This window comes from Saccostrea cucullata, unplaced genomic scaffold (genome assembly GCF_032062105.1).
Source record: "Saccostrea cucullata isolate Sc308-1 unplaced genomic scaffold, CSIRO_AGI_Scuc_v1 ctg2613, whole genome shotgun sequence".
Taxonomy (NCBI): domain Eukaryota; kingdom Metazoa; phylum Mollusca; class Bivalvia; order Ostreida; family Ostreidae; genus Saccostrea; species Saccostrea cuccullata.
In genome coordinates this window covers 51,511-123,599 of record NW_026921129.1, presented here as the reverse complement: position 1 = coordinate 123,599, position 72,089 = coordinate 51,511, and the positions used below count along the sequence as shown (strand labels likewise).

Genomic DNA, 72,089 nt, shown 5'->3' with positions numbered 1-72,089 from the left:
ATTTCACTGGGCCTCGTATTGCTAAGAATCGTCGTAAGGCATTGATGAAAGAGGAACTCGACATCTCTTCAATGACCTCGATATGCACGGCTCTGGATACTAAACATGTAAATAGGATTGCCCAACGTTTACTGTTGGCAGCGCCTCCTCGAGTTTTACGAGTTACAATTTCCCAGGGTCCAAAGGCGTCGATACCAATAGAAGTGAATGGTGGACCTGGAATCAATCTCTCTGCTGGCACATCAGCCATTTTCTGAGTTTCTCTGTAGCGTCTCAACTTACGGCAGGTTACGCACTTGTGTATGAGGGATGATATCACTCGTTTAGCTCCAATGGCCCAATAACCTCCTGTGCGAACTGCTCCCTCAGTGAAAAGCCTTCCTTGATGTTTGGTTTTCTCATGGAAATCCCGTATAATCAAACATGTAATATGACTTCCTTTCGGTAATATGATGGGATTTACTTCCTTAGCAGGTACTTGATTGGCTGCTGCATTGATCCTACCGCCAACACGAAGGAGTCCACTTTTATCAAGGAAGGGTGACAACTGTGCAATCTTGCTATCTCTGGGTAATGGCTTCTCATTGATAATGAATTCAATGTCTCTTTGAAAATGTTCTTTTTGAAGTTCTCTGAGAACTAAACACTCTGCTTTCTGTACATCATCAATGTGAGATGTAGATTCCTTGTCTTGCTGAGAATTCTGTGAAGTCTGTAGCTTCCTGGCAAGTTTCTGAAGAGTCATAACTGCACGAATCAAAGATTTCCAGCTGGAAAATCGCTCAAATCTCTCTGTTCCTAGTTGACTGGGTAAGTAAGGTCCAGTGCTGCTTTTTGTCATCAGTGGTCTCACCTCAACATCATTGTCAGGTTCTATGAGTGAAAAACTTTCACTATCATCATCCGTCCTCTTTGCTTCACAGAGCCACTGTGGTCCAACGATCCATGGAAGTTGCATAATATCTGTATTGTAAGAGATGCTCCTGGTGCAAGAGTCAGCAGGATTTCTATCTGTAGAAATGTAATTCCATTGGTCGGCACTTGAGATTTTCAGGATGCGGTCAACACGATTACTCACATAGGAATAGAAGCGGCGAGTACGATTGCTGACATATCCTAGGACCACTCTACTGTCACTGTAGTAACACATACACTCCAGTGGAATATCCAGTTGTATCGATATTATCTGTGCTATTTCTGTCGCTAAAACCGCAGCACAGAGTTCTAGACGAGGGATGGTATGTCCCCTAGATGGCGCTAACTTTCCCTTTCCCATCAAGAATCTCACACTTGGATGTCCATCATTGTCTGTCACTTTCAGGTATGCCGATGCGGCTATCGCCTTTTCTGAGGCGTCACAAAATATGTGTACTTCTACAGTCTTGGCTATGCTAATGGATACATGTGATAACATCCGTGGAATGGTGACATCTTTCAGGATCTGAAGAGATGATATCCACTCTGTCCATTTTTGAAGATGTTCCGATTGTAAAGGTTCGTCCCAGTCGGCTCCTGTAGAGGTCACTTCTCTCAGGAGGATCTTTCCACTTAAGGTTATCGGAGCGATAAATCCTAAGGGGTCAAATAAACTGTTTACATGTGAAAGGAGGCCACGACGTGTGAATGGCTTCTCTTCCGCCGGGATAGTGAATCGGAACGTGTCGTCATTCAGACTCCAGCACAATCCAAGACTTCTGTGTACTGTGTCATCACTGTCTATTTCCTTCACATTTTCACCATGGTCACTTGGATCAAATGCATCCATGACGGTTCTTTTATTTGAGGTAATCTTGTGAAGTCTCAACTTGCCTTCACTCTGCATTGTAGACTGTGTGCGTTTCATAAGACTGATGGCATCAATCTCGGAAGGTAAGGAAATTAGCCCGTCGTCTACATAAAAATTGCGATTGACAAAGTCCTTCACGTCTAAGTCAGCATTCTCCACAGTTTTACGAAGACCATAGGTCGCTATGGCTGGAGATGGGCTGTTCCCGAATACATGGGCCGTCATCCTGTATTCTATGAAAATGTCATCCGGGTTGTTGTTCCTGTACCAATAAAATCTGAGGAAGTCACGATGTTTCTCATCAACTCTGAATCGATAAAACATCTGCTCAATATCAGCGGTCATTGCGACTTCATCCTTCCTGAACCGTAGAAGAATCCCCAATAAGCTGTTCACCATATCTGGACCAGACATGAGCATGCCATTTAAGGACGTCCCTTCAAAGACCGCTGACGAATCAAACACTCCTCTGACTTGTCCTGGTTTTTTCGGATTTTGTACGCCAAACAATGGTAGATACCAGCAAGGGCCATCTGATTCCGAGGAAGAAGGTGCTTCTTCTGCAGCTCCACTGTCTAGTACTTTATGCATAAATGTCACAAATTGTTCTTTTTTCACAGGATCCTTCTGCAAACTACAGTGAAGTATTTGAGCACGACGGTAAGCTTGGGGTTTGTTGTTTGGTAAGTAATCAGGAAGTTGTCTAAAAGGTAAAGGTGCTGTCCAGTACCCTTCCTCATCCTTCCTAAATGATGTGTCCATCAGCTGTAAGAATACACGATCTTCAACTGATAGGCCAACTTCGTCATCTCGTAAAGTCTTTGTGAATACATTGTCACCACGAAAATCACGATCACTCAGTGCACTTGTAGAGGTCGATATATGATCCTTGATATGCAGGTAGTTTTGACATGGTTCATTGCAGGTTGCACTTCCGTTACCAAGGATTGACACTTTATTCACACATACAGAGTCACGAGGATGGATCTTTCCTAAACAGACCTCACCGATGATAACCCATCCAAGCCCTAGTTCTAAGGCATATGGCGTGCCTTTCGGACCCACAATCTGTTGTTTAATATGATGAGCTTCAGGTAGGTCTCTTCCAATAAGTAACCGAATCTTGGAGTTTGGATCAAACTCGGGGATGAGAGATGAAATATCTCGTAGATGGTCAAAGGACTTAGCCACATCTGGTGTGGGTACTTCTGACAGTTCATTGGGTAAATCATCACACTCAATGAGGGAAGGCAGCTCGTAAATAACTGAGCCATCAACGGAGCGAACCACAAGGCCATGAGCTCTCCTACCATATCTCACTGTGTTTCCAGAACATGAGGTGAGTGTGTATTTGGTGGGTTCACTTGTAATGTTCATGACATCAAGTAAGTCAGGTGATGCGAGAGATCGATTACTTTGGTCATCCAGTATTGCGTACAAACGTACTGTAGAGTTTGGAAAGTCTGAGTGAAACACATCCACAAGTAAGGTTTTGCTGCAGGAACGGCCTTTATACCCTTCGCCGCAGAACTGTGTACATGAAGTTGACACTCTGTCAGTTGTAAAGGATGTAGTAGGTGTGGTATCAGTTGTTGCTGCCACAGGTCCAGCAGATTGCGTAGATTGTGAAGATGTCTCTGGTTGCTGACGGTTAGCCTCCCCGCCGTGAACACTTCCTCTTTGTACATAGGATCTTTCTGGGTGTAAGGCTGTAGCATGAGAATGACTACCACACGTTCTACACTGAATGTTCACGGTACAGTCTTTAGGTAAGTGTTTAAAGGTGCAACATCTGGTACAAATGCGTCTACTCTGTAGAAAGTTCTTGCGTTCTGTAAGTGGCTTAGCACGAAATCCATTACATTCATGTATGCTATGGTCCGCCTTATGATATGGACAGCGATTGTAGTTTGATCTTGCATTTTCGTTCACATCCGTTCTACGAGTATGTACACCAGGAGTCCGTGATGCTGGCATCTTGGTAACATTTCTATTACTTGGAGTCACTGATCTGTTGAACATAAATGCAGGATCGTTTCTTATAGCACACATTTCCTTTATGAACTGTACAAAAAAGGAAAATGGTGGAAAATGTACACTATTGTCTCTTTTGTAAATGGACGCTCTTGCGATCCACTTCTCCTGCAGATGGTATGGTAACTTCAGCAATATGGGGTTGACACCTGCTGACGAGTCGAAATAAGCTAAGCTGGTTGAAAACTGTGGATTAGCCTTCAGTGATTCTACTTTTATCAAAATGTTCAATAAGTCATAGAGTCTACTGTTTTCACTAGGAGCAATCTGACGAAAGTTTTCCAGCTGTAATCGAAGAGATGACTCAATCATTTCTGGTCTCCCGAACATTTCATCTAGTCGTTCCCATATCAATTTTACTGCACGGTTCACTTCTCCAGGATTGGCGTTCCTAATGCTGCTTGCTACCTCTTTAGATTTTCCAGACAGTCTGTTGATAAGAAGATCAAGTTCTTCATGCTTTGAAACCTTGATTTCACTCATAATGTTTAGAATGAACACTTCCACGAATTATACGATTCTGCCTTGTCATCGAATGTTGACAGTCTCTCAGGTACAAGCTGTTTTCGCATCATAAACAATGTCAGATCTGATAGTGCGTTTTCGGACGCAGGGTTGTTAGGAAACTGTTGAGCTATGGGAACAGAATCAAACTGAGTAGGTGGAATGGCAGATGTTGGTTCCGCAGGATGGAAAACTGGTGCACTGGCTGAAGGTAGAATGCGGTTTGTATAACTCTGTATTGGTCGGTAAGGCGTTGGAATGGGTATAGTTTTGTCCGGAACAGGAGTATGTAAGTTTGAACTCGCATCGTCATTTTCACGGAAATTCAGACTTTCGACATATCTTCGTACCTGTTCATCTTTGCTTTCAGACTCTATATCCAATGACAAAGAACCTTCAGACTCCTCGTCCATGATCACATTTTCCTCTTTCAAAAGTTTCAGATTAATGTCTAATTCCTGTTTCTTCCTGTGCACTTCAGCTTTCCGAGTGATTTCCTCTTCTTCTAATTTCAACTTTTCCTTCTGAAGTTCTGCTTCTTTCTTTAAGAATTCTAATTTCTGTTTTCTCTTTCCTGAACTTGCACCAGATATATGGGAAGCAGTTTCCACCAAGTCTAGACGCAAAGTCTTTATTTGCTCCAATGAATTTTCAACAATCTGTTTCGCTTTCACAAAAGTTCCCGAAAACCTTGTATCTTCATGTTTGGAGGCCTCACTGTTTGTACGTATGAGGAAATCTCTGTACTCATCAGCATAACTGAGATATGGTTCAAAGGCTGCACGAATATCAGCATCAAATTTGCGTAATGTTTTTATGGTTTTGTCACTGTCTTGTATACTCAGAATAATGTCTTCAACTGTGCTCCATAACTTGTCGATACGTTTCTTATAATCGACACACTTAGCTTCGAATACCGCTAAACCCTTCTCCGTTGGAACATGTAAACGCTTCTCTGATCCTTCCTGTTTATCTGCCATGATGACTGTGTTGTGAAGATCCGTGGGTCATGTAAATCTTTTTACTGTACTGTTGGATCAACAGTATAGCGAACCAATGTACACCAAAGTCATAAATTTCTGATCATTTATTGAAGACGAAGCAGATGTGGATGACATATGATACGATGATTTGATGATTTGGTGATTTGTAAAGACGATGTGGTAAAAAGCTACAAAATACAAGAAAACTCGATGTACACACAATGACTGAATGCATGAACATGTAAACATAGCACATGTGAACTGATCTCAAATTCGCGTGAAGATATACAAAGGGAAACCATTTCAACATATTTCTGTTGTACAATAAAGTTTAAAGAATTTAGACTAGGTTTAAATGATTACAATTACCGATTTATCAATATACACACATCAATCAAAATTAGGTTCAAAAATGGCCGCCATAGATCGAGTCACATGTATAGAAAACTGTGTACAATTAAACTCATATTTCTCGAATAAAAACAAATCTTGCAAATAACATCTTTGTTAGATAAACAATTTACATCAATAAACTTACATTTTGAGCTGACCAGGATCAATGAAAATAATGAAAATATGGCAAAACAGGTGGACGTGAGCAGGTTGAAAACCCGCGAAATACAGGAAAACAATAACACAAAAGAGTTCCACAAAATAAGATAGGTCGTACATAAAATAATTCTGATAACAGCACAGGGAGTATTGGGGAGTAGGGTGAACATTTTTTTCAATTAAGTGTAAAATAATTTTTCTGGCTGATACAAATAATACTACATGACTGTATATATTTGTATATTCTTGCCTTTTAATAGTTGATTTTTTTTTATTTCTTCAGGTTATTGTTTATTTCTTCCTCAAATGGACTTAACTTCTCCCATAGTTTTATTCATTACATCTGATGTATAAGCAACCCTTTTCTGAAGAATGATGCTTAGACTGTAAGCTATAACAGAGACCTAAACAATGTCGCTGGCAATATGCAATAGCTACCACGGGCAGTTAAAAACCTGGGGGAGAAAAACAATTTACAGACAGGATACTTTTGAAACGAATACATAATTATCTCACCAGCATGTCATTGTACAACAAAGTCGTCAGCATTTTATTTGTCCTTTGAACAGGTGAAACGTTTTGAATGGCACTCGTATCGATGAATTTTATGCCACTAAACCAAGCTATCTAGCTTTATTTACCCGCCGTTTCATCTTAAAACCGGAAGAGTGATTTCGTAAATTTGAAATCTTGATCCCGACTCAAATTTGACATCGGAAAGAAAAAAATGTTATTTTTTTCTGAAAATTCAAAACCTTGAGCCGAGGGTTTGTAAAACTGAAAATAAAATAAATCCTGGCCTTAAATATGTAATTAGATCATTAGTTTATTAACCAGGAGCAAAGGATAAGATGTTCAAAGAATTCATGCATTTCACTATATAATCATTAGAGCCCCTCCCTAAAACAAGAACCCCTGACCCTGGGGCCATAAAATTCACAATTTTGGTAGAGGCACTCTTGCTCATCATAATTATGTACTTAGTTAGTTTATTTAATACCCAGGAGCAGAGAAGATTTTCAAAGAATTCCTGTATTTCCACTATATAATCAATAGAGCCCCGCCCTAACACCAGAACCCCTGACCCTGGGGCCATAAAATTCACAATTTTGGTAGAGGTACTCTTGCTCATCATAACTATGTACTTAGTTGGTTTATTTAATACCCAGGAGCAGAGAAGAAGATTTTCAAAGAAATAATGCATTTTCACTACCTACTTTTTTAGTCCCACCCTAGCACTAGAACCCCTAACCCTGGGGCCATGAATTTCACAATTTTGGTAGAGGACTCATCGCTGATTACAATCATGCAAACAGTTTGACTGCTTGATGTTCAGGAGTAAAGAAGAAGATTTTTAAAGATTTCATTAATTTTAGTGGTTTTGGCCCCACCCTTAGGCCCCAGGGGGGCAGGGATCATGAAATTCACAATTTTTGTTCCCCTTCACCCATAGATGCTTTGTGCCAAATTTGGTTGAAATTGGTTCAGTGGTTGCAGAGAAGCTGAAAATGTTCAATTGTTAACACACGATGGACGACGGACGACGCCGGACGAAAACAGATAGCAATAGGTCACCTGAGTTTACTCAGGTGACCTAAAAACCGAAACACTGTGAAGGTTCTTGTTGGAGCAACACCAGGCGGTTTGATATCCTATATCTCTACAGCCTATGGGGGATCTACAAGTGATCGTCAAATTGTGGAAAGGAGTTGTCTGATAGATATGTGCAGTTCAGGTGATTCAATTATGGCAGACAAAGGTTTTAATGTTCAGGATATGTTTGTGCATAAGAACATACAAATTAAAATGCCGACATTTTTTAAAAAAGAAAAATAGGATGTCCTGTGAAACTGTTATAAAAGATAGAAAAATATCTAGTAAACGTGTACATATAGAGAGAATAATTGGACTTGCAAAGACATATAATATTTAGTGAACCAATGAATGGTTCAGAATCAAAACTGTCGTCTGAAATTATATACATTTGTTTCATGTTGTGTAACTTTAAGAATTGCATTGTGCCATCATATGCATAATCAATCAGATATGTAACACTGAATAAAAAATACTGTTATATAATTTAAACTTTTATTTACTTATTGCAATTACAAACACTGTCGTATGTTTTGTAAAACATTTTTTCAAGCAAGGCAGATTTGAAGTAAGTTTCATAAAACTCATCTAATTTTTCTTTCATGTCATTAACAAATTTGTCATTTCTTTTGATAGGAAAGAACAAAATATCATTAAAAGTGTACACAACAAATATGCATTTCTGTTTCTGAGCACAAAGAAGTTGTCCCTGAACCTGGTAGTAATAGTCGTGCTTTTCATCAAGATAGAATCTGGTTCGCGATTGTCTAATGTATGGCACGGTTTTAGTAGAAATGAAATTATTTCTCGCTACATATGGACATTTCACCTCCACGAAAGTGTCTTCATCAATAATGCCATCAGGGGATGCTGCTATGTATGGCGAGTCAAAACACACACATATTCCACTGTCATAAACAGTATTTCCAGTAATTTCCTGGTATTTTTTCAACGCAGATTTTTCATATTTTCGGCCATGAAGTATAGGCTATGTGTTAAGTCTTTGTCCCTTTTCTGCGAGTCGCTGAGCCAGTTTTGCTTTGTCTGTCCTGTCTGTCGCTTTACATATTCTTCCATACATAGATGAATGTAAGCGCTTGCACCGCTCTTCAAACTACAAATCATCAGCTGCTTGGGTAGCCGTCTTTACCATTACCTGCATTGCAGACTCTTCAGAAATTTCTGACACATTTATCAATTTTAAATGTCTCTCACTTAATGTGTCCTTGAGGTAATCATGGTCCAGGTCAAGTGCCCTCATGTTTGCAGACTCATATAACTGAAATATTGGGGTGCTGCTGATGCCTGGGAAATTCAAACACATACTTCTAAAATATGAAGAGTAACCAGGGCTATTTTGATATTTTAATGGACGAGGGTCATATTCGCTGTTGCATATTTCATCGCAGCCAGGCATGTTCATAACCGTGCTTTCAGTGGGCTTCCTTGCTCGGTGGAAAGTTTGAATAGTCTGTGTACAGGTTAGTTCTTTTTTAACACTTCCACGCTTCAAAAAATCTGAGCACGCAAACAAAACAGCACACACATGTTTCAATGTGCATCTGGGTCCATGCCTGCAGCACATTCACATTCGGATTCAACAACACTCTTGTCCTGACCTATCATGACATCAACAATGTACTTGACTGATTTCATCATAGAGGTTTTCACTGAATTTCTGATAAACCAGTGTAAATCATGGAATACTACTTTCACCAACCATCGTTATACATGTCTCTAGCTTTTTTTGTCCATTGTCTTGTTAAACTTTAGTAAGAAGGCAGAAATATCTGAGTCAGTACATCCTGGAAATGCCTGGCCACCATGTAGGTCTTTATAAAGCTGTGGATCTGGGGTCATCATGAGGAACTCGGGTCCGGAAACGTCAGTCTTTGCACAGTGGGCATTTCTTTTGTAAGCTTCAAGTCTGTAAAATAAAAGAATTACCATGGTTAAATTTATTAATAGTTTTAAATAACATAACAATATATGAAACATTTTCATGAAGTTGTCAATTATATGAGACCAACACTCACAGGAAACCAAAAACCACTTAAATAACAATCATTGGGAAAATTCGGGAAAAACATACGAGCAATAAAAACGATCATTTGATATTTTTCTAATATACATTTCAATTAACTGGGGTTTTCTAAGCCTATTTTAACAAAGATCGATGATATAATATATCATTTAAATGTTTATATTAGATAACAAGACAAAGATCAATCGACTGTTTACAATGACATTTATTTACCTCTCAACAAGCTCCCATTTTCTACCGTTTTTTTTTCGCACCGAGTTTTCCTACTCTTTTTTTAGCTCAGGTATTGTCATAGCACCAAAATTTGATGCCATAGTGGGTAAAAAATGTTTTTGATACGTCTGGTTTCTTCGAAAGTGATCTGTAGAATACTAGTAATCGCCGATAAGCCACTGCTGCCATGCTTAGCAGTGTTTGTGTTGGACCTCATTTGCTTGTGGCGACCCTTTGCCGTGTAAGATAACTGACGCCGGTTCACCACTGAAAATTGATTGAATGTATTATGTTTAACGTCCCTCTCAAGAATATTTCACTGATATGTAGATGTCACCATTGCCGGTGAAGGGCTGCAAATTTAGGCCTATGATCGGCAATTATGGCCTTTGAGCAGGGAGGGATCTTTATCTTGCCACACCTGCTTTGACACGGGGCCTCGGTATTTACGGTTACATCCGAAGGACCGCCCCATTTAGGCGGCTTGTACGGCAAGCAAGGGGATACTGAGGACCTATTCTAACCCGGATCCCCACGGTGCGTAATTAAAGAAAAGAAACCAACAAATATGGTAATACTTCACGTACAATATTATGTTAACGTATGTAATCAATAAAAAAATTCCTTCATACAAAATAATGCCTTCGCAGTATAGTTAGGCAACACATGAAAAAATAGGGTAATGAGGTCTGACGTCATGCCTGTTGCTCCAACCTGATTGATCTATACAAGGAAATTTATACAAGGAAATAGAGCTTTAAAAACTATGCTGTTTGCAAGAATTATTAATACACGGCAATTTCGCATGTTAAATAAAAAATAAATTATGATTTTCTCGAATAGTTTTCCATAATGTATGTACTTATATTGGGTAAATATCAATTTATTCATGCCTGCCTGAAAAGGTACGTTTAAGGAAAGCTATCATCTCTAAGGAATCTCTGAAATGATAAAGATCTGCAACAACACCATTTTGGTTTCGTGAATATGGGTCATAAATAGAATACTTTTGATGCCCAGTGCATAAGATTGCTATGTTTGAGCCAAACATTCGGAGAATAAAACTTTGGTTTGGATTATTTACAAATACAGAAGTTACCAGTGTCACTATATGAAAAATATCCAAATGAACCTTCTGCAAGAACTCGTTCACTTGCTTTTATACAATTTATGTTAATTTGACACTGAATTCTATCTGGTTTTTCATCATAATCGAATTTTGATTCATATCTGTAGAATGGCAAGCCTTTCTTCTGAAGAATATCTAAATGAATTCGATCACCTCGAACAAGAACATCGTCTATCAAATCAGAGTTCCAGTCCTGGAACTTGTGTCTAATATATCGAATCAGCACTATATCAGATTGTTTATAGACTTGTACTGATCAAAGAATTTTGATCCAAATTTGGTATTATAATCAACGTGCTTGCAAAAGCGTTATATCATACCCGATATAAATCGAATAGTTTATTTACTGGGACATTATATTGGTGCAACATCACTTTTACGTTTTAAAAGTTTGTATTTGTTCATTTCCATTGTCTTACCTTCATCCAAATTGTTCCTCTTTGTGTCATTATCTCGATTGAACACTTTCTACATTTGTGGTGGGAAATTCCCATCCAAGTACGAGTCTAAGAAAACTTTTGGTCTCGTTGGCTGCTGTAGGACACTCGAAGGAAGGAACATTGGATGCTGCAGCCGAGTTAAAGGAAGCTTATTATATTACATTGGGCGTCTCTGAGGAGGACCTTGGTGATACATAAGGTGCTGTAGGCGACTCTTAGGAAGCTCTTGTTGCTATGTTGGATGCTGTTGGTCAGTTTATGGAGCACATTGTTGTTACATTGGATGCTGTAGGCGGGACTGTGGAAGCCATTGACGCAATATCAGCGTCTGCAATGGAGACAACTGTCTTCCGTCTGTTTGTATGTAGCCAATTTTTCAAAATACTACTCCTACAGTTTTGATACAATTGTAAAATAACTTATACACTAAGATACATAATTATTCGGTTTTTGATTTCCAAGAACGGTGTTGCCGTGGTTACTAAAAATAAAATTCTTATCGTTGGTATTCAAATTGCTACTGAAATGAGAGTGTTGTTAATAAGTTTGTGAGTGATATGGTTTGGCCATGTCTCAAGGTTTTGATGACAGAGCGGAGTTGTATGGCTGACACTGCTAAGAGGGTGAAAGTTACTGGTTTCTCGTTGGCAAAGATATAACAGAACAATATGCGGTCATGGACTCTTGTCTAGGGAATGTCTCGCACATTGAGTTTCATATATGCCAAAGGAATAAACTCAGAGATTGTTAAGGTTTTGTTTAATCGAGGGCCGTTTTTGGTCACCTGAGTACTTTTGTATGTATTTAATAAAATAAATAAAATAATTATCAAACCTCTAACAAATTTTGAAAGTATCCAGAAGTCTCTGTCGAGACTGTAGCTCTACTGGTTTATACTTAAATCGAAGGAAGAGAAAAGTAGCAGTTGGGACTTGAAACTTTAAAACAGCAATAAATAGAAAAATGATACGTATGAACAATTTCTTAAACGAGGTAAATTATTGACAAGCAAGTTGATGAAACAAGAATATCAACAGTCTCGTTTAAAGTCATCATTTCGTAAATTCTATGGTCGATACAATGACCTTGTAAGCAAATACAATTTATCATTGAATGAAATACTGATTGACTTTTTTTCATACCAATTGTTAGTCCATTATTTATACACTGAATACTGCAAAATTTAAAATGATGAAACAATGTTGTATATATTTTTTAACTGTTTAAATTATACATTGTAACTGTTTATATATTTTTAAAGTTAGAGTCCGTCGGATAGGACGTTAAATGGAGCCCCGTGTCAAGGATAACAACCCCCTTGGCACGAAAAAGATCGTTTCTCTGGTTTTCGAAAAAGAGTAGGCTCATAGGCGGCCGCCAGAGAAACCCAAAAATTTCAAAAAAGATCAAACTTATTTTAATCGCCAAAATATGGCTGAAATACTGCCGACTCGGCGTAAAACAATAATAATCAATCAATCAATCATATACACTGAATTGACGACACATTTTTTCCGTTATTTCCTGATTATGACAACGAGCACACGGCGGGTGTGACCGGTCGGCAGGGGATGCTCACTCCTCCATGGCACCTGATCCAACCTCTGATGTCTTGGAGGTCCGTGTTTGGTCTGCTCTTATTTTGTATATTGTTTAATGGACGTTGAGATTGAATACTGTTCGTTATCTCCATATCTTTCCTTGCACAGAATTATGTATCTTAGTATCTAGTCTACTTGTGTGCCAAATTAATTTCTATTTTTAGTAACCATGGCAACATCGTTCATCGAAATCAAAAACTGATGCACAGAATGATGTATCTTACTGTAGTCTACTTGTGTTCCAAGTTATATTGAAATTGGACGAAAACTGTAGGAAGAGGAATATTTCGAAAGAATTTCACAGAAATTTCTATTTTTAGTTACCACGGCAACACCGTTCATCGAAATCAAATCCGATGCACAGAATTATGTATCTTAGTGTAGCATACCTGTGTGCCAAGTTGTATTGATATTGGACCAAAACTGTAGGAAGAGTAGCATTTTGAAAGAATTATACCGAAATTTCTATTTTTTGTAAACATGGCAACACCGTTCATCAAAATCAAAAACTGATGCACAGAATTATGTATCTTAGTTAAGTCTACTTGTGTGTCAAGTTATTTTGAAATCAGACAAAACTGTAGGAGGAGTAACATCTTGAAAGAATTTCACAGAAATTTCTATTTTTAGTATCCATGGCAACACCGTTCATCAATTCACAGATTGCAGATGGCTTCCTTAAAGTAACACTCGGCTGATGCATGATTTTGCCATTGCACCGATTGCATTTGCTAGACTGTTGTGTCTCAGACTTTTGTTTATAATTTCGATTATGGTTCAATTTGTTGACACTTAGTTGCTTGTCTCTGAGTTCATGTGCATCCTTTGATGCAGTTTCCATGGCCACTGATATCCCTATGGCTTTCTGCAGTGTGAGTGTTGTTCTGGATAACAATTGTCTCTGAATTTGTTCATTATTCAGTCCACACACTATTCTATCGCGGAGGGTGTCATTTAGATTGTCCCCGAACTAACAATGTTCAACCAGTTTTCGAAGTTTTGCAACGTATTCATTTACCGATTCGCCGTCCGTTTGTTGCCGCCGATTGAATGTGAACATCTCTGCAATTACAGATGGTTTTGGAGATAAATGGTCCATCAACAATTTTACAATGTCCGGAAAGTTTTTATCCGTCGGTTTTTCTGGACTGGTGAGATCACGTAACAATGAATATGTTTTACCTCCGATAAGGCTTAAAAGTGCTGGAACTTTCATATTGTTTTTGATTTTGTTTGCCTTGAAATACTGTTCAAGTCTTTCAACATATGAAGTCCATGTTTCAATACTGTCGTTGAACGGGTCGAATTTTTCCAATGTAGCATGTCATAATGATGTATCAACTGTTAATCACAGAAACTTAGCAATTTCAAACGAAATTTTCCATGGAATTATCAGTTATATTTTAAAACATCCTCGTCGCCAATTTGTTGTGTATGAATTAATACAAACACGTCTGTTCACATTGACTACATTTTATTAAGTGATATACATTAACATGCGTTAGCTACAACTCTAGAAATTCTCAGACTATCAAATAACAAGTTCTGCAGAGCCAGCGCTTTCAATATAAACAATTTAAGGTTAATCATATTGTACCACTTTAGAGAACTGAAGCAAATTTCGTAAAAATGTTATTGTTGTTTGTTTATTGCTAAAGAATTCGATAATTTTTCAATAAGTAGGAGAAGTCGCCATTCCCATGACGGTGCGATGGAGAGCTGCAAATTTTGTCCCATTCGGACCTTTTTTATTAATTTGGTGTCAGCCTCAGTTGCCCCAAAATCACTTTGTGCAAGTCTCGAAAAGTTACTTATGATTTGCTATGGATTAAAGGAAGTTGTCTTTAGAAAAATTTCCCTTTCCATCCTTATTCTGCATCTAAATGAAAAAAAAAACGTTATCAAATTAGTTAAGTATAATATAAAACGTGTCTGTAGTAGGAAATATTTGTACCACATAAATGTACATATTGCAACAGTAACTAAAACATACTAAGGAAAAGATTCAATGACCTTCTTTGATTCAAACATTTTGTTTTCCAGTGTTTTTAAATGCTTCTAGTGAGTAAGGCACCTATATTATATGAATGTTTTTTTTTTAAACATATAATATAAGTAATGGAAGACAGGGTTAACAGATAGATAAACATTCAGCTCATGAACTTTCAAAGCTGGCCTTAATTTGTTAGTTTGGTTGTTGAGTTGCAACTTCATTTGACAATTACAATTGCGGTTTGCATCTGAAAAAAGCAGTGTCGTCATGTTCTGTGTGACATTAATTTTCTTGATTACTCCGCCCTTCGTTAATTATTATTCGATCATCCTACAAACAGAAATGAACAACTGCAAATGTTATGATGTACAGTTACTTGACTTGTACATTTATGTGAAAATGCTGCCTCAAATTATTACCTGCTTAATGTATAAGATTTTGTTTTGTATGATAAAACAGACTTGTAAAAAAGGTTACTAGTACTACCACGATGCTCTTCCTACTTTCAAATAAATGAACTTTTTTATGGAATATGATTTTTGTGCTTTAGATGCTATGATACGTTGATTTTGCGAAATTCCGGTCTCGTGGTGATGCAGTGGGGATGTCCACAGCAGATGTTTGTCCGTGAATCAGAGAAAACCGTACATCTCCTACAACAACACCATGAGGCAACAGTTGTCCGAACAAAATTGACTAGTTTCTAGGTGGCACAGTGCCAGTACGTCAGGAAGCAGTGTCGCCGCAACTGATACCGATACTCTGGCACGCAGCTCCGTCTCTGGCATTGAGATAATGACGTTCTGAAATAACAATTTTATAATTTTCAATGAATGAATAATAACTATTATAATAATGAAAGGAATGCATCAAGTGTGAAATGTAGTTGTACGTCCTCTGGTCTTGTATAATTAATGTGTACCTGCAAACTCACGGCATGAGCCTGATGCTGGTCTCTGTTATTTTCTGGCCTTGCTCTTTCCTCCAGCCTTTGATTCAGGGGAAACTCCTATTGCATTTGTGGAACCTGGGTTGTGGAGGGTTTTCCTTCTGCTTCCTAAAACTGGCAGTTTGCATTCCTACAGCCCACCCTCCTGCATACAGAACTTTTGCACTGTCCTCTATTTTGGCATGCACAACGCATTTCGTTTTAGCTACAACGATACTGTCGTTATATAGGTAATGTATACATAAAATAGTGTAAAAAAGGGAATGAAGGATACATAAAATATTGTTAGCCCCATTCCTTACTAAAAGAAAAAAGAGGAAAACACATTATGTATATTAAAGTTGAATTTTACTAAAATAATTTTTTAAAAATAATAGCTATTAAAAGTGACATGTATGAAGACAAGACCCCTATAAAATCCGTCATTTGCAATGTACTTTCACTTTCTTTTTGGACAGAATAAACAGGGAAAACATCTTTTCAGAGGCTATCCAAGTTCAACTTGCCCTTCATTGATAAAAATATTTTGTTTCTGCGATGATGGTTTTCACCAAGACTAATTCGTCGTCATATTGTATTCCTTGTCCCACTCTAACAATTCGTCGTCATTTTGTATTCCTTGTCCCACTCTATTAATTCGTCGTCATATTGTATTCCTTGTCTCACTCTAACAATTAATTCGTCGTTATATTGTATTTCTTCCCCATGGGGATCCGGGTTAGAATAGGTCCTCAGTACCCCCTTGCTTGTCGTATAAGGCGACTAAATGGGGCGGTCCTTCCGATGAGACGGTAGAAACCGAGGCCCCGTGTCACAGCAGCTGTGGCACAATAAAGATCCCTCCCTGCTCAAAGGCCGAATATAGGCCTAAATTTGAAGCCCTTCAGCGGCAATGGCGACGTCTTCATATCAGTGAAATATTCTGGAGAGGGACGTTCAACAGTATACAATCAATCAATATCCAAAGTAATTTTCAGTAAAGCCACTGCTTGATATTCTTAGTTTTTCTAAAGAGACTCTGATACCCACCGAAGAACGCAGATTTAGAAGTTCATACCCTCGACAATTTTCTAACTGCGAAATTCTTCTCGCGAATGTCCTTGATAGAGACAGGGTTGTCATTTTAGGATAATGTAAAAATTGTTTAAAAAGAGGAAACTGTAAGCAGATAAATAGATTTTTAAAGTGAAAATACGGCGCATCTCTTCAAAAAGACTTTTTAGGTCACCTGAGTAAACTCGTGACCTATTGCTTTCTGTTTTTGACCTTCGTCGTCCGTCGTGTATAAACTGGATGCCAAGGGTTCCAAAAGTGAAAACATTTGAAATGAAAACATTTTAAAATTTATCAAAGTACGAATGTATGGAAAAACTTTTCATTGGTAGTTAACAAAACTCTCGTGATGAACGACTGTTTAGAACTCTGTGAAATTATATCTTTACTTTTTTTCCAACTACCATGCAAGTTTTTAAAGGAAACTTTTGTAATGTAAAGCATATTATTTGTAAGTTATTTCTGTAATTTTTAGAGTTTTTGTGTATCGTACAAAGTCAGTAATTATTTTATAAAGTTTTAAGTCGGAAAGGTTTTGAGAATTGATTAACTGTGTCAGATGTCCTAAAGGGTCTGTTGAACACCAGGCACCCATGGTCCTTGCATCCATCGTAACGGAAGTGATGGGAAGCAAGGGGAGGTAATATATAATACAAAGTCTTGCCGTCATGTTTTTTGTTCGCTTCTGATGGGCTGATCCTTCCACTTCTGAAATGCAGTGCTTTTTGGGGCCCTACAAACTTTCCTAATGATGCATGCTAGAAACTGCAATTATTGTGACATATTTGCCTTTGGAGAGTGGAGTGGAGGGTGAGGGATTATGTTCTAGCTGAGCAAGCTTCCTTCACCTCCTTTTCATTTCTATGCTTGTGTAAAAGATAAATTTGTATATTCGTCACCAATTTATTACAAAACATACAAGAATGCACGGCATCATAAAGTCTACCATGTTTTGAATTGCTTGAATTCTGTTCATATTTCTTCGAATAAATCTTTGTATTTTTCTCATCCAAAATATATTTGTAAATTTGAAAATTGAAATTTGGAAAATTTGTCACCAATTGAGCATGTCTGGGACATTCTGGTCGTCGTTTAAGGGGTCCCAACCCTCTGCTATAAATTTCACTTTAAAAAATTTAAATTTTGTAATATTGATTTTCATAAACAACCATAACATTAGAGCCACATGGAAAATAATTTGAATTATTAAAGCGCTGGTTATTTTTTTTTCAGAAATGATTTTTATGTTAGGTCATGATATGAAGAAATTTAACACAGAGAACAGAAAGATGCATATTGAAATAACGAACAGTACTCAATCTCAACGTCCATTAAACAATATACAAAATAATAGCAGAGTAAACACGGACCTCCGAAACATCAGAGGTGGGATCAGGTGCCATGGAGGAGTCTGCATCCCCTGCCGACCGGTCACACCCGCCGTGTGCTCGATGTCATAATCAGGAAATAACGGAAAAAATCCGTCGTCAATTCAGTGTATAAATGATGGACTTACAATTGGTATGAAAAACGTCAGTCAGCATTTCATTCAATGATTAATTGAATTTACTGACAAGGTCATTGTATCGACCATAGAATTTACGAAATGATGAATTTAAACGAGACTGTTGATATTCTTGTTTCATCAACTTGCTTGTCAATAATTTACCTCGTTTAAGAAATTCTTTATACGTAGAGCATGCTCTTGCGTATCGAATCAACTGAGATTAACGATTTATCATCACAAAATTCAACTTAATATATGAGGTGCATATGAAAATAATACTTAGTATCATACCTATTAAAATCATGTGAGAAAAAATGATGAAGCGATGCTTCCTAAGTCAGAAAATCACAATGTTGTATGTGGTTGTAAGAAAAAAATACATCTGTAAGGAGGAGTTATCTTTTCTTCTAAATATTTATTCATGTAAATAAATAATTCACACTAATACAAATGCTGTTTTAGGTACTTGAAACATTAAAGCATTTTTTAAATGGTCCTATAAAAGAAACAACTTATTCAATTCATAAGGCTTTTGATGTCGGATTTAAATTTTTTATTGTTGAATAAAATAAAACAATTTCAAAGAAATTGGCAAAAGAAATAGAAAGTATTGTTTCCAACTCATGTAAGATTTCATCGAATTGACTACTCAGAAATTTCGATTGGGAAACTCTGATTAAGAAAACTGTGAATAGTATTAATAGTTTTGTTCTTTGAAAGTTATCTCTCATAGCTTGAACATTTACGTCCCTGAGTTTGACCCACATTGTCTCATTACGTGGCCATTCTTACCACAGTAGCAACATTGAAAATTCTTCCTGCGGTTTTGTGCATTGTCACTCCGGTTTGTATCTGCTTTGAAATGAGTGCGAGAATCTAAGAACTCTGTCAACTTTGCAAACTCTTTTGATATTTGATGACTGACTTTCTTTAAAGGATTTTTCGATCGTCATGTGTTTACCTAATATTTGTACCGCATGAATAGTGTTGACTTGTTGCAAACCTAAATCAGGGTACTTTGTGACTCTTCAAATGATTCATACTCAACAGCAATTGATATTGCTTACTCTGGAGTTTTTGGATGATGAAATTGTACGTGCTTTTTAATTTCTTGAGTACCAAGCTCATACATGAATTGTCAATTGTGTAAATTACTTAAACATCGCAGGGATTCTAGGGAAAGCCAAATATCCCAATCTACGTAGAGCATACCCATAATCTGTCGTAGATTCATTTTTATCCTGCTTACGAATTCGAAATTCAGATCTAAAGGCGCATTGTTGACCTTTGGGATAGAACATTATTTCTAAAGCGAGTTTGATTTCGTCATTATTTTTGACATAATTAAAGTTAAAATCGCCAAGTGAGCGTTTCCCCTCTATGACATGTACCAGACATTGGCACTTCCCGGAATTATTAATTCCATCTGTGTTTACTATTGTTATGTGTGATCTCTTTGCTTTTTGTTGCATTATTAAACAAATCTTTTCACCTATTAATAGATGTTTTGATTAATTGATTGTATACTTTTACGTCCTTCTCCAGAATATTTCACTGATATGGAGACGTCACCATTGCCGGTGAAGGGTTGCAAATATAAGCCCATGCTCGACACTTACGGCCAGTCAGCAAGAAAGGATCTTTTTCGTGCCACACCTGCTGTGACACGGGGTCTCGGTTTATAAGGTCTAATCCGAAAGACGGCACTATTTAGTCACCTTTACAACAAGCAAGGGAGTACTGAGGACTTATTCTTACCCGGATCCCTTATGGGGTTATCTTTTGTTTTGAGTTTTCCTTCAATTGCCTGTCGGAGAGATTTGGCTGGTCGGGGTGTGAGTATTGTAACTCTTTGAAAAATGTTCACCCTACTCCCCAATACTCCCTGTCTGTTTTATGATAGGAATTATAATTTTAAGCATCAAGTAAGTTTTAGAACAATGTCTACACATTCATCTAACACATATTTAAAAAATGAAGATATATTGAAAGACTTTCATTTTTAGATCACCTGAGTCACTCAGGTGACCTATTGCAATCTGTTTTTGTTTGTCGTGGTCCGTCGTACGTAGTTATTCGTTCGTCGTCAAACGGTCGTAAACTTTTGAACATTTTCAGCTTCTTCTCTGCAACCACTCAACCAATTTCAACCAAATTTGGCACAAAGCATCTATGGGTGAAGGGGAACAAAAATAGTGAATTACAGGATCCCAGCCCCCTGGGGTCTGGGGGGTGGGGCCAAAACCACTAAAATTAATGCAATCTTTAAAAATCTTCTTCTTTACTCCTGGACATCAAACTGTTTGCATGATTGTAATCAGCATTGAGTCCTCTACCAAAACTGTGATATTCATGGCCCTGAGGTCAGGGGTTCTTGTGCTAGGGCGGGGCTAAATAAGTTTATAGTGAAAATGCATTATTTCTTTGAAAATCTTCTTCTCTGCTCCTGAATATTAAATAAACTAAGTAAAGAGTTATGATGAGCAAGAGTGCTTCTACCAAAATTGTGAATTTTATGGCCCCAGGGTAAGGGGTTCTGGTGTCAGGGCGGGCTTGCTCCTGTATATTAAATAAACTAAGTAAAAAGTAATGATGAGCAAGAGTGCCTCTACCAAAAATTGTGAATTTTATGGCCCCAGGGGCAGGGGTTCTGGTGTCAAGGCGGGCTTTTCTGATTTTATAGAGAAAATACATGAATTCTTTTAAAATATTCTTCTCTGCTCCTGGGTATTAAATAAACTAACGAAGTAAAGAGTTATGATGAGCAAGAGTGCCTCTACCAAAACTGTGAATTTTTTTATGGCTCCAGGGTCAGGGGTTCTGGTGTCAGGGCGGGGCTGTATTAATCATATAATGAAATATCATGAACTCTTTGAAAATCTTCTTCTCTGCTCCTATGTTTTATATAAACTAACTAAGGACATAATTACGATGAGCAAGAGTGCCTCTAGCAAAATTGTGAATTTTGTAGCCTCAGGGTCAGGGATTCTGGTGTAAGGGCGGGGCTGTATTGATTATACATGTAAAGAGAAAAGACATTAAATCTTTGAATATTTTCTTCTTTGCTCGTAGGTTTTAAGATGAACTACGTAGTTATGAGCAATCCCTAATCTTCAAGAATTGTAAATTTCAAGGCCACAGGGTCAGTTGTACCATAGAGGGGGACGGGGGACTATACTAATATACTGAAAATAAATGAATTGTTTAAAATGTGATCCTTGGTATTAATCAAATATTTTTGAAAAGCAAGGATACCTTTCCAAAATAGTGCAATGTGTGGATCTAGGCTTAAGAGTCAAGGGTTTATGTGTGGTAGGTGCACTACTTATTATAGCTGAATATTACTGATTAGTTGAAATGCATTTTCTGTTCCCCTACCCTGCCTATGGGCATAAAGTAAACAAACTAAGGAACTGCTAAATGTATAGTTATGATCACCAAATTGTAAATGCTATAGCATCTGGCTTAAAATATGGATCAAATTCAATCAATGGAAAGAAGTTGAATAATCTTCAGGTGACCTATAAAGCCCATGGGCCTCTTGTTAAAGTTTAAGTCCGTCGGATGGGACATTAAATGGTGCCCCGTGTCAGGGATAACAACCCCTTGGCACGCCAACGACCGTTTCTCTGGAGTTCGCAAAAGTTTAGGCTCATTGGGACCGCCAGAGAAACCAAACCAAAAACTTTCACAAAACCTTTCAATAAACAAACTTGTCCGCCGAAATATGGCTGAAATATTGCCGCCTCGGCGTTAAACAATATAAATCAATCAATCAACCCATATCCTTCTCCTCCATTACCTCTCTGTACCTTACTTGCAACTCATAAAATTGTATTGTAAGGGAAAGAATTATTGAAATAAATAACTTAATTATTATGCCCCCTTTCGAAGGGCATATTGCTGCTGTCAGTCATTCGGTCAGTCTGTCGGTCCATTTAGTTTCCGTTCATTTTCTTCATAACCGTTGCACATAATGAAATCAAATTTGATATACAGATATATCACATGAATATCTAGGCCAAGTTCTGTTTTCGGTACGAATGCACCATTTTTGACAGAGTTAGGCCCCTTGGACTTGGAAAAAATTTAATTATTATTTGCAGTTTCGATTCATTTTCATTGCAACCGTTGCACATGATATAATCAAATTTTGTATACAGATATACCACATAAATATCTAGGTCAAGTTCCGTTTTTGGTACGATCGCACCATTTTTGACAGAGTTTTGCCCCTTGGACTTACAAAGAGATTTCAATTTGAGGGAGGGGGATATAAGTGTTTTAAAAACATCTCTTGTATTTCTCTTGTATTTCTTAATTGATTGATGATTATAAAGGCTAATTAATGGTACACGATGAAGCTTTGAAAATATTCTTTTATTCACTTAAATATTTTATTTCGATGATCAATTATATGTAAAAATAGATTTAACAATGACTGTCATGTAATACTCTTTTTTGGTATAGCCATCTTCATGTTTGGATTGACGTGTGGAAAAGGCTGTGGTGAAACTTCGGAGACTAAGATGACCCTCCAACAACAAACCATAAAACCACTTCAACAGCTCAAAGTCAAATGCTATGGTAGGGTTTTTGGAGAAGATGGCCAGAGTTGGTGACGCACCAGTGTAACAACCTCTGGTTCACATCGGCGAAAAAGAATTGTCCTCTTGTGTTGTCGGCCTTCATCAGACCTGCCTACCCTTTTCATTACAAGGGTGTAATTTCTGTAAATTTTGGCGGAATTTCAGAGGTAAAAGTGTAATCAATTATGTTTTCCCATTTTGTTATTATACTATAATACTTTCTTTCAAAACGACCGAAATTGTACACTACTTAACAAAGCTGCCATAATGTTTCTTTTTCGAATAATCTACAATCAAAGAAAGTGTAATGAAATACTAGTATCCTATATTAAACTCAAATCAACCGCACACTCTGATGCATTTGGTCAATTTGTATCAAATTCCTTAATTGAAGGCTTTCGTTTGCATGTTTACACAAATTGCACATAATAACACTGTATTTTATTCTTTTTCATACTCGCATTTCTCTATCTTGCTCAAAGCAATGTTAAAATAAACCAAAATCGAGCATAGAAATGACTGTATGAAGGATATGGAAATAACGAACAGTATTCAATCTCAACGTCCATTAAACAAATATACAAAATAAGAGCAGAGCAAACACGGACCTCCGAAACATCAGAGGTGGGATCAGGTGCCATGGAGGAGTCTGCATCCCCTGCCGACCGGTCACACCCGCCGTGTGCTCGTTGTCATAATCAGGAAACAACGGAAAAAATCCGTGGTCAATTCAGTGTATAAATAATGGACTAACAATTGGTATGAAAAACGTCAGTCAGCATTTCATTCAATGATAAATTGTATTTGCTGACAAGGTCATTGTATCGACCATAGAATTTACGAAATGATGACTTTAAACGAGACTGTTGATATTCTTGTTTCATCAACTTGCTTGTCAATAATTTACCTCGTTTAAGAAATTGTTCATACGTAGAGCATGCTCTTGCGTATCGAATCAACTGAGATATAAATACTCCGTATGCAGGTGATGAAGGTATATTGCTGCATAAGTAAGGGAAGTTGACGATAGAAAAGTTAAAGACATCACGTTTATCATATAGCTTGGTTGTTAGATTACCATTAGTGTCTTTTTCAAGTAAAATATCCAAGTATGAAGCAGAAGTGTCGGACTCTGTGGTATCTTTTATCTCAAGCTCACCAGGATATATCGTGTCGACGTAGGAATGGAAATTATCATTATTAATTGACAATACGTCGTCGATATATCTAAATGTCGAGTTGAAGGCCACAGCAAGTGTTTTCTTCTTTTCACGCAAAAGATTTTGCATAAATTCTGCTTCATATGAATATAAAAATAAGTCTGCTAATAACGGAGCGCAATTTGTACCCATGGGAATTCCAATAGATTGTTGGAATACCTGGTCTCCAAAAACCACATAGATATTGTCAATCAGAAACTCAAGCATCTTCTTGATGTCAACTTCAGAGTACTTATGTGTGCAATCAGAATCTGTTTTAACAAAATTATTTTTCAAATGACCAATGACGAGGTAAGTAAACTTACGAGTTCCATTTTTGTTGAAGAAGCAGCTGTCAATGATATCAAAAAGCCTGGATTTTAATTTGTCGTGGGGAATTGTTGTGTATAAAGTTGAAAAGTCGTAAGTTTTTATGCTGTTGATTTTTGTAAAGTCTTGTGATTTCAAATTGTCTAAAAGTTCTTTAGAATTTTTAAGTATCCACATCTGATTTACACCACTTCTTGAATATATAGTTGTACAGTACTCTTGAAGTTTTTCCTTCACTACTGTCAATATTTTAGTGAGAAGTAACGAAAGAGGCTTGGTTGAACATTTACTGGAACCTGCAATGTATCTTTGTTTGTAAGGATTCTTATGAAGTTTCGGAATCCAATATATATAAGGTAGTTCAAATTCATTTTGGCTCTGTGGAATATTAAAAGTATTCAAAACTGACAGGTGATTTTGAAGAATGTATTTATTGCAATATCGTTTATTAGTTAACGTACAATGTAAGTAGTGCCTTCCTGTCTTTTTCCGAATCTTCGCCATACCAGTTTACATATAACTACTTGGTATATTACGTACGTTATAGAACTCGTCCTCTTTTTATTACTTTTACTAGAACTCCTCATTTAATTTCTGCAGGTCGTACTTTGACTTTAAATTTAGACTTTCATAATGGATTTTAAACTAAAATATCAAAAGCGTAATATTAATATAAGGGGCGTAATAGCGTAATTTTGTGGTCAAAAGCGGAAGAATTACGCCAAAAGCGGAAGGGTAGGCAGGTCTGCTTCATTAAAGTAGTAAATGTTGTGAGTTCAATGCAGAACAATGAAAAAGTATGCACCAATAAAATCATTAACTGGGACTTCATTATTATAATTATAATTATTCTTAAAGGGAATTACCTAAAAAAAATTCGCCACAGCCAAAGTTTTTGAGTAGAGACAGTCGCATTCCTGAGACTCTCTTCCAGGTAGGACTCTTGCAGTCGTATCCGAGATAGGTCTCATTCTGAGGATGAATAAAGAAAATATTCAGTTAAATAATGAACTTTTCCTAGTGATTTGCCAATATAAACTGATTGATGTAAGATACATTATATGTGGTTCTATACATTGGTATTTGATTGTGTAAAAATGTACCACCTTTTCGGTGTTTAAAATATAAAACCCATATACGGGTTTTTAAATTGTAAAACAGTATCAGCCGGAAATACGCCTCCGTATGATTTATGAATAAAATGATCTTCTGGCATTGCCTTCTGTAACTGCTTGTCATCCAATACTTGGTATCGATCTTACGCGCAGCGTTTATCCTTAAAACGGAAGGAAAATGCGCATAATTTCGTTTACAAAAACTTTTTTTTAGAATATCATTTTCAGTTTCAATTCTTTAGTAAACTTAGGTGACCTATTGCTATCTGTTTTCGTCCGTCGTCGTTCGTCGTGCGTTAACATTTGAACATTTTCAGCTTCTTCTCTGCAACCACTGAACCAATTTCAACCAAATTTGGCACAAAGCATCTATAGGTGAAGGGGAACAAAAATTGTGAATTTCATGATCCCTGCCCCCCTGGGGCCTGAGGGGTGGGGCCAAAACCACTAAAATTAAGGCAATCTTTAAAAATCTTCTTCTTTACTCCTGGACATTAAGCAATCGAACTGTTTGCATGATTGTAATCAGCAATGAGTCCTCTAACAAAATTGTGAAATTCATGGCCCTGGGGTCAGGGGTTCTAGTGCTAGGGCGGTGCTAAATAAGTAGGTAGTGAAAATGCATTATTTCTTTGAAAATCTTCTTCTCTGCTCCTGGGTATTAAATAAACTAACTAAGTACATAGTTATGATGAGCAAGAGTGCCTCTATCAAAATTGTGAATTTTATGGCCCCAGGGTCAGGGGTTCTTGTTTTAGGGTGGGGCTTTAATGATTATATAGTGAATTGCATGAATTCTTTGAACATCTTATCCTTTGCTCCTGGTTAATATGCTAATGATCTAATTACATATTTAAGGCCAGGATTTGTTTTATTTTTAGTTGTACAAAGCCTCCGCTCAAGGTTTTGAATTTTAAGAAAAAAAATAAAATAATTTTTTTCCTTTCCGATGTCAAATATGAGTCGGGATCGAGATTTCAAATTTACGAACTCGTCCTTCCGGTTTAAAGATGAAACGGCGGGTAAAAAAAGCTAAGTGTAAAATTCACCGATACGAGTGCCATTCAAAACGTTTTGTCGTTCAACGGACAAATAAAATGCTGAAGACTTTGTTGCACAATGACATGCTGGTGAGATAATTATGTATTCGTTTCAAAAGTATCTGTCTGTAAATCATTTTCCTCCCCCAGGTTTTAAACTGCCCGTGGTAGCTATTGCATATTGCCAGCGACATTGTTTAGGTCTCTGTTATAGCTTACAGTCTAAGCATCATTCTTCAGAAAAGGGTTGCTTATGCATCAGATGTAATGAATAAAACTATGGGAGAAGTTAAGTCCACTTGAGGAAGAAATGAACAATAAGTAACTGAAGAAATAAAAAAAAATTCAACTATTGAAAGGCAAGAATATACAAATATATACAGGCATGTAGTATCATTTGTATCAGCCAGAGTAATTATTTTACACTTAATTGAGAAAACGTTCCCCCTACTCCCCAATACTGCCTGTCTGTTTTATGATAATAATAATAATTTTAGGCATCAGGTAAATTTTAGAACAATGTCTACACATTCATCTAACACATATTAAAAAAAAATGAAGATAAATTGAAAGACTTTTAAAGAATTGATTTTTAAAACATATTTTGACCAACACCACAAAATTTATATAACTGGCCCAAACTGGCAGATGATGAAATAAGCAATTAAAAGTTCTTCTTTCCTATTTGAAAGCATTATGTGTCCAGTGGTAAGGAGCCTATTAGAATAGCATAAAAAAAAGAATGTACAAATGTTAATGATTGATTTATCAATTTTTTTTTAATTTCCTTCTCCTTTGGGACTTTTTTTAATTCTCATGTTTTTAACTAAACCTAAACATAAAAAAATGCTGGCCTTATAATGAAGAGTCAGAGGGGCCTCTTTCAAAAATAGATAATTTCAGGGCGACTGGGTCAGGGGTACCATGGGGGTACTTTGACAAAAAATAAATTAATATTTTGAAATATGCCCTTTGATAAGCAATGGTGCCTCTTTCAAAATTTGTGAATTTCATGGCTTGTGGATTAAAACAAGAACCAAATACAATCGCTGGAAAGTTGTTACATGATACTCAGTTGACCTATAAGGCCCGTGGGCCTCTTGTTTTGTATCATAATTGGTATCAAAATAATTGACTTTTTACGATGAATCATAATTTTTAATTTGTTATATGCTTGCGTTAAATTTAATTTTTTTTTTTAAATAATTGATCATTAATATCTGTTAGTTTACGTTGTGTTTGTATAGTTTCCTGTTAGTTAACTGGGGACGGGGGGACACCTAATTAAGGTCTATTGTCTGATCAGTCAGTTTACTGTACACTGATCATCTGTTAATCTTACCCCGTTTCTCAATGTGTATACATCTGGTCGGATGTCATGTTTAGTCTGATCGGCCGTTCCTCTGAAAATCGATTTTGAAATAACATTCACGCAGTACTGTTAAGGCTACCCGGAGCTTAAAATGCATTTAAAACGTAACACTGCATTGCCAAGTTAATTTTTAGTTTTATTTTTAAGTTATCTACTTCAGTGCGCCTAAATATATAAACATATTTGTTCCGATGTCACATTGTGATCTTGTTGATCACGTGACGGTCATTACCGGCCGCCAGGAGGCGGTCGGTTATATGATATGAAAGTTTTAAGTCGCTGTGCGTTTCTGCGGAGTTTACAATTTAAATAAAAATATTCAACATTCATCATGTTCATATCGCTGGCGAGTCAATATTAAACAAAGATTGTCTAAATGTTTAGAAAAAGCACATTAATCGTAAAATTAAAGTTTTATAAATAATGGGGTTAATATTTCATCCAATCCTGATTGACAAACTCTGATATAACTGTCAAAGTGCGGAGGAAATTGGTATGAGTCTTAAGCATAGTCTATTTAACAAAGACCGCGTTGTAAATCAACAATTTTACTTTCTCTTTTAAAAACAGGATCTGCTGTATTTATTTGAAATGAAGTGTATAATCAAACATTTCCTATAGATGTTTTTCAAAAATATGATGAAATATCGATTTCTTACAAGCAAAGAATATTACGACATGTTCGTCCAGGATACTTGGATAGAGCGCGTTTTACAATGTGCCAAACACTTTCCCGCCACATTTCAACACTAAAACAAAGAGATTGAATGAAAGAGAAGTAATGTAGTGGAGGATCTAGAAGGAGTTCGGGGGGGGGGGGGGGGGAGTTAAAAACCACTTATAGAGAGAGCGAGGAGCCCCACATATTATATATTTGTTGCGTTTTTATTAAGGTAAAACTATAGATAAGTTTACACTTTAGTTTTGTACGTTTTATGTAAAAACTACTCAAACAGCAAACTCACAATTAATTAAGAGTTCGTTAAGTTGTACCAAACTGAGTACAGAGACGCAGAGGACTATGCATAGTTTATGTTGCATATACATGTAATATTGTCGCATGCATTTTTTTTTCGTGTCACGAGGATATTTTAACAGAAAAATATAAGAAATTTAAAAAAAAACAGCGAATTTCAGTTTCTAAAATAATTTAAACAGTTACCGGTATATAAAATGGTTTGCGGCCGAATTTTGACGCTTGCGTCAATATGTTTCTTGTTTCTTCTTATGCGTATCAATTTCTGCGTAATAATTTAATTTTTGAATTTGTGAATTTTGCAGTGGTTATCTTAGACTCTTTACTAAAACTGTACGGATTTTATTGTTTTTATTTGTTGTAATTACTATTGTTTTTTCAGAACTAAAACAAGTTAAAATCGTATGAGTAAGTTATTTACCACAAATGTTGAGGGTGTGGAATTATAGATTCGTTGACCCTTGAACTCGTTTGCCGCCTTGATATTATAAATGAAGTATGTATGATTTGCAGTTATAAAGGACTGTTCTGCCCTCTCCCCCCAAAGGGTTAAGAGGGCAGAACGGCCCTCTAATGCTATTTGAACTTCTTTCCGCATGCTCGTGCTAGTTTTGGATACTTCTCCAATCTGCAAAATTGTAACGTGTGCAAAATTATGTAGTCGTTTATTTCAAAAGAGTTGGTCGTATATAAAACTTCAATGATAATTTTAACTGATTTTTTTTCGTTTTGCCGTGTAAATAATTTTTTTTAAATATTAAAAATATATATAAAATAGATATATAGTAAAAACATAAATGAACATACATGCTGGACAACAACGGGTCCTAGAGAAATTCTCTCGTACAATGCGACGGAGGCAGCCTCTGTCATTGTCAGAATTCTTGGTGTTAAAAACCCAGTCTTAGTTGCCTCTTCCTTCTCAATAATCTTCCAATTTGTATCCATGACCTTTTTATATAGATAGTTGTATTGTTTTTTTGTGTGTGAGGATGTGTGTGTAAGGGTGTGTGTGTGTGTAGCTGCTGTTAATTTCATGTATAGCACGATTCTACATATAATAATAACAACAGTATTTTGTATTTTTTTGTATAAATTCAAGATTTTTTTTCTCTTTTTATTACATGTAGGTACATTAGTTCAAATCTTAGATTGAACTATTCGCACTGCTTTTTAGGTCACCTGAGTAACTCAGGTGACCTATTGCTATCCGTTTTCGTCCGTCGTCGTGCGTCGTGTGTTAACATTTGAACATTTTCAGCTTCTTCTCTGAAACCACTGAACCAATTTCAACCAAATTTGGTATACAGCATCTATGGATGGAGGGGAACAAAAATTCTGAATTTCATGGTCCCCGCCTGGGGCCTGAAAGGTGGGGCCAAAACCACTAAATTTATTGCAATCTTTAAAAATCTTCTTCTTTACTCCTGTACATCAAGCAGGCAAACTGTTGGCATGAATGTAATGAGCATTGAGTCCTCTACCAAAATTGTGAAATTCATGGCCCCAGGGTCAGGGGTTCTAGTGCTAGGGCGGGACTCTATAGATTATATAGTGAAAATGCATTATTTCTTTGAAAATCTTCTTCTCTGCTCCTGGGTATTATATAAGCACATAGTTATGATGAGCAAGAGTGCCTCTTCAAGATTTGTGAATTTTATGGCCCCAGGGTCAGCGGTTCTGTTGTTAGGGCGGGGCTCTATAGATTACATAGTGAAAATGCATTTATTCTTTGAAAATCTTTTTCTCTGCTCCTGGGTATTAAATAAACTAAGCACATAGTTATGATGAGCAAGACTGCCTCTTCAAGATTTGTGAATTTTATGGCCCCAGAGTTAGGGGTTCTGGTGTTAGGGCGGGGCTTTAAAGATTATATAGTGAAAATGCATTATTTCTTTGAAAATCTTCTTCTCTGCTCCTTGGTATTAAATAAACTAACTAAGCACATAGTTATAATGTGCAAGAGTGCCTATTCCAGATTTGTGAATTTTATGGCCCCAGGGTCAGCGGTTCTGGTGTTAGAGGGGGGGGGGGGGGCTCTATAGATTACATAGTGAAAATGCATTATTTCGTTGAAAATCTTCTGCTCTGCTCCTGGGTATTAAATAAACTAACTAAGCACATAGTTATGGTGAGCAAAAGTACCTCGTCAAGATTTGTGAATTTTATGGCCCCCGCTTCAGGGGTTCTGGTGTTAGGGCGGGGCTCTATAGATTACATAGTGAAAATGCATTATTTCTTTGAAAATTTTCTGCTCTGCTCTGCTCCTGGGTATTAAATAAACTAACTAAGCACATAGTTATGATGAGCAAGAGTGCCTCTTCCAAAATTAAGAATTTTAAGGCCTCAGGAATAAGGGTTCTTGTGCTAGGGCGGGGCTCTATTGATTATATAGTAAAAATAAATTCTTTGAAAATATTTTCCTTTGCTTCTGGGTTTTATGCCAATTATCCAAGTATATATATATTTATGATGAAGAAAGGTGCTTCTATCAAAGTGGTTTTTTATGCCCCCAGGGTCAGAGAGGGGGGGGGGGGTACATAGTCTGAAAATAAATTAATGCTTTGAAATCTGCTCTTTTGTATTAATCAACCATTTTATGATAACATTTGCAGAATCTTGAAATATCTGGCCCATGGGTCAGTGGTTCCTTTAGGGTGAGGTGCACAACTGGGTAAAAAGTGGTAGTGCATTTTCTCTTTGTTACTCTGATCTGCCTATGGGTATTAAATAAATAGAGTAAGCATGCTAAGTTGATAATTATGATAAGCAAGGGTGCCTCTTTCAAAAATTGTAAGGAAAGATATGGAGCAAGTTCTGATGCTAAAGCATTAAAAAAGGACACAGTGAGGAAAAAGAGGTTAGCAAAACATACCAAATTAGAAAATGAGGAGGAAATCATCAGATTATTTAGAGAGAATGCAATGAAAGGCATTGATTACACATGTTGTTGTTGTCATCGGTTGCTGTTTGAAAACCAAGTACAGAAATGCAATCGTCAGTTGTATCAAAAGAACAAGCAGATCTGTGCATAAGTGAAAAGTATTATCATGAGTGTACAAACACCTGTCCAAAAGAATGCACTATGTCGACACTGTGGATCTGCTTTACATGCCATAGGAAGGTGGTTAGTGGAAATATTCCAGCTGAGGCAGCTGCAAATAAGATGGCTCTTGAAGATATTCCTAAAGAGTTAGAAAATTTAAACAGCTTAGAGCGACATTTGATTGCATTACATATACCTTTCATAAGAATTAAGGCACTTCCTCATGGTGGTCAAAGGAATGTACACGGCCCTGTTGTATGTGTACCCTCAGACATGCAAAAAACAGCAAATTTACCTTTAAAAGAAGGTGAGGATTTATTGTTGCGAGTGAAGCTTAAAAGAAAGTTGAGTTACAAAGGTTACATTGAATACCAGTTTGTTAACCCAAAACACATATTTGCTGCCTTGGATTACCTGAAGAGAAACAATCAGTGGTATGAAAATGTTAAAATAGATTCAAACTGGGATGCAGACAATGAAATTAAGGAAGGACATGTGAAAGATATTGACGAGGTGGCAATAGATGATACGGTAGATGAACATCAACACATTGCCATTGATACTTGCTTACAACCTGTGGATATTGCTCAGGAGGTTCTAGATCATTACTTTGATGATGTTTACAATATTGCTCCTGGTGAAGGGAAGAACCCAGTGAGAATGTTGCAGGAACCTGGAAATGAAGCTAAGTCTTTCCCATACCATTTTCCAAGTGGAAAGTTTTCCTGGAATGATGACAGAACAACAAGAATAACACTTTCAAGATATTTCAATAACAGATTAATGAATGCAGATGACAGGTTTGCAAAAGACAGCAATTATATTTTCTTCAGCCAATATATGTCGGAATTGAATCAAGTAATAGAGAAGACACAGATTTCTGTTCGAAAGTCCTTGACAAGTATTGGAAGTGAAAGGTCAGTAACGTCAAACATGATACAAGATCCAGAAATCCTTTCAAAATTATTGAGAAATGATGAAGCATTAAGGTTTATGCAGCCGATACGTGGAACACCATCATTTTGGTCAGCTGCCCAAAAAGACCTCTTTGCTATGCTACGTCAGCTAGGAATACCTACCTGGTTTTGTTCATTTTCTGCTGCTGAGCATAGATGGAATGATGCAGTTACAACTATCTTGCGACAAAAGAATGATGCTAGAGACCCAAAACTGTTAGATTGGTCTGAGAAGAATGAGGTATTGAGGAGTAATCCAGTTACAGTTGCTAGGGTGTTTGAGCACAGATTTCATGTTTTCCAGAGAGATGTTATTAGTTCTCCATCAGAACCCATAGGAAAAGTTGTAGATTTCTTCCAAAGAGTTGAATTCCAGCAAAGAGGATCACCTCATATGCATTGCTTGTACTGGATTGAAAATGCTCCTAAACTTAATGAACATGGAAAAGAAGAAGTATGCAAATTCATCGATAAATATGTATCTTGTGCATTGCCTTCTGAGAGCGTGGATCCTGAATTGCGAAACATTGTGTTGGCAGTACAACAGCATAGCAAGAAACATTCAAAATCTTGTCGAAAAAAAGGAACAGAATGTAGGTTCAACTTTCCTCGACCTCCATCTCAACGCACATTTATTAGTTCACCACATGATGATGATGAAACAACTAATGAAAAAGATGACACAAAAACCAGGAACTTCAAATCCATTTCGAAAGAAATTTTAATGCATGTTTGGAATGAAGTACAAAGTGAGTTGAATGAGTCAAAATCAACAGAGGAAATTTTCAGTGGTTTATCTTTGACTCAAGAGCAGTATGAAGAAGCATATAACATGCTGACAAAAAAGAGCTCCATTATTTTAGAAAGAAATCCAAGTGAGATATGGATTAATCAATACAACCCATGTCTTTTGAAATGCTGGGATGCTAATATGGATATACAATTTGTATTGGATCCATTTAGTTGCATTGTCTACATTATTTCATATATCTCAAAGTCAGAGAGAGAAATGGGGCTATTATTAAAGCAAACAAAAGTGGTGGCAGAAGAGGGAAATTTAAATGCACGCGAGACCTTGAAAAAAATAGGATCAGCATATCTGAATCACAGGGAAGTCAGTGCACAGGAAGCAGTGTATCGAGTTTGTAATTTGAAAATGAAAGAATGTTCCAGGAAGGTTGTGTTTATACCTGTGGGTGAGAACCCTACTCGTTTAAGTAAGCCACTTTCTGTTCTGAAAAATAGAAGTAAAAAGATAGACCAATGTGAGATTCAGAATGAAGATGACGACGATGATGATGAAGATACTTGGATGACAAATATAGTAGAAAGATATGAAAATCGACCAACCAAACCAGTTTTCCATGATATGTGCTTGGCCGAATTTTGTTCTGAATACAGAGTGTTGGCAAAGTCTCAAATCCCCAAAAATGAGAACGAAAATGTATTTGAGCTTCAGAATTCAAAGGGATACATTCAGAAACGAACAAGAACTATGCCTGCTGTTGTAAGATACCCAAGGTTTAGTGCCGAAAAAACACCTGAGAAATATTATCAGTCAAAGCTCCAACTTTTTTTACCACACTGGAACAAGGAACAACTTAAACCTCCTGGTTTTGACTTGTTTGAGGCATTTTATGAAAATGGCCATGTTAAAATAAAAGGAAGACCAAATGTGCAGTCAGTGAAATCACTTGTAGACATAAATCATGCAAAATTTGCTGATAATGAAGATGCAATAGCACAAGCTCAAGAGACATTTGAAAGCATTGGTGAACCTGAAGATGCATGGGCAAGTCTCTGTTCCGAGACAGAATTGATGCGACAAGAATGTTCTTCTAAGAAAAACAAGTTGTATGATGCACAAGAACATGTATTGGAAACAATTCCTGAAATGCAAAATGAAACAAATTTCTCTGATGTTTTGTACCAAATTCAGCAGAATAACATTGCAAGGGATGAGATATCACCAGTCCTACAAACACTAAATGAAATGCAGAAGGAAGTGTTTTACTATATACGTGACTGGTGTTTAAAGAAAATTGCAGAGGAAAATCCAGACCCATTACATATTTTTATCACGGGAGGAGCTGGTACAGGGAAAAGTCAACTCATCAAAGCTATTCATTATGAGGCAACACGACTGTTTTCTAGAACTTTGTCATCACCAGAAAGTTTAGCAGTACTTTTAACAGCCTTTACTGGAACGGCTGCCTTTAACATTGGAGGAAACACTATCCATCACTTGTTTTCTCTAACAAAGTATTTGCCCTTGCCATATGAACCATTGAAAGAACAGAAACTTAGTGAAATCCGAGTGCAATTGAGAGAATTACAGATTTTAGTGATAGATGAAGTATCAATGGTATACAAGAAACTTTTGTATTACATTCATGAAAGACTTGTGCAAATTAAGAAGTGCAAAGAACCATTTGGTGGCATAAGTGTAATTGCTGTTGGTGATTTTTATCAACTTCCTCCTGTTAAGCAACGGAAAAATGAAAGGCTCTACTTGGAAAATGGTTCATATCCTGTTGATTATTGGCGGGACTTTTTTAAGGTTGTTGAACTTAAAGAAATTATGAGGCAACGCAAGGATATGCCCTTTGCAACAGCTTTAAATTCTTTGCGAACTCGAGATGTAGATCAGCCATTAGATAGTGAAACACAGTGTATGATACATGATTGTATCAGAGATGGACCTGAAGATGTTCTTCATGTGTACCCGACAAACGACGAAGTAAACAGCTATAACCTTACAATGCTGAAAAAAAGTTGTGAAGATCTTGTAGAGATTGAAGCTCATGACTTCCAGAAAGACAAAACAACAGGAAAATTAGTCTTGAGAGAAAAACCTATCATACGTTCAAAAACAGATGGTCTGAGCAGCTCTTTGGTCTTAGCTGTGAAAGCAAGAGTCATGCTTACAAGAAACTGTAATGTTGAGGATGGATTGGTTAATGGTGTTATGGGATACATATCGCATTTTATGTTCAGGAGTAAAAATCTATCCAAAGAAATTGTGGGTGTAGGAGTGATTTTTGACAATCAAAATGTTGGGAAAAAGTGTGCAAAAAGAATGGAGAAAGGATCTGTTGTTATGATTGAGAGAGTTCAAGAAGAAATATTTGAAAAGAAATCAAAAACTATTGTTAGACACCAATTCCCTTTGCGATTGTCTTGGGCATGTACAGCTCATAAAGTTCAAGGAATGACAGCAGACAAAGTTGTGGTCAACTTAGATCGGACCTTCTCTCCAGGACAGGCATATGTTGCATTGACAAGAGTAACAAGTAAGGAAGGCTTATTCATTGAAACAGACAATGAACATGCATTACAGAAAAAAAATATGCAGATTCGGATGTGAAATCAGCTATATGTAAGATGCCCAGAGTAGCATTTCCGATTTTATTTACGATTCCCTCATTGAAATCTATCAGCATTATTCTTCACAACATTCAGAGTATGCATAGACATTTCTTAGACTTCTGCAATGACAAGCGATTTAAGGAGGCAGAACTGATTTGTTTGACAGAAACTTGGTTGAAATCTGGACAAAGTGTGGCCAGTCTTGACGTTGAAGGTTTTCGATTTCACCATGTACCTAGAGGAGAAGTATATGATGACAGCAGTTCTGAAATGCAGAAAATGCGACTCTCAAATGGTGGAGGAGTGGCATTATACGTCAAAGAAAATGAAAAGCACAGAATGGTTATTCCACTTCCAGAAAAAAACATTGAAGGAATTGCAGTGCAACTTATTCAGGAAGACATGGTTTTGGTAACTTTATATCGTCCATGTGCTTTAAGTGTGAGCAACTTTCTTGACAGTCTCCTAAGAGTAATAGCATATTGCAGGATACGCAACAAGCATATTATTTTTGTGGGAGATTTTAATGAGGATGCAAAATGTGGAGGTCCAATCCAAACATTTATGAGCGATCAAGGTTTCCAACAACTTGTCAAGTTCTGCACCACAGAAGGGATGACAATATTGGACCATGTTTATGTATCCAGCTTTATAAAAGCAGATGTGAGGAGGATGTCTACATATTACAGTTATCATGATGCTTTGATTGTGACCATATCACACGGCTGATAGATTACACAATACCATAACACAGATCTGATATAAAGCTTGCAAAAAAATACATTAAAGGTACCAGTGTGCCAAACTTCAAGAACTCAATTTTCTTGGAAATATTTCCATATATTAAAAAAAATTGTTTTGATCTTTTATTTTTCCTGAATGAAGGGCCTTGAATCCATCCTCTAATGAATTGTACAATCTAGCACTTTTAGTTTTATTTCTTTATTTGAAGCCTGTAAGTATCCTGTATATTTAGATAAAGCCTTAAAATTGTAAATTTAGGTAATAGCCTCCATTTTACATAAAACATTCTGAGAACAAGATGATTATAAACCAATTAGAACCTGAAGGTATTCAAATGCAGTACATATTTTCAATTTTAATTTAATTTGTACTGGCGTATTTGGAATTCAACAAAGGAAATTGTAAAACATTCATAAAAGATGTGTTTGTAAAACACTATGCACCTGGCGGCAACAAAGTTCAAAAAAGCTATTTTTAACCTGTAGGCCACAGTCAAGGTCACAAGGTAATTGACCATGCTGTCATTTCAGAATCAGAATCAGAAAATTTTATTTTGAGTCGAATAGTTTTAACAGAAACATAAGCTCTGTAGAGCTTTTGACCGACATTATATTAGTACTACATATCATAAATGACTATATACACATATAAAACAGTTAGGATTACACTGTCATGCATAACAACAAGCATATTTACACATACACACACAAGTATCATTTGTCAAAATTTGACAAAGGTCAAAAATAATAATGCAGTGCATCTTTCAAGTCTTTAAAGGATCTAAAGTTATGGTCTGGTCTTGTTTTTTCTTAATTTAACCTTGAATGAAGAAAGTGGTCAAGATCAAGTAATCTGATGTAGTGTATTTAGGCTTAATGTTGTCTTTACTTTTTTCCAATTTTAAAATCCCAAAGTCAAGAAAGGTCAGAAGCTATGACTTAGGATATATAATTTGATCAACGTCAAAAATTTTGATCACAAAGACTCTATATCTATGTGTCCTCTGCATGTTCCAAGTTTGAAGTCTAAATGTCACAGGGTTCTCAAATTATGGTCAAATCATGTTCTTCTCTATTTGACCTTGAAGAAAGAAAAGGATCAGGTCAAAGTCCTGATACACTACATCTTGAATATTTAATTTCTTCTTTCTATGTTACAAGTTGGAAGACCTAATATTAAAGGATACTGAAGCTATTGCCAAAACTTTATTTTACTGTAAAAGTTTGAACTTGACCTTATGAATAAATCAAGTTCAAAAATTTTAGTGGCATACACTCCGTCTTAAGATCATCTATGTGTCAAGTATGAAGTCTTTAGGTCAAAGGCCATTCAAGTCACTGCCTGAACAATTTTTGGATGAAGAAGAAGAAAATTGACAAAAACAATATGTCTACCTTCGGAAGAGGAGACATAAATATCATCTCAATGTCTGCAAACATTTAGAAAAAAGTGCAAAAAACCAAGTGGGACAGACTGACAGACAGTAGGAGAAAGAGGGACAGTCATACGGACATCGCATAGGAAACCTACAGTTCCCTCTGGTTTCATCGGTAGGGGACCAATAAATGTATGTAGGAAATCCAATGCTTTATGGGAAGCCTGGTTTGACAAGTTTTTAAAAACATGTGGGGAGGGGGCAAAATATGGAGGATTAAGTACCAGGTTTAGTGAAAGTGACCTTAATATTATCATGTTTTTTTTATATGAAACTAGAAATATAACCATAAGACATGGATGCCACACGTTGGGTATTTAGTAATGCAACATGGAAAATTGTATTTTAGTGTATATGACATTTTATGAAAATATGTTGAACAGTTTCTTTAAAATCAAATTCTATAGACAATATATAATGAAGTCATTTTATGATTCAGCAATATTTCAGCCATATTTCCAGATCCAATCGAAGATTAATTCTCACCAAATTATGTTTCAGTGCTGAAGATTTCAAAAATATGATATATTCTTTAAAAGAGAGCAAAATGTAAATTTCAGAAAAGTGAGGTCAAGGTCATAACATGCATATGGTCAAATATTTGATGCAGTTAAATAGCTCTTACTGAATAATCTTCATTTACCAGAATATTAAGTTTGATAAAATTATCTTAAATGATTAATTCAAAACCGAGGTAAACATTAATTCAAGAAAAGTGAGACCAAAGGAAAGGTCAAGGTCAATAATGTTTATGCAGATAATATTGAATTGCTTAATTCTTGAGCTAATTAAACATTAATTTAAAAAGTGAAGTTAAGGTCAAAGGAAAGGTCAAGGTAAAAAAATGCTCATGCTGTTAAACAGCTCTCGTCAATGGGTTTCATATCATATGGATCTTGATAAACTGATCTTGAAAGTTGAATGGTTTCTCTGAAACTGAGCTATACACGCAGAGCGCGACAGAAGGACAAAGGAACAAAGATGGTTGAAAAGAATTGTTAATGTACATACCATTTTTATGGTCAGTGATGTAATATATAAGTTATTTTTTAATTTGATTGTAAATGTTCATGAACTATTCTGGAGGTTTAACAGGAAATTTGACGTGAAGTTTAATTTTAGATTGTGTAATAAACAAATCATAATATTCCGGATTGCAGTGGTGTATTTTTATTGGAATTTATCATTATTTATTTCTTAAATATAATCTGTATTATATTTTTTGGATTAGCGGATCTAAATGTACATTCTCAAAGAGAAAAGAAACATTTTTAAGATATGAACCAATTATTCACCTTGATGACACATGCTCTGTACCATCAGCCCCTCTGAGAGGAATGAACGAGAACTCTGCAAGAAGGAGATTGGATCGATGAATCAAATGAGCCATTACTGCTGATTATAAAACTAATACGATGCTTATCCCCAACTGTTAAATTTGATTATGATTAAAAAAAAACAGAAGTTATAGTTACGTGTATCAGGAAGAAATATGGGCTGGTTCTGTAACTCATTTAAGGTATTCAATGTTCTGAGATCAAGAATTACTAAGTATTGATAAACTAAACTACAATAAAGAGATTTTAAACGTTTTTTAATAATCTTAAACTAGCTAAAAACATTGCTAGATAACGATAGAAGGGAAATGAAGAAAATTCACAAGGCTGCTAACATGTAAGAAGGCGACCATTTTGCACATTAAAAGTTTATGAAGAGTTATTTGCCCTTGATTAAAAGAAGAATTGTTTGGATTTCCCAAAATTTCTGCGGTAAATACTTCATTTCATGATTTAAAAAAGAGGGAGTTAATGCATATAATTGGCGTCGGAAGCAAATTGAAAGGGGGGGGGGGGGCTAAGGAAATGTCCAATTCCCAAACACAAGATCCTATTTCTTGGGGGTAGGGGGGTGGGGTTTAGGTTCGAACTTCAGTACAAATGTACCAAAAATGTCTTCCCAAACACCACCACCATTTTTAACCTATACTTCGAGGTGCCAGTGGAAAGTGTGTGTGTGTGGGGGGGGCTAAACCTACGCAGCAATGTTCAATGTCTATACTAGGTATATATTTGGTAAAAAGTGCTAAGCCCCCCCCCCTCCTCAACGGTACCGACGCCTATGCATATTTTCACCAAGAAGATGTGTTTTAAATTCAAATCACTTTTTACAATATCTTATAGAAACATGCGCTGTCCATAGACTTTAATGTAAAATTCAACGTAAAATTAATTGGACAATTATAAAAATTTTGCAAATTCCTTTAATGGAACATTTCTTTTTTGATAGCATCTTCAAAATGCTACCATATATATGATAAAAAATATCAGAACATTCATTTATTATGTACCGGAGTAACTTTTGTCCTGATATTCTTCACCTCAGATTTCTCCTCTTGTGGCCCAGCCCAACCATGATTTGGAGAATTCAAAATACTTAGTTTACATTACCTCAAGATGCTTCAACATAATTTTAAGCTTTTCTGGACAAGTGACTCTTGAGAAAAAGATTTTACCTATATTTCAATGTAAAAATTGAATACCATATTGTAACCCGCTCTACCGACGAGGTAATGATTTGTATGATTTAGAATCTAAACTACCCAAAGATGCTACAACGCAAGTTTTAGCTTTTCTGACCCAGTGGTCCTTATGAGAAAGATTTTAAATGACCCCATCCTATTTCTGTCTTTTCTCGATTATCTCCCCTTGTAAGGCTAGTCTCTTCATTTTAATAATATAAACTCTCCTTTACCCAACCATGCTTTGTACCAATATTGGTTAAAATTGCTCCATGCAGTGGTTTCCAGATGGACTGACAGACGGATAACGGCATCGTCTCAAGGGTGTGTTCCCCGAATGGCTACTCGAATTAAACAACAAGTAATTATCACACTCAATTAAGGGACCCTCTAAGGGGTACATGTACAGGTAGACTTACCTGTGTTTACCTGGATAAGCAATATTTTTATAAATCAGATATATTCATTCAATTATATTTTAATTCAGAGGGTTTTTCTATTTTCTGAAATATAGTGTTTCTATAAAGTTTTGTTTAATTTATTTTATTTATCTATCATTTTTAATTATCAAAACATTCTATTAAATAATCATAAAATCCAGATGAAGTTTATGAACTTCTTCACCCTATAGTTGCGTAGAAATATATGGAGATGGACTTAATAAATTGTAAATAAGTGTTATATGAAAGTGTAACAGTGTTATCTTGTATATAATGTGAAAATCAGTGCTGCTAATCAATAGAACTTCTAGATAATTTATAGTTTTTAATATGTTTTGTGCTTGTAAAATTATTTATTTAAAAAATATGTATACAAAATATTTATATAGTGCTCAAATTTAAAAAAAAATGAAATAAATTTCCATTTTATTTTGTTTTGTTTCAATTTTGGTAGATTATTAATACAATTAAGTCTACCTGTACCCCTTAGAGGGCCCCTTAATTGAGTGTGATAATTACTTGTTGTTTTATTCGAGTAGCCATTCGGGGAATAAACCGTCTCAAGCCACGGTCCGGATTCCACATAAAGCTCTCTCCTACCAGTCAGGCGTGGCTGCTTGACCACAAAAAGTGTCGTAATCTTATTTATTCACGTCTCTCCATTAATTGTGATGTCATGTTCAGTCAATGACAAGTTATGTTTCTATCGCAATTGAAATCACCAATTTACATCAGCAGTATACAAGAAATATTCGTGCACTGCGACTGGGTATTGTAAGGTCACATCAAAGTTCATTATCCGACTATGCTTTACTCGCATTGGTCAATATTTTTAATGAATTACGAAATATTCTCTTCTCATTCAACCACGGCCAGTATGAGAGAGGATTGTACATTTTGGCCGTAGTTTGTGATGGGATAACGGGTAATCAGAGAAACTTACTTGAGCTAACAAAGATACGAGAAATGAAACGTTTTATCATGAAGAATGCATTTAGATTATATTTCCATAGATCTCCGATAGTTGTTGCAGGGTGTTAATTAAGACAACAGAGAAGAGTACTTGTATTAAAGCGTGTCAAATTAAAGGATTCTTACAGTTTATATAAAGATTTATAGATACTGAGAAAACGACTTTGTGTCCTTCTTGGTCCCTAATATTAATGATCAACCCCTACCCTTTTGATTTCAAATGAAAGTTCTCATACATTTGAGTACTCCTTGTTCAATAGTTGTTCAAAGCTCCCTTCTTGTTTCCAACGTATACTGAAACGCAATAGAAATGGAACAAGCAGAAATCTACACATATTTTAATTTTTTATCGAATGATTTTCAAAAATTAATACAGTATGACTAAACTCACTTTCCAAAACATCAGATTTTATAAAAATATTAAATGATTATCTTTTATCTTCACAAAGTACCATATGACTGTTACCCCCCCCCCCCTTCCAGACATTCAATTAAAGCGTGCAAGACTGCCCTATACAACATTTGCAACTTAATTTCTACGATGCAGGTTCATCAATATATAAAGATCTGAGCGAAGGTAATATTCTTTCCCATTTTTAAGTGCATGTTTTTAAAGATGATTTTCTCTAATCTAGCACAGTGTAGAAACACTCGAACTTCCTCTCCACGGACTGTCATTAATGATATGATATGCAAGAGCCTGTTGAGGCGTAATATAGTGAATGTAGTTTTTGCATCAACGACTCTTCATCACCTTTATTTTGAGATTTTCCAGCTACATTTATGGAAATGCGTGTTTAAGTCATTTTCAGGAAACCTTTGCATTGCTATGGGAAACAAAGGAGAATTTATTTTTCGGAACATTGCTGCATTACTGATGATGAACAGTAACAAATCCTTTAGATTCCATAATATTACCAAATGTTGAGGTAAATTCTTCAAAAAACGATAGCAGTATATTAAAGAGTGAAATCTGTCAATTTCAAACAACTTCCGGTCTTTGTTGTTTACTTCCGGTATGTATAGATGTACTCAAATAACCTATTACTCCTCTCTGAGTGTAAAGGAATCATTCCTGATAATTTCGACGAAAAATGATCATTTTTTGGACATCTTCCGGTTTGGAAGAAATGACTTCCGGTGGAAATATTATGACTCGAAATACTCTACTTGCCTCGATAAGAAACATTTTCAGAAGAAGAAAACAATATTTTGCATATTTTTAAACTACTTCCATTGGAAAATGGACGTAACGGCAACAAAAACTTTATATGTATCTCAACTCTACGAGTCACAATCTATCATCCCTGAAACTTTCAAGACTCAATCTTTACTGTTTTTAAGAACACATTAAAGAGTGAAATTGATCAATTTCAAACAACTTCCGGTCTTAATATTCACTTCCGGTATGACCGGAAGTACTTAAAATGACCTATAACTCCTCTCTGAGTGTGAAGGAATCATCCCTGATAATTTTGACGAAAAATGTTCATTTTTTGGACAACTTCCGGTTTGGAAGGAATGACTTCCGGTGGACATAATTTTACTCGAGACACTCTATTTGACTTAATAAGAAACATTTAAAAAAGAAAAAAATAAAATTTTGCATATTTTTAAAATACTTCCGGTGGACAACGGACGTGACGGCAACAAAAATATTATACTCTTCTCAAATCTACGAATCATAATCTATCATCCCTGAAAGATTCAGGACTCAATCTTCAACGGTTTTTGGTAACACTCTCGGACAAAATGACACTTCAAAAATAGAAAATTGGCCGTATCTCGCGACCGGAAGTGACGACGGCAAAATAAAAAAAAACGCATAAAGTTCAAACAGTTTCCAATCATTGCTGAAAGTGAAAGCTGAAAGTGCTGAAAACTGTCGAGGCGTTCTCGAGAAATCGTCTGCACAAAATCGGTAAGAAAAAAAAGAATAATAACTAGAAACTCTTGTTGCTACAGCAACAAATAAGGTCTTCCGTTCTTCTCTATTTATCTGTAAGAAGGAGATTTTTCTATTTAAAAAAAAAACAAATAAAAAATAGACAAAATTAAAAAAAAAAAAAAAAAAAAAATTCCTAAATCTGAGCTCGATCCCAGAACCATTAGTATGAAAGTCGGACACGCTAACCACTGAGCCATCTAGTTCCACAACATTAAAGGTATTTTGTAAGCTTATTATTTTAAGGTTGAAGGAAATAGTTTCGTATTGAAAGAAATAGTTTCGTGGTAAAGTCCCGGTCAAATTTCTTTAAAATCTGAGATATTCCCTGTTTGATGTGATATTTGATGTAGAAAAATGATTAGAATAATTATGAGACACATTTGCAGTGAATCAGAGTGCTTGCTGAAAAAAAATGATGTGCAACATGTAGGTATTACTATGACACTTAGCATATACAGAGCTGTAAATGCGAAACTAATACACGTGGTCAGTTGCAGAAGAAATTAAGCTGAAAAGCCGTAAGCCTTAGAAGAAGGTGAATGACCCCATATCAATTGGTGAATTTTCTTTAGGGCATAGATTGAGTTACAGAATACTGGGAGTTTTACCCTGCTTGGAAAAACAAACCAAATTCTGGGTTGTCCTGGGTGCATTTTTGGTACATGTGCACTCTACTAGGCAGATTACATGTAATTTGTTGTCATAATTTGTGAGTCACGGGCATTTTCTCAACACTGCAACGTACAAAGCGAGATAACTGCAATCTATCTAACCTATCTGAATTGCGTAGAAATTCATTTGATAGGAAAAATTGTTTTTTCCCAGATTCCTTCAATGAATATTAATTGTAAATAAAATTGAAATAAATTCTACATATAAAAGAAATCAAGAATACTTGGTATTAAAATTTTGCATTAAAGCAGGAGAATCGAATGCTGTTGACAAAAACTGAAGAAATAGCCAATGCAAGTTTTAATTAATTTTTATGCTCATTAGCACCTAGATTTCAGACAGAAAAAAATGTAGTTTTTTCCGATACACATTAGAATTTCATTACATACTTCAGAGACTCACCGTTCCACCCTCAGGACACTTTCTTTGATATGTCTTCTACTGCAATCCTTAAATTTCATGTCGATATGTCGTGTCGTTTGAATTATACAAAATTTTTCTATGTTGGTATCGATTTCTTTCAAGAGAAAAAAGGGGGAGGGGGTATATTAGTATTTGTTAAAGTGAGAAATGTAAATATGTCCACGAACTCAAGCTTGATTGTGACCTTTAGGTGAATGGGGTTAAAAGGTCAAGGTCATTTATCGAAGTCAAAGGTCAAGGTCATAAAAAACCTTATAAAATTGAGTGTAATACTTGAAGCTGAATCAAGCTAAATATAATAAAGATTTTTCAACTCTTGAGTAAGGGTCAAGGTCAAATATCTCAGGTCAAGGTCATTTGGGGGAAAGACATATATAAGCAATTTTAATACTTTTCCAATGACCTTGACCTTTTGATCTTGACGTAGTTTTATTTCTTATAATCGGAAGTTGTTTTTTGTTTTCTTTTTGGTGGGGTTGTCATATTTCAAAACTACTGATTAGATGCAATAATGTAATGCAAAAAAAAAAATGGAAAAAAGTTGAAATTTTTGATTCTTTAAAATCACTTCTTGTGACGACCGGAAGTGACGTCGGAGGCATTTATCCCTATATCTGTTGCCCACTCTTCAAGGTTTATTATTTCTATAAGTTTATTGTCTTGATCTGTTACCATTGCAAAGATCTGGCTATGCTTACTACTCAGTTTGAGGACCGGAAATCACGTGACCGAATTCAATTTTTAAAAAGATATTTGTAGTTACTCGAGACATTTGCAATCTTAATAACGTGTCTAAAATCATTTCAAATACTCATTCTATAAAATATATTTATGGGATAGTGTGATACTCGATTTATAAAGTTTTTCTCTCATAACCGGAAGTTGCTGTTTTTGTTTCTTTTGGAACGGACATATATCGGAACAACAATTACGATGCAATAGTGTGATGCCAAGAAGTATTCCATAAAGAAAAGTTAAAATTTATTATTTCTTTGATCACTTCCTGTGACGATCTTATCCTAATTGTTTTTGCCTATTCATCACGATTAACCACTTTATTAAGTTTGGTGTCTTAATCTTTCACTGTTTACGAGATCTAGCTATGATAACTTCTCATTTTCAGGACAGGAAATCACGTGACCGGAAGTGAGTTTTGCAAAAATCCTCTACGTTAATGTAGATAGTTGCAGTCTGAATAACATATCCAAAAATCATTACAAATACTTTATAAATAAATGATATTTATTGGAAAGAAAAATACTGAAATTATGTAGTTTCCCTCTTATAACCGGAAGTTGTCTTTTTTGTTTCCGGTGGTACTGAATTATTTCAAAACTACAAATAGGATGCTTTAATGTGATGCTAAAACAGTTTCATGAAAAAAAGTTGAAAATTTCGATTTTTTGGATCACTTCCAGTGACGACCGGAAGTGACGGCAGACAATATTATCACAACTGATTTTGCTTACTCATCAAGATCTATCACTCTAGATAAGTTTGGTGTCTTAATCTTTTACCGTTTACGAGATCGAGCTATGATAACTTCTCATTTGAGGACCGGAAATCACGCGACCGGAAGTAAATTTTACAAAGATATTTGACGTTACTCTAGACATCAGCATTCTGAATAACATATCCAAAAATCATTTCAAATACATTACGTATGAAAAATATTTATGGGAGAGAAAAATACAGAAAATATGCAGTTTTTCTCTTATAACCGGAAGTTGTCGTTTTTGTTTCCGGTGGGACTGATATATTTCGAAACTACAAACAAGATGCTATAATGTGATGCAAAAAAATTTCAAAGAAGAAAAGTTGAAATTTTTGATTTCTTTGATCACTTCCTGTGACGACCGGAAGTGACGGCGGATGATGTTATCCCAATTGGTTTTGCCTACTTATCAAGATCTATTACTCATATAAGTTTGGTGTCTTAATCTCTTACCGTTTCTGAGATATGACTCGGACAAAACTTTTTTGAAAAAAGCGGAAATCGGACATAACTGACGACCGGAAGTGAATTTTGAAAAACTGAAAACTGCATTTGAGAGATATTTTAATTCTCTATTATCCCTGAAAATTTCATCTGAATCCATCCAGTCATCTCTGAGAAATCGTCAAAACAAAAAGGGAAAAAAATAATAATAATAATAAAAAGAAAAAACAGTAGAATCACTATAAGGTCTTCCGTCTGAAACGGAAGACCTTAATAATAATAGTGGAAAAGAAACAACAGAATCAGTAGAAGGTCTTCCGTTGGAGACGGAAGACCTTAACTAGATGCGTTCTTGTTGCTGGTGCAACAAGCAGGTCTTTCGACCGACTTCTCTTTTGCATTCTATGCTGCGTCATCCCATGAAATAGATTTCATAATGTATTTTTTCGTTTACGTTGAGTTACAGTAGTTTCTCAACACAGATCGTGATTGTTCCAATTATTTCACAAAATATCTCCAAATATAGCTCTTAAAAATCGGCAAAATCTTCCACACATGTTATAAAAGAGTGAAAAGTAATTTGTTACTGAAAAAAGACAAAAACAAAGAAAGAATTTGGGGAACGCCCCGAGCGGGATTCGAACCCCCGACAGTAAGACAAAGTTTGGTTCGGTTATATCTTTGCAATAAACGGACGCATGAAAAAAAATGAAAACATATATAGACATCTTTGAAGACGCTTTATAAACCCTGTATATCCGAAAGAAAAATATTGAAAAACAAAAAAGTTGAAAAATTAGACTTTTTGAATTCACTTCCGTTTGTGACCGGAAGTAGGAACGACAAAAAATGAAGGACGTTCGGCACATCTACATGTGATGCTCTTTCATGTCCACGAGTTTCAATGTCATATCTTTAGCCGTTTTCGAGAAAAGTAGTGTACAAAAATCCATTTTAAAAATACAAATTTCCCCAAAAATCGCGAACGGAAGAAAATTTTGAAAAAATGAAAAACACGTCTGGAGATATTAAGGGTTTGCTTTTGTGTTCAGCCAAGTGAAACTCGTATAAAATAAAAATATCAATATCTTAATAAATACTTCTTGCTTTTTCATAATACATGACCCATGGCACCTTCTATTGCAAAGCTGTCTTGAAATGTATTCAATTTGGTTGTCACTTGCAATGCTTTGCAGCAGCAATGTGCACAATACACTTGCAGGACTGCACAGCTGCAGGTCTAACAAAACAATAACATGACATTTGTTGTACATGTACAGATAGTTGAACGTCATGGGTACAACTATTTGTTTTGTTCCTAGGGATTATATGCGTCTTTTTTCTATAATTGTATGTTTTTCACCTCTTAGGCATGTCCGCCAGGCGAAATCGGTGGGCTGCCATTCCTATGATTCCGGTATTGAAAACTATTGAATATTTCTGTAGTCTGTTGTCTCTAGTGCCCGATTTACACAAAGAAATTATACAGAAATATCTCTTAAAACATGTCCATGTGTTGAAAGTATCGATCGGTATATTTAATATTGTGTTTTTATAAAAGTTACATAGATGTTTACATCGTATCATGGAATGCTCCTTCTTGGATTTTACAATGGACCTGATAAATTAATACGCGCCCAGTTTTAGCAGTTCCGATTGAAATAAACTCCTGTTATTTCTTTTGAAGGTAAGGCTATAAAATACTTTTTGTGAAATAACTATATTAATCTTACAAGTGCAGTGCGATGTCAAATAATTTTAAACAATATTGCACGAAAATTAAGAACTATATTCGCTGTGTGTAGTTTATTTCTGATGTCTGTCATGCGATATTCGGCTAAAGTGAAAGTAGGATTTGGTAAGTCGATTTTTGTGTTTATTGTGAGTTATGAGCGTTATCTTACATAACTCCTAGTGTCAGTAATGCATTTTGAGTATGATAAGCCTGTGATCTGGTGCACATCAATTCTAAATAGGTTAAACATTATACGGAGGATCCGAAAATTTCCACGTGTTTCTTGCAGACCACGATTAGGTAGCGGGGAATTAATAAATGTTACTTTGTTTCAAAATACCAAAAATGTTCGCCATTGTTTCAAAATAATGTGAAATTAAAAACAGAGTGTCAAATATTATGAGTAGAGTAAATTTGGTTTCATTAATGAGCGATTAATAGTTGACTAAGTTGTGTAAGATCGGATCATCCTTCATTGAGCCTCAGTCACTCAAAGTTAAATGTCCAATGACGGCTACGTAAAAAGGCTCTGCGTAGTAAACAAATATGGTAAATCAGTTGTGTTATTTGTAAATCAAAATTTGGAAAAAAAAAAATAATTTCTTTTTTACTCAAGCCCTAGAGGGGCTTGAGTTATCTAAAAAACGATGCTAGGTCATCGATTTACTCAGTTTTAAAACACAAAAATATATTATTTTGGTAGATAAAAATATTTCTAGAAACAAAAATGAAGCTTATCTTGAAAACCTCTGTATATTCATAGATATTAAGTGTTTAATGTCGGATTCTTTACTATTGCGAATGAACAATGAGTGAAGCCCCGCAGCCGCTATAGGGAAAAGAGTACCAATTAATTTCCCATAGAACTCTATACAAACCTTTTGCCCTCCAAGTAATTTACTAATTCCCGTTCAAACAAATCACTGGTATTATTTGAAAGTTCGTTCTAAGCACTTATTAAAAACACGAAAAAAAATATACCGTTCCGCGGCGTTTATAGGTCAAATTTGCAGTTATTTAGAACTTACAGAGATCGGCAGTAAATGACACCCTGCCAAAAATATCAATCCCCACTCCTACAATCTCCCCTGGTATTTCTAGAATTTTTGTAATATTCCCATATTCCATCATTTATTTCAAACATTAATATTTTTACTTTAAAATGAAAATATTTACATACCTCAATTCAGCCAATCAGGTAAAGCCTACCCATTTATTACTCTGCTTCATCTTGTTCAACCAGGAAATGATGTCAAAATCTGGGTCTTTGGTGCTCTTTTTCCAACAGTATCTATACAGAGATTTCGCGCTTTCTTTTGCGTAGGAATCTCAGGTAACTTTCAGTTGCCGACGTTTCGGTCGCCGACAAAGCATCCTTGGACGAGTCCACTGGTAACTCAGAAAGGTGACGCAGGTTACCCCATCTTAAACAAATTCTACAATGCATGGCCAGAAAATTGATGGCTGTGCCCCCCTCCCCCCACTGATATTGTAACTCGCTTGCCTGCAAATGATGTGTACTTTGAATGACAATAAGATAATAGCACAAAACAAATTAATGACAAATTACGTTTGTTTTTGTAAAAAATAGTATTATCGTTAGTTTCGTAATGGAACCTATTTAACTTCTTTTGGCTTCGTACGGAATATGTATTGGACATGCCGCACAGCTGGATGAATCCGTAGTCACGTGGATTAGTTGCAGCCTGCAGCCCCCCCCCCCCTCCCCACTTGAAAAAAATTTTCTACAGGCTTGTAACAAGCTATTTGGATTGATGTAAATTAAATGTTGTCATAGAAGAAAACTGAAAGTGGGGGAAAGTGGGGGAAGTGGGTGGGGGGCTAAACCAACAAAAACACGTAGACCCCAATTTTCAATGCCTATGATGTCTATCTTTGCAAAAAAGCCCCCCCCCCGGTTACGACGCCTATGGTTGTGATGTACGTTATTAAGCAAAGAATCCAACAAAATGTATATAGTTTGAAGTATGTTAAATGTCTACATAAACAAATATTTCATTAAATTAAGAAACGGCAACTATCCTTTATAAAATATTCCTGAGAGTGTGTAACGTAAATTCATCTTTAAAAGTAATACTATTAATTATATTTATTTTAATTAAATTCACTATATGAATTTTGTTTCATGTACATGTATTTTATTCAACAGAAGATTGAACTCAATAGCCCGCATTATATACCATTTTAGGATATTAATTAATGACACTTCCTAGCTGACTTTCTACAGCTTGAGTATCTCTGACGTTTTGTCAGTATATACTTGTTTGTATTTGTAATTCTTTATATATGATATTCACACAAGATTGTACTATTTATATACAAGTCATTTTGGACCATACTCATTCTGATTTGCAGATTATTGCATCTAGTGTATGAAGATGTCATTGGGAAAAGTATTTTAAATTAAAGATATATAAATTTTTCCTCAAATGAAAAAAAGCAGCAAAATTGAACAAATATATAGATATAACTAGCATTATTTTTTTTAATAATGAAATTTGCATATAATTCTATTCTTTAGTTGAAATGGTAGATTGAAAACCTGAAGAAAGGATTAATAAATAAAAAAGTCTTAACTGATCTTAAGTTACCTTTGAGTACGCTTTTTTCTTAGTCATGTTGTAAAGATTGATCATTCAATTTTCTTCTTTGATAGTGATCTGTATTGATTTTTTTAGTGTTATTTTATATTATTTTACAGATTTCAAAGTTAGAGAGGAAATGCTTCTAATGACAGAGGTTTTGTCCATGTTGGTTTGTCTCAACAGTTAATCTTTTGGAAAACAGTGTTGGCGAAAATATCAGCAACATATGAAGACTCGGATCTAGTTTATTACAATGTGACTTGATTTAGTAATTTCTGATTTCATGGTGGTATGTGTACACGTGTTGAATTTTATGAACATTATTGAAAAAGATCATATGATGACCATAAACAAAAACGAATATATGAACTTTTACAAGTTTGCAATGAAGAACATTTTGGGATCTTGGTTAAGGATATTATAATTAAATTTAATACCTAGTTTATATGTATTCTTGTTCAGTGCATTAAATGCACAAAATGTTTTTAAATCAGTCTTTTGAAACCAATTCTTAAAACACAAGTCTCAGATATTCTCATACTGCAGTTATATTGTTAAGATTGAAGTTTATTTATAGAATTATACCTTTATCTTTAAATAATTTAATTTCACTTGATTCAAGCAATTTGATTGGCTGAATCATTCAGAGGAACATATAATATTTTGGATAACATAACTTGCCTACGTCACAATGAGTTATGTCAAAAATATATTACTCCGCTTGACGTTACTTTTAAAATAATGCTCAATTTGAAGTCTTTTTCCGGAGGAAATATTGTCTCAATGTCTACACTGGAATTAAATTATAAGGAATGAAACTACTTTCAACTTATATTATCCGATATAACAAAACTTGGGTCAGTTTACGCTTTTTTATAAACCGCTTCGCGGTTTATAAAGCGTAAACTGCCCCAAGTTATGTTATATCGGATAACATAAGTTGAAATTAGCTTCATTCCTTAAAGAGACTTTTAGATAAAATTAGTCAAACTTATATATGCTGGATAACAAGTTAAAAGAAATATAATATTCTGGAAGTGATGAAGAATTAAAATAAAAGTTCATTGATCATCCTTTTGTTTTGTTCTTCTTTGTGATTTTTTTTTTTACAATAATCAAAGACATTTTTATATCTTAGGTCATCTTAACAAAAGAATCTATGGAGCTTTTCTGATCAAAGGGTCTCTTGTGTCTGTTAACTCTGTTTATCTGTCATCCATGAAAATTAAACTCTAAAATAGGGTATCAAATGGGAATATGTAGTAAAGAAATTGTCTTTTAACGAGCCACAGGGTAATGTTTTACTCATAATTCAGTGTGAGCATTCTCAAATGGTGAACATTCAAGTTGGTCTAAATCATGAACCAGACCTAATACAATGTATTAACAATATTAAAATATTCCCTATTTGTATTTTCATTTTTTTTTCTTCTTCTGGGATCAGATTTTATATAACTGGTCAATGTATGTATACATACATGGGGGGGGGGGGGGACATTTTTCTTTAGAATTAGCCTTGTTAGCCATATTGATAATGAAATATCCTCATGTCGCGGAATCAATTTTGGATTAGATGTGGCCTTATGACCCCTTGGTGGGGCCAAAATATTGGCTCATATTTGTTTTTCACGAGAATTAAGGGGGATAAGAATGTCTTAGAAATGTGAAGAACACCAGGACTCAAGTAAATATTGTGGGCCAAGTGTCATTCAAATTGCACACTTTCATTACACAACAGATTTTTAATCTCTTATTAGCATATTTGTTAAGGAGAAAAATAATATTCTAACATTAATTTCCCTCTTTTGTACACACCATTGTAATGTAATCCTTTTAATAAATTTGGGCTTTCATATAAAGTGCTATTTATAGAACAACAGTGAGTCTCTTTAATTCTATTTTTAACACATTGCCATGTGGTTGGCACTACTTTAATGGCTAACATTTTCTTGTTGACCTGATGGTATGCATTTAAAGAATTGTACCTGTTGCAGTGAGTTTACATTTAAAACAATGGTTCTTAACAAATAGTTGTAGCCACTTTGCTTATTTATCTATTTCATATTTTTTTGGATTTTTTAATGCACTACTAAAACCTGTGGCTGCGCAGTCCTGCAGGTGTATTGTGCACTTCATAGCTGCAAACTACTGCATGTGTCAATATAGCTGCATATACCCAAAGATAGTTTTCATTATGAAGATAAAATGGGCCAGTTTTCAAGTGTTTGCAAGGCTTATTTTTAAAGATATTTAGGTTTTTATTTTCAGTGAGTTTCACTTGGCTGCACACAAAAGCAAACCCTTAACCTGGTGCATCTTTCCTGTAAAAATCTTTGAAATCCGTACAGTCACAGCTGAGATATCGCCATAGAAATGAAAAAAAGAATAATACTAATAATAATTATAGGAAACCGACGGAAAACAATAAGGTCTTCCGAAGGAAGTCCGAAGACCTTAATAAGAAGAAGAAGAAACAGAGTAAAAACAATATGTTCCCCAACTTCGTTTGGGGAACATAATTATACATTGAAAGTAAAGATGACACGATTAGCTTTCTTGTTGTTTAGAGAATCGAATTTAAAAAAACAGTTAAAAAACATTTTCCGTCCCCCCCCCCCTTTAGGGATATAATTTTGAATGATATTGTTTCACATGTATCTAGAAAGAGGACACCTCTACGCCACCCGGGGGATTATATTGTCTATGAAACATTCAATATTAAATTCAACCTTCATTCCTAATATTAGATGACATATGTATAAATTTATTGTTTGATAACTATTTTAAAATACCCTTCCTTAAAATAAAATTGAATAGCGAGTCTACACATCAGAATTCTGACATTATTACTGAAGGAGCGGTGTTTGCTGTATTGTGCACAGAGGATGATGACAATGACTTTTACCTTTTACACGCCACATCAAATAGTAAAACTCTACGTAGCTGCAGAACTGTTGCTCTCCAAAAAAATAGATATTGACAAACCGGGGAGCTGCAGTGCCACCCATTGAAAAAAACTATATTTATTGCGCACAGAAAAGTGCGCTGTTTCTCGATTTATTTCACCATGTTTTTAAACTGTCATCTCAAAATATTACTAACCGTGTGTTCCTAACATATTCTTTCACTGTTTCCACAACATAGTCTTCCCTATAATTTTTGTTAATGGACCTCCTGGCCATGAAATTGAGATCATCGAAAATTTCGACTATTTATACTGCTATTTTGGTTTGCAAAATAATTCGGTCAAAAGCACTTCGTGCTGATGTCAACTACCTGAGTACTTCATAGAGGAGTAAGGAATTTCTTGAAATCTATCTTTTTCGCGATTGAGGTAAGAAGATTGAAGGATTAACCAGAACTAAGCGCAACTCTTTGTACGCAATAAATACACAGTTTTTACAATAGGTGTCACTGTACTCTCCGGTCTGTCAAAATGTTTTTTTCGGAGAGCTACAGTTCTGCAATTAAAAACTCTACGGAAAGCCAAAACAGACAAGTGAGGTGGATCGTTTGTTGCTGGTTCAACAGTCATCAACGGAAATATTTTGCTTAAAAGGAAAACTCGATCTTGGACTTTAAGATAATAAATCGCTCAGTAACCATGATTCCAATTGCATCTGTATTGTATATATGCCAAAATGTGTCTATACAAATCGAAAATCTTCACCTACCGAAAGAAAAAAATGAAAACATCCTAGAATGCGTCGATTTAAGCGTGTTAGCATACTAGATTGATGACCACCAAGGTCTTAGACTCTGCTTGGGAGCTTTTCGAACTTCTCCTAACGACAGTTTATATGTCGAGGCAAATTAACCACTCCTTGACTTACGTAGAATTAAACTTATTCTACAATATATTCTGAAATTGAAAGCAAATGTCGATAATCCTGCGTATAACTGTGTTTTTCTTACGCAAAATATGTCGCCCGCGTGGCACAGTGGTTAGAGCGTCTGCTCTAGAGTCGTGAAGTAAGGAGTCAATCCTTATGTCGCGGGTTCGAATCCCACTGTGGGACGTGGAGACCAGTCCTTCGGATGAGACCGTATAAACCGAGGCCCCGTGTCGCAGTAGATGCTGGCACGAAAAAGATCCATCACTCGTCAAAGGCCCTGAGTGCCGAGCATAGGACAAAATTAATTTGTAGCTCTCCACCGGCAAGTGGTGGCGTCTCCATATGAGTGGAAATTCTCGAGAGGGACGTTAAATAACATACAATCAATCAATCAATCAAACGCAGGATGAAGATTTGTATCATAAAAGGAAAACGTGTATAAAACCACTTGATTTACGATCTAAAAAACATATCAGAGACTCTCAGCTCCCTTTGGATATTATAAAGCCTACATGGCTCACGGTGTCATGAGTTCTAGTGTTTGGAAGGGTTCTATGGGTTATACATGTATTGTGAACATGAAATTTCTTTGAAAAACTTTTTTCTCTTTTCCTGAAATATATTAAACAGACTACCTACATACCTTAAATTACAATGAAAAAAGGGCCTCTTCCAATGTTTTCAAGATGTTTTAAAAATATTTTCCATTTTCTATTGATTTCTATAGTGAAAAACTCAAGTTTTAGCAAAATTATAGAGTTATCTCTATTTGGTATGACTATCCCCAAAAATTAACTTTTTATTAAAATTCATATAAATATCTATAAAAATTTTGAAAACCATTTGAATAGGTTAACTTTTGAGAATTGACTTAGAGGTAGGCGTGAGAACAATACTATCGTTCGTGGTTCTTAATCACATTGAGGTTTCTCGGGTCAGGAGTTGGGGGAGGGGGGAGGCTATATAAATTACAAATTTATTATGCATTTCAAGATCCCTGGATCAAAAAGTTAATTCGTACATCGATTCAGTTAAGGTAAATTTACGTTTACCATGTTTACTTTCTTTTTGGATTTACTAGCCCAATGGGCAAACGCAGTATAGATTTAAAATAGCCGGACCTCTAAAACTAGTAACCTAAAGCATCGGGTAATGATAATTGCACACCCCTGATAATTTAATGAATAAAGTTTAGAATTAATTCTTAATTTTCTGGATGATTCAAAGATAATTTTTTTTTAATGATTACATATAGGTGACTTCTATCTTGGAAATTGAAAAGAGTAAAAGGAGACTAATCGAACTAGAGGATGACAAGACAATTCAGATAAAGCTCTGGGGAAACAAATCAAACCTTCATCCAGTGGAAGGGGAATCAGTCCTCTTTAAATGTCTAACAGTCGACATTTTTAAAGAGACTTTCTCTTTAAACTCTACTCCTTTGACGACATATCAGGTTAGCATAATATACAATACATCACTTAAAATCAACAAAGTTAAAGAACATGTTTCTATTCGGTTTCTTGCTATGAACCTGCAAGGATAAGCCCTTAGTTAAGGCTCCCATATTGTAATTACTATCTTTCTGTTTGTTATTATACCCCCCGCAAACGAAGTTTAGGGGGGGGGTATATTGGAATCACCATGTCCGTCTGTCTGTCTGTCTGTCTGTAGACGAGATTTTGTCCGGACCATTACTCAGAAACTATTGGAAGGATTTGTCTGAAAATTTGTACACATATTATTCACCATATGAAGTTGTGCACCTGATATTTTCATTTTGATTCGACTATTATTTTGAATTTTACAAGTGTTTTTTTCATTTTTATTTTGTGGTTTTGTCAGGACCTTTTCTCAGAAACTATTGCAAGGATTAATCTGAAAATTTGTACACTTATTATTCACCAGATGAAGGTGTGCACCTGAAATTTTCAACTCTCTTTGTTAATTTTTTTTGCATTTTACAGGTTTTATTTTTTATTTTAATTGACTTGTTCATTTTGGGCTCATGTATAAGGTTTGAGATATAGAATCTAGAATATCTGTTCAAAAATACTACAGCTTAAAACTACTCATAAAAACTTTAAAAAAAGAAACATCATCAAGTGTTAAAAACAGTTTTTACATTGCACAGAAGATAATGTAATTTCATTTGTCTCTTGGGAATAATGACTGGACATGCATCCAGTTAAAGATAAATTAATGAGTTTGGTGTTGGAAGTTGTTAAGGCATATCTCTTATCAAGCGTGTGTGTGTTATCTAATCTCCAGGGAATAAGGCACAAGAATTAAAGATCTCTCTTCTCTTATTCTCTTAATTGTAATTTATTGTCTGTCAAAGCACTTCATTACTGGATGACCAGCTCTTTATTTTCAAAATGCATTTCAAATTGATATATCAAGATTAATTATACCCCCGCAAACGAAGTTTAGGGGGGGGTATATTGGAATCACCATGTCCGTCTGTCCGTCTGTCTGTCTGTCTGTCTGTCTGTCTGTCTGTCTCTCTGTAGACGAGATTTTGTCCGGACGATTTCTCAAAAACTATTGGAAGGATTTGTCTGAAAATTTATACACATATTATTCACCATATGAAGGTGTGCACCTGCTATTTTCATCTTGATTGGATGATTATTTTGAATTTTACAGGTGTTTTTTCATTTTTATTTTGTGGTCTTGTGCAGACCGTTTCTCACAAACTATTGCAAGGATTTATCTGAAAATTTGCACACTTATTATTCACCATATGAAGGTGTGCACCTGGAATTTTCAACTTTATTTGTTTATTTTTCTGCATTTTACAGGTTTTACTTTTTATTTAAATTGACTTGTTCATTTTGGGCTCATTTATAAGGTTTGAGAGATAGAATCTAGAATATCTGTACAAAAATGTGAACTAGTACAGCTTAAAACAACTCATTAAAACTAAAAAAAAAGAAACATCATCAAGTTTTACATTACATAGAAGATAATGTAAATTCATTTGTCTCTTGGGAATAATGACTGGACATGCATCCAGTTAAAGATAAATTAATGAGTTAGGTGTTGGAGGTTGTTAAGGCGTATCTCTTATCAAGCGTGTGTGTGTTATCAAATCTCCAGGGAATAAGGCACAAGAATTAAAGATCTCTCTTCTCTTATTCTCTTAATTGTAATTTATTGTCTGTCAAAGCACTTCATTTGTGTGTGTGTGTGTATATATATATATATATATATATATATATATATATATATATATATATATATATATATATATATATATATATATATATATATATATATATATATATATATATATATATATATATATATATATATATATATATATATATGCATATTTATCGCTCCTAGTTGGTACTTACCATGTTATTCAAATTCTAAATATCGAAATCATTTCAAATTTACAAATAGACTTTAGTAAGAGGGAGAAATATTGTAAAGGTTTTTATTCTCAATCAATCACTAAGTTCTCATTCTTAATACATGTATATCATTTTTCTTCAAAATTGACATATTATTTAAGCACATATTGACTTGCCATTTTGTGAAGTACACATTTAATTTATTTGGACCATATAAATAAAGTCAATCAAGAGATTCATAAGATAAATGAAAATTTCAACTTATTTATTTACTGAAAATAAATAATATTTAGAAAAACAATGTGTCCAGGAATTAAAAAAAAAAAGTTGGAGCTTAGGAAATTTTATTCAGTCTGTCAAGACAAGGAGCCAAATATTTTTTATGTCCCCCTTCACAGAAATTGGGGCATATTCCTTTCCCACTGTCTGTCATTCCACTAAGTTTCCAATCATTTTCTTCACAAGCATTCCACATACTAAAATGAAATATGGTACACAGACATATTAAATTAATATCTAGATAAAGTTTTGTTTTGGATACAATCATGCCGTTTTTGACAGAGTTATGCCCCTTGGACTTGGAAATATTTTAATTATTTGCAGTTCCCATTCATTTCATTCCCTGAGATTCCCATGTTGAAAATAAATTTAATATACAGATTCATGAGATTAATATCTATGCCAACTTTTCTTTTTGGTATGATTGCACTATTTTTGACAGAATTATGCCCCCTTAGGCTTACAAAACATTCCAATTATTTGTAGTTTCCTCTTATTATCTAAAAAGATGCACATACTTGCTCTTAATAACACGAGACAATGTGCTTGCAAATATTGATTCTTCTGTATTATAGTACTCCTTAAGATTATATAGATTAATAACTTAAAATCGATAAAAATTTCATTTCCCTAATCAAGACTCTATGACTATCTCACGAATATAAATTGCTGGGAAAATTTAGTGATTTACAGTATTACACATGAAAATTTGGAATCCTCTTGCTCCAATACAGATTTGTTTTATTCCCTTTATTAGCAACACAAGAAACTGATCACTTTTCTAATGTTGTTTTTCTTGCATTACTCATCTTGAAAAAAAAAAATTAAAATGTCTTTTCTTAGAGAGGCCAATACGATCTACATTGAAGAAACAATATTTAGAGTGCCGACGGATGTGATGGATATCATTTTTCCTCTTCGATCCTTTGTTGATGGAACTAAAATAACAGGAAGAAGAGCAGGGTCCACACTTAAATCAGTGTAAGTTGCAATTAAGAACAATAATGCACATATATAAGAAATCTAGTAATGTTTTATGTTCACATGAACTAAAAGCTCAAGTATCCATTCCTGATCACCCATTTTTAGCTCACCTGAGCCGAAGGCTCAAGTCAGCTTTTCTGATCACATATTGTCCGTTGTCTGTCTGTCTGTCCATCTGTAAACTTTTCACATTTTCGACTTCTTCTCAAGAACCGTTGGGACAATTTCAACCAAACTTTCCACAGAGCATCCATAGGTGAAGAGGATTCAAGTTTGTTCAAATGAAGACCAAAGTTTTACAGAAAATATATATAGGAAAATTCTTTAAAAATCTTCTTCTCAAGAATAACAAACCCATAATTAATCATATTTATATGGAAGCATCCACAGGTAGTGTAGATTCAAGTTTGTTCAAATCATGACCACTGGGGGTAGGGTGGGGCCACAACGGCTGACCAAAGTTTTACATAGAAATATTTAAGAAATTTTTTTAAAAAATCATCTTCTCAAGAATAACAAAGCCATAATTAATCATATTTGTATGGTAGCACCCTCAGGTAGTGTAGATTCAAGTTTGTTCAAATCATGACCCCCAGGGGTTGGGCGGGTCCAAGATTGCCAACATAAAAATATAGGATTTTTAAACCAAAAAAAAAATCTTTTTCTCAAGAATTCCAAAGCCATAATTGGTCATATTGGGTAGCAACATCAGCTGGTGTAGTTTCAAGTTTGCAAAGATCATGACCCCTGGGGGGTAGGGCAAAGCCACAATGGCCCATAGAGTTTTACATAATCATATATAGGAAAAAAAAATTAAAATCATGTTCTAAAGATTACCAAAGCCATGATTGTTCATGGGACTACTTTTGGATTTAAACTTCTTAATAATAAACCAATTTCTACTTTTTCCTTACTCAAGTGAAGTGAACATTGTGGCCCATAAATCTCTGTCAAATCAATCATTCTATATTCTGTTACAGCACCAAGGTGACATTGCCCGACCAGGAAGTAGGGAATCCAAAGTAAGACAAATATTACTCAAGTAAGCATCGTGGCCCATGAATCTTGATCATTTTTCTAGTCTTCCTTGAGTCTTTAATTATCATTCATTTAAAAAAAAAAATATGAAAATCAATAATTGATATATGAATTCTTTATAATAAATTGAAGAGTATGTATAAGGATCAGAGACCCAAGAAAAATAGGGGGGGGATTTCGATTCTCTTTTCCAATTAGAACTAGTACATACACACACACACACACACACATATATATATATATATATATATATATATATATATATATATATATATATATAAAAGAAGAAATTATTCTTGTAAAATAAAAAAAATTATGAAAATGAATAAAATTTTTCTTTTACAGCAACAAGGTGACATTACCCGACCAGGCAGATGAAAATCCAAAGTAGGACTAAAGAATAAATCTGCTGCAGTTGATTTGTCCAAATCTGTTAGAACGCTTAATCTTGCCAAATAATGTTCTTCGTCTTAACCAGTAGAGAATCCAAAGTAGGACTCGTGCTGTTCTTGATCTCTTCGAACTCGTTGACACAGACTTGCCCGACCGGTAGATAATCCAAAGTAGGATTAGATGGTTACTGCTTCAATTTAATTTTAAATGTTATAATTATACATATTGATGTCATTAGGCTGCACCATAGTTTCTATCTTTGATCATATTTTTAATGATATTTTCACTGAAAATGTTTCAATAAATTATTAATGCCACATATATCCACAACCTTAGTAAAGTGTACTACAATGTATGTTTGTTGCAAGTCATTCTCTAGATTTTGAAATAATGCTAATTTTATCCTTCATAAATGCAAACAGTTAAATCTTTTATTTAATTTTTGAAAAATGCAATATCCACAACCTTAGTAAAGTGTACTACAATGTATGTTTGTTGCAAGTCATTCTCTAGATTTTGAAATAATGCTAATTTTATCCTTCATAAATGCAAACAGTTTAATCTTTTATTTAATTTGTGAAAAATGCAGTTTGATCATACAGCAGTAGAAAAAACATAGACATCAGTCCCCACACTCAACACATTTTTAATTATCTGCAAGTTTTCTTGGTTGTTGTTTCTTGTAATACTTTACTAATAGTAGCATTTTCAACAAAGGCACTCAGAGAACATTTTTGCAATTTATAATTTTACGATACAATATCCAAATCCAGCCATTAAAAAGAGAAATGATCCACATAAATTTAAAAGTGTCTCATATTAAGAAATGTAGAATTTATGTACAACCTTCCTTTACAGTATTGTTTTAAAGTTACCAAAATCATATCTGAATAAAACAAAAAAATTCAATGTATTCCTTTCTTATGTCTTGTTTAGTCTAATATACATCAAAGAACTGTTCATGAATGTTTTCTTTTTTAAAATATTTTTTATTGAACATTCATCTCTCTGAAACTTATCCCTAATGTTAAGGACATGCGCAACGTACCTTACCTACTGATAATTTTCCAAGATATTCTAAATTTAAACTTATAATACCATTACATGTTCTTAGACAAAAATTCAGGATGCATTACCAGGGGTTTTGAAAAGATATCAGGTTTTTGCATTATTCAAATAAAAATGTACAAAAATTATAAAACATGAATTCCAGATTTTTTTTCTCATTGAAAATTGTTTTAGAAAAAGTGTACAAATCCATATATAGAGATTAAAAATATTGCACACAGGTCCTTCATTTAGTGGAACTCTTCAAGTCCAGGGAAGAGTCCAAAAATGTTCAAACTACGTTGCGTATGACCTTAAAAGGAAAATTCAATGTTGAACACGAAAACCTAATAAATGGTTTGTGTTCTGATTTATCCATACGTGAGTTAATTGCTTTGATCACTGGAGAAAAGTCGGCCGGAAGACCTACTCGTTGCTCGCAACGAGATCTCATCTAGTTATTATTATTTTTCTTCCTGGGAAAATTTTATACTTGAGTGATCTTGTAAACTACACATCTGACTGAGGTAAAATGTTTTTAGGGTCAGTAGACATGTTATGTAGATTTGCCGAACAAAGGTCATTTTGCCCGCACGTGCTTGCAAGAGCGCGCACGTGCAACACGTGAAATGACCGATTTAATTGATATAGGCATAACTTTTCACATTTTTGATGAAATGCTTTGAAACTCATAATATAAGGATTATTTGTGGCATAGACAAAATGACATGGTCAAAATAGCAAGATCTCACGCGCATGCACGTGCGCTTCGCTCTGATTGGCTGAAACTAAAGCCATATTATCTTTCTTGTTTTTTGACGAAATCCTTTGAAATTTTGAACGTAGCCATGCATAAGGATATCCTACAACATGATGTATAGCAATCATCATGAAAACACGTGCATGCACGTGCGCTGCAATCTGATTGGCTGAAACTTGAAATAGCTATAACTCCCTTGGTTTTCAACCAAACAGGATGAGATTTGGAACATAGATATATATAATGGACTTCTACAAGAAGCTATGGTCACTATGCACATGCATACATGTGCTTGTACGTGCGCTGCAATCTGATTGGCTAAAACTTTAAACAGGTATAACTCCCTTGGTTTTCAACCAAACGGGGTGGGATTTAGAACATAGATAGATGTAATAGACTTCTACAAGAAGGTATGTCACCATGCTCATGTATGCACGTGCGTGCACGTGAAATGGGTAAAATCAAAACTACACTTGAATGAGCGTTTTTTAATACTTTTGGATTAAATACTTAAATATTTAGCATATTAAAATATATAGATTGTGTAGACAATATGATATGGTCATTATGCACATGAATTCACATGCGCAAGTGTGCAATGATAAAATTTGAATGATTATGGTACACTTCTGGGTAAACGTTGTTAAAGTCTCAAATGCATAGAGTTTGTCTTATTTAATTACGCTTACAGGGAATATGACTATAAAAGGGAGTTGGGGAGCGTTTGGGGAACATCTGTAACGGTCCCCGTTACAATTAGCACTAATTATCTATGATATCGAATCCAAAAAGTCGTAGGCACATCTTGTGTGGATTATAAGAGGGTCTCTAAGTAGACTTTTCTCCAAAATATTTTAATGCAAAAGACTGAATGAGAGAGAGAGAGATTTTCCTCCCTATGTATACTTATATGTTTTTGATTGATAATAAAATACTTTAGCTCTACAGTTTTTTTTTGGGGGGGGGGGGGGTCTCGCCGAAATTGTCTATCCTAAAATTCTCTAATTTGTCACCTTTTTATCCCCCTCCCTAAACTATTTAAAGCCAATTCTGCATCTCGTTATATCGTAGTGAATCAAACAGGACGGGAACGTTGTAGCTAGCAAAATTGATATTGATAGGACCTTTTCCTCTTTTTCTTAAAACATAGGTATTGAATAAGTATAGGCCTTAATTTTTGTCGACAGGTAACATTGCTCTGCTTTTCATATTGATTTTTTAATTGATTATATTTTTATGAAAGCAATCCATGAATATCTTTTATTCGGTCCCTTCACATTGTCTATAACAAATGTATGCAATATCCCCCTTTACACTGTTCATTTGCTACTATTCAGCAAAAGCATACACTTTTGATCTAAAATAAACAGATTTATATTTGATTTAGAAAGCAGAAAATTATTTTTTGGTTGTTGAATTCAATTTGTCGACGGGAATGGGCAATCTAAAAAGTATATATGCATACCCTGGGTTTTAAGTTTGTCCCATGTCGTTATCTGTTTATAGTCATACTATCTAATAACATTTGCGTCATTTTAAAGACGGATCTGGAGGAAGTTGTCAGACGACCCCCCCCCCCCCCACGCCGTCAACCACACATCTTAAAAAAACACCACCAAATTTATTTCCAAATCAAAGTACTGGTGGGAGTTGATTATTAAATTAATTCGATGTATGATTGATTGATTTATATTGTTTAACATCCCTCTCGAGAATTTTTGACTCATATGGATATGCCACCACTTGCCGGTGGAGAGCTGCAATTTTTTTTTGTTTATACTTGGCACCCATTGAGCAGAGAGGAGTCTTTACTGCAACCAGCTAGGGACCTTCGTTTAGACGGTCTCATCCGAAAGACCGGTCTCCAAGTCTTTCGTTAGGATTCGAATCTGAATTCGATGTGTGTAACCTTGCCCACTTTCCAAATTATACTTATATTAATGCTTCTTGATTGAGGTATGTGAGATGCAAATGCATTTATAAGTGGATTTCGTGATCCTACAGAGCCAAAGAGGTATGGTTTTGTTCTACTGTAAATCACTTTTTATTAGAAATTTATTTCCGCATAACTAAGCGAGACAGTGTTCTCTCTCGCACATATATAAGTACTCCTTACAGTAAGAACAATAACCACAATTCGTAAAAAAAAAATTGTCATGCTAATAAATAGTTACACGTAATGACTATCTCGCGAAAATAAGATGTCTCGAAAATGAAGTGATCTACAGTAATTTGAATGATATGCGAAGTCTTGTTAGATTAATCGTTTTCCTCACAGACTTGAAGCTTCGTCCTTATCTTAGATGAAGGTACAGTGTTTGGAACTTGTACTTTCAGTATCTAAGATAAAAAGATGTTTTAGGATGAAAATGACATTCAAGACAAATTTGAGAGAAAATGAATAACATATATCAAGCCCATATCAACAATTTATCATCGGTAGTATAATGTCTAAGTGTAGGGTTAGTCTATCAGATGCAGAAATTACATTTACTACAGCAAAATTAGTAACAGATTTATACACACCGGGTATCGAGTTTAAAAAAATCAGTTGAATTTTTTCACAGATTGAGCAGGAGTAAATTCTGAAAAAAAAAGTTTAATAGCTAGGTTGTTTTTTAATATTTTTTAATTATATATACGAGTATATATATTTTTAGACGGAGGCTTTAAAGCCTCCGCTCTATTGGTACCGCTCATCTGCGGCGGAAGGGAATTTGCGATCGCCATCTAGCGGCAAATCACGTTGACTTTGATAAACTGTCTTGCCTGTGCGCTGTATACAGACAGGTGATCAGTAATGTTAACAGTGCGCTGCTGGCCGCGCTCATTGGCTGATAAAAATTCTCGCTGACGTAGATTTTCAATGTGCGCATCATACAGAGTACAGACAGGTGATCAGTAATGTAAAGAACCCTACATGCTGCGCTCATTCGCTGATAAAAACACTCTCGCTGACGTAGATTTTCAATTAAAATGTAGAATTTAAATGTGTCTCGGGGAAACCAAAACAGATCACTGAGTGCAGTTCTCCGTGCGATATTCAAGCTTGATAAGACCACCTCTAATTATAGAACAATGATGGAAGTCCTTACTGCATCCGATCGCCATGTGTGCATTGTTTACATAAATGAACTCTTGTACGTACATGTATGCCAAGCATTCCCATTGAAATTATGTGAATGTTGCATTATTTTTAATTTTTTATTGAATTGAAAGAATAAAAGAAAAAATTATGAAAGACATCAACAAATGAAGTGATATAGATAATATTGATTGTAAACTATCAGTAAATGGGGCAATTAAAGAGCTGAGTTAATCTGAAACATTCTTAACAGAGGTCAAATTTACGACTGTTCTTGCGGGCGTACCTTGATTTTTGACAGATTAATCATATAGAAGTCTCGACAGATTAATCTGGTATCAAACATTGTGCTGCTAGGAGGAAGATCGTGTCTCAATTTCCTACCTTTTTTTTATGTTCAAACAAGTTTTTTTTAAAAAGGGTCGTTTGTATTGCTTTGTTCCATGTTATTTTGCAATTCTTGGTAATTAACATTTCAGCTTTAAAAAAGTCAATACTATAATAGCTTTCTAATCAATTTGCAATCTAATTAATGAACAGATTTTAGTATATGAACACATTATTTTTTGAGTGTATTTTTTTTTTTGGTTATTAATAATCGGGAAAAATTTGAAACTGGAGACCATTTCTCCTTTACCAGTCCATTGTATATTTTTCAGCTATATAATATTTTATTAAATCTGTTAAGACTTTAAGTTTAAAGATTAGCATTGCAGAGTCGCTGATAAATCTGACCTTAGTTTGTTACTGAATATCATTCATCATCTGTTTTCTAACAGATTTATCAAGCTATTCATTTGTTGACATCTTTGCAGTCATAAAATATTTCTGCCAATTACCCCCCCCCCCTCTCTCTCTCTCCAGCGCTGTCCGTTCTCTGGATTGTCGGAGGTCACAAGAGGTGGATGTTTTTATGTCAATTTTAACATGAAAAATTTACAATCTGTCATTTCAATTTCCAGTTTCAAGACTCAGAACCTAAATTGGTTGTATGGCTAGCATCATTATTATACAGAACCCTCCCTATCTGTACCTCTGTCAGAATCAATTACCTACTGTTGTTTGAATAATAAACCTAACCAATTTTGTCGGAAATTGAAATGACAGATTTAATAGACTAGTGTTGAAATTTATAAAAAGTTCCACAACTTGCATTCTCTGGCCCCAGAGTCTCCACCCTCTTGCAACTTTTGACACTTCGTTAATTGGCGTCTCCATCGTGATCATTTTACACCAAGCGTTGGAGAAGTAGAAAGCTAGCATGGTATGTATGTTTTTAATTCCAATCTAAATATTAAAATAATTTTTAGTACTTTACATACCGGTAATCTTTAATCGATGTTTTTGCCAACTTTGAATAGACATATTAGGGTGTACATGTTTTGCATATAGGTGTAAATTGTTTTCGCAGTCATCTTCTAGAAATTCAATAGGCTTATTTTAAGCTTGTTGGAAAATTAAATTGGTAAAGTATATGCACCTTTTCAGCATATTTATACCTGTTATCTGATGACAGGTTAAAAACAAGACTTATAAATAAGTGTAATAAGAGGCAGATTTTGTAAATCATAAGAGTTTAAAAGCGGGTATGGTTTGCAAACTTTGAATAGACATATTAGGGTGTACATGTTTTGCACATATATAATTCTAGAAAGATTTGTTAGTATACTTATATTGAAAATTTGTTTTAAAAAATAATAATAAACTTGGAGATGGAATTGTGAATAATGACTTGGAGAATGTAGGATAATTTATCTTTAAAAAGTGATAAATAAGAAACACCAAATCTACCTTCAATTACATTATAAATAACACTTGAAAACAACTGTTTCTTAGGCAACCACAATTTCCGTAGAGGATCTGATGACTCAAAGTGGACAGGTTCCTTATACCAAAAGTTTAAAGATTCAAGTTGTTGCCATCACCGATGTAGTGAACTATAGAAACGACAAAAATGAAAGCAAAAGTCTAATGAATGCTGCTGTTGTGGATCACTCAAAAGCAGTAAAATGCACGATCTATGACTCAACAAAGTTTCCTAGATTTAAAGAAGGACAGTACCTCATTTTACGAAATGTCATCAAGAAAACGGATGGAGTAGTTGTAACATCAAACACGAAAGTATTTACTTGTGCACCTTTTGAATTTGAACTCCCAGCAGCCATACAGCAACGTGGGAGAGAAATATTAAATCCTCCTCCAGCACCAGTGGTAAATGTGAAAGAGGCACTTGACTTTCCACCTAAAGCAAGGGTTACAGTCAGAGGCAAAGTGGTTCAGGTAAGGTGTGTTTTATATATGTTTGACATAATAATTCTTTTAGTTGCTTTAAACTTATATTGAGAGTGCTTTGTAAGAATTGAAATAAAAAGAAGTGTTTCTAAAAATACAAAGTGATGTCCGTTAAAAGAGGCGTACAAGTAATCTATCAACTGAAGATCATTAATTTTTCCTTAAGATTTTACATACAAGTAGATGACAGTGGAAAAAAGTTATTGTTAACCATATTGAAATTATTATTTTAAAATATTGTATATTTTGAATTTAACAATTACAGGAAGAAGCAACGAGAGAAGTGTTATTCAAAGATTGATTGATTGATTGTATATTGTTTAACGTCCCTCTTGAGAATTTTTCACTCATATGGAGACGTCACCGATGCCGGTGAAAGGCTTCAAATTTAGACCTATACTCGGCACTCAGGGCCATTGAGCAGTGAGGGTTCTTTATCGTGCCAACGCCTACCGTGACACGGGACCTACGTTTTTAAGGTCATATCCGAAAGACCCGTGACTTTCACTTCTAGTGCCGAGCGCTTGGCGAAGGAACAGTCACAACCTTTGTTTACGTCTTAGGTATGACGCGGCGCCGCGATCGAGAATCGGACCCGGGCCTCCCGATCACGAAGCGAACGCTCTACCACTAGGCTACCGTGACCGGTGTGTTATTCAAAGAAGAAAAGACAAAAGTAAAGAACATCTACATTGAAAATACATCTTCCAGATGTAAAGTTTCTCTCTGGAGAGAAAATACTGAAGAAAGTGTTCGACCTGGGGATTATGTTCAAATAACTGACGTAGTGACAAATTCTTATCGGAATGAAGTGTCACTGTCAACAACCTTCAGGACAAAGATTAGCGTATGTACATGTATTAATGCTGAATTGAAATTTGTGGAAAAACTATTTAATCAAAGTATAAGAAAGGAAATCCATTTTAAACTTATCATTATTTAACACTTTTTCACACACAGAAATCATTAAAAAGTTTCACTTATTAATATTTGGCACCTCATATACATATTTGTTTAAATTCTGATTTTGAATATAGTAAATTTTAGCCTGAATGGCTATTAGATGTCTTTGTGTAAATATAAATATTGACAACAAATACATGTTTCGGATATTTCTTTTATTGCAGAAAATAGAGTGCTTCGCAGAAACCAGTTCTAAGCCAATAAATACCTGAGATATTCAAAAGTAGGTCACTGTGACCTACTTTTTGGTCGACATTCTCTGAAAACCCAATTTGCATCAACTGACAAAGTTTGATGATTCCAAGCCGATAAGTACTGGAGATACATAAATATAGCCATAAAATATTGAAAGTAGGTCACCGTGACCTAATTTTTAGTCGTCACTCTCCGAAAACCCAAGATGCATCAACTCACAAAGTTTGATGATTCTAAGCCAATACCTAAGATACTGAAATTAGCCATAAAATGTCGAAGGTAGGTCACAGTGACCTACATTTTGATTGACATTTTTCAGAGTCCCAAGATGCATCAGCTGAGCAAGTTTGATGATCGTTGGTCTTAAGGTAATCAAAATATGCCTTTTAAACAATTTGAAAACAAATGCCTGCAAAATTGTAAAAGTAGGTCACAGTGACCTACTTTTAAGTTGACGTTGTTCAAGGACCCAAGATGCATCAACTGACAAAGTTTGATGATCATAGACCTTAAAGTGTCCAAAATATGCCTTCAAATCAATTTGAAAACAAATGCCCGCAAAATTAAAAAATTAGGTCACCGTGACCTATTTTTGAGTTAACATGATGTTAAGTCCTAAGATGCATCAACTTACAATATTTGATGATCCTAGTCCTTATAGTAAACAAAATATAGACATTTTCATTAATTGTAAATTTAGGTCAACTTTGAAGTGACCTTGAGACCACGCCCTTTGCCCCAGGGTCATGCATTGAACAATTTTTAATCTTCAAGATATCCTGATCATTGTATGTAAGTTTGGTGAAAATCTGCCTGGTGGTTCTGGAGAAGAAGATTTTTTTGCAACCAGTAATTTTGGTTTTGTTTTCCTGATTATCTACCCTTATTTTAGTATAAATGGTAGCTCTTGGGCCAAGGATACCCTGTGACAAATTGGCCACTGATTGGCCAAGGGGTTCTTGAGTTATGGCCATATTCTAAAAAGTTAACGCATACCGCACAAATGGCCATAGCATTAGCTCTTTGAGCCTTTGGCTCAGAAGAGCTAATTATTCAATTCAATTAAAAATGTTTAAAATTTCCAGTAAAAACAATAACAAAACCCTAAAACTTAAAAAATGGAGATAGAACATTATGTAATAAAACATTTTTGTCCTGTATGAGGAGTTAGAACATTTTTGTCTTTAAAATGAACTAGAAAACTGACCAGTCAGCAAGGGCCCCGCCCTGGGGTAGAATTATAAGGGTGCAGCTTATGGAATAATTTAAGAAATATATGACGAATAAGAAACAACAACTGTATTCTTAAAATTTGAAGAAAATTCCCGAATATCCAAAAACCCGTAAATAATATCCTTGTATTTATTTTACATAAGGCAGTAAAGAACAACTTAACACGGAATGTATATCTAAATAATAGTGAAGCTTTTGTTATATAAATTTATGCCAGCCTTCAATGAATGCAAATGCATATCATGAAGGCTTGACCTTAACTTCAAAACAAACAGCAGTTGCAGACAAAGGTTTTCATTAATCTTAAAGTGACAGATAAAGATAAGCCTTCTAAATTTTCTGCAGCAGGCTAGATAATTAATCCCAAGGGATTAATTGTAGTTCTCTCTTATTATTTTCTTCTTAATTTATTATAAGAACTTTTTCAGTAATGATAGCATGAGGTTTTTATCCAACTGCCTTAAAAATTAATAACATTCTTGAATTTTCATGAAGAAAAAATAAATAAATAAACAAATAAAAATAAAAAAATATATCTTCTTTAATCTATTTCTTCTTTTTAGAAGTCAATGAAATCAGAACTCATCGTGTAGGCTATTTCAACAAAAATAAAGTAAAAACATTTATATTTCAATCCACATTTCATAGTGTTCATAGCATTCCAAATGGACTTAACTTAAAACAAACTTCATTTGCAGACAGAGGTGGTAATTAATCTCAATGTGACAGATAAAGATAAATCCTTTGGATTTTCTTCAGGAGGAAAGCTAATTAATCCCAAGGGGCTCATTCATTGCAGTATTCAGTTTACAACATT

At 35.0% G+C, this 72,089-nt stretch overlaps 5 protein-coding genes and 1 long non-coding RNA gene across 6 annotated transcripts in view; 4 read left to right on the top strand and 2 right to left on the bottom strand.

Moving 5' to 3' along the window:
• The window catches only part of LOC134259234 (uncharacterized), a 5,019-nt gene extending 716 nt beyond the window's left edge, over nucleotides 1–4,303 (bottom strand). Inside the window, exon 1 of the mRNA XM_062741835.1 lies at nucleotides 1–4,303. This exon is cut by the window's left edge and continues 716 nt beyond it. Coding sequence (XP_062597819.1) covers nucleotides 1–4,303 — 4,303 coding nt within the window.
• An 11,272-nt stretch (nucleotides 4,304–15,575) lies between these two features.
• LOC134259233 (uncharacterized) lies at nucleotides 15,576–30,545 on the bottom strand. The gene is made up of 5 exons (XM_062741834.1): nucleotides 29,810–30,545; nucleotides 29,424–29,630; nucleotides 25,366–25,471; nucleotides 15,900–16,026; nucleotides 15,576–15,675 (listed from the first exon to the last, which is right to left on the bottom strand). Exons 1-5 carry the CDS (start codon nucleotides 30,038–30,040, stop codon nucleotides 15,576–15,578), a joined length of 771 nt encoding a protein of 256 aa, XP_062597818.1. The 5' UTR covers nucleotides 30,041–30,545.
• A 1,542-nt stretch (nucleotides 30,546–32,087) lies between these two features.
• Nucleotides 32,088–36,371, top strand: LOC134259232 (uncharacterized). The gene has a single exon (XM_062741833.1). It carries the CDS (start codon nucleotides 32,088–32,090, stop codon nucleotides 36,369–36,371), a length of 4,284 nt encoding a protein of 1,427 aa, XP_062597817.1.
• Nucleotides 36,372–48,528: 12,157 nt separating this feature from the next.
• Nucleotides 48,529–54,105, top strand: LOC134259228 (uncharacterized). Its single transcript, XR_009990305.1, has 3 exons — nucleotides 48,529–49,151; nucleotides 51,922–52,008; nucleotides 52,944–54,105. It is a non-coding gene; the product is annotated as an uncharacterized LOC134259228 (long non-coding RNA).
• Nucleotides 54,106–56,153: 2,048 nt separating this feature from the next.
• On the top strand, nucleotides 56,154–61,695 carry LOC134259231 (uncharacterized). Its single transcript, XM_062741832.1, has 5 exons — nucleotides 56,154–56,180; nucleotides 56,897–57,159; nucleotides 60,126–60,263; nucleotides 61,247–61,288; nucleotides 61,650–61,695. Exons 1-5 carry the CDS (start codon nucleotides 56,154–56,156, stop codon nucleotides 61,693–61,695), a joined length of 516 nt encoding a protein of 171 aa, XP_062597816.1.
• A 4,112-nt stretch (nucleotides 61,696–65,807) lies between these two features.
• LOC134259230 (uncharacterized) overlaps nucleotides 65,808–72,089 on the top strand; it is a 7,671-nt gene continuing 1,389 nt past the window's right edge. Inside the window, exons 1-4 of the mRNA XM_062741830.1 lie at nucleotides 65,808–65,813; nucleotides 68,426–68,869; nucleotides 69,147–69,169; nucleotides 69,521–69,728. Of these exons, the coding sequence (XP_062597814.1) occupies nucleotides 65,808–65,813; nucleotides 68,426–68,869; nucleotides 69,147–69,169; nucleotides 69,521–69,728 (681 nt within the window). The remainder of the gene's footprint in view (nucleotides 65,814–68,425; nucleotides 68,870–69,146; nucleotides 69,170–69,520; nucleotides 69,729–72,089) is intronic.

Excerpts from the sequence above, each read along its gene's own strand:
- LOC134259233 (XM_062741834.1), bottom strand. The coding sequence starts at position 30,040 with ATGAAATTAACAGCAGCTACACACACACACACCCTTACACACACATCC. Across the intron at positions 25,472-29,423 it reads CCACACCCTCAACATTTGTG|AATGAGACCTATCTCGGATA; the intron begins GTAAATAACTTA and ends ATTCATCCTCAG. Across the intron at positions 15,676-15,899 it reads GAAAACCCTCCACAACCCAG|AACGTCATTATCTCAATGCC; the intron begins GTTCCACAAATG and ends TTGTTATTTCAG.
- LOC134259232 (XM_062741833.1), top strand. The coding sequence starts at position 32,088 with ATGTCGACACTGTGGATCTGCTTTACATGCCATAGGAAGGTGGTTAGT.
- LOC134259231 (XM_062741832.1), top strand. The coding sequence starts at position 56,154 with ATGGCTCACGGTGTCATGAGTTCTAGT. Across the intron at positions 57,160-60,125 it reads AAAGAACATGTTTCTATTCG|AGAGGCCAATACGATCTACA; the intron begins GTTTCTTGCTAT and ends GTCTTTTCTTAG. Across the intron at positions 61,289-61,649 it reads CAGGAAGTAGGGAATCCAAA|CAACAAGGTGACATTACCCG; the intron begins GTAAGACAAATA and ends TTTCTTTTACAG.